Here is a 60,948-nt window from a genome sequence, read left to right on the forward strand (position 1 = left end):
ATTGCATTTGCAACACAACAACTCAGTCAATTCATGTCCAAACCCACCAAGGCTCATCTTACAACTGCTTATAGAGTTCTCCATTACCTAAAAAGTTGTCCTGGGAAAGGTCTTTTCTTCCCTCACATCTGTCCAAAATAGTTGATTGGTTTTAGTGACGTTGATTGGGCCACTTGTATTGATTCATGGAGATCGGTTACTGGTTATTGTATCTTTGTTAGGAACTCTCTTGTCTCATGGAAAACAAAGAAGCAGACCACTGTTTCAAGATCCTCTTCCAAGGCTGAATACAGGGCTCATGCATCTGCCACTTGTGAGCTACAATGGCTTACTTATCTTATGTAAGATCTAAAAATCCCTCCATCTCAACAATCTATTCTGTATTGTGATAATAATAGTGCCTTACATATTGCTACCAACCCAGTTTTTCATGAGCGAACAAAGCACCTAGACATTGATTGTCACCTTGTTCGAGAAAAGTCTCAAGAAGGCCTAATGTTTCTTCGACCGGTTCCCTCTTCTAACCAATTAGTAGACATTTTTACCAAACCACTTCCTCCACGACTCTTCCATGATAATGTTTCCAAGTTGCAATTACTATATATCTTTGTACCTCTAGCTTGTGGAGGACTATTAGAAGAAGCATATAATTCAAGTCTCAACACAACATAGTAATAGCAGCTTTCTTTTCTTATTCTCTCCATTGTATTTAGTGATCATTCTAGAATTAGAAACCTATCTAATAATACAGAAATATACCTTGTCTGATATTTGATTCCTTCTTATCCTTTTTAGGTTTTGGATCATTCTTTATCATGTACATAATATAAAAGGATACAATCATTTGGTGACTATATATATATATATATATATATATATATATATATATATATATATATATGTATAAATTCATTCTATCCTGCATACCTTTTTTTCCTTTTAAGATAAGAATAATTGGGACAAAGGTAATAATATTGAATTCAATAACTAATTATGTCCTCTTGTGGTTAATTTTCCGTAAGAGGTAATGGTTGGAAAAAAAAAAGACATAACTAAAAAAACACAACTTCAATAACTCAGTTAAAAAAAGTAATTCAAAAACTGAATTAAAAAGGGCTAAATAATTTAGAACTTACGAATTAATTTAATCTTAATTAATTAGTAATCTCAAATTTAAATGTAAACAATTTATGTTATTAAGTTTTTGTGAAAGAGAATCCATTAATTGTCCTTAATAATTTTGTTTGATTCAAGCATTAAATGATATAATCTAATATCCAGCAGAATAATATTTCAACTGGCTTCATATATAGATCTCATCTCCTTGCATTCACTTCCTAATAAGAGACAGTTCCCATTGCTGTGCCTTCGTGAAGTCGACACACCCGTCCACCTTCGTAGTTAGCAGATACCTTATCGTAGCCAGTACTATTTGATATATATATATATATATATATATATATATATATATATATATATATATATATATATATAAGGATAACAATGAGTTTTAAAGCTAAGATAAAGTCTAAACCTTTTAAATCAGGAAGTATGGCTTAATCTATTAAGCAAGTTTTAATTAATGTAGTCCATCTCAGTTTAAAAAATAACGTATAGTCCATCTATTTTAAATATACTCGATGGTTATAAATTGTGTTTTTCCTGTATGGGTTAATCTATAAATCAAGTTTTAATTATTGTAATCCATTTACTTTAAATGTACTCGTTGATTATACTGTCGTGTTTTCCTCAATAATATATATATATTCATGTTTTCCTCAATAATATAGTTAATATCCAAACAGCATGATATTCTTATATATTTCTTAATTTGTTTACATCCATGGATGAGAAAGCCAGTGATTTGAGACTACATACATAGTATATATCCCCCCTTCCCCAGGTAATAATAAAGTCTCTTCATATAAGTGTAAGTTGTTTGCTTTGCTTAACGTTGTTTATATGGTTAGTACTGTCGGTATGCATCCCTACATAAATTTACTACCTCCTTTTCTATTTGTTAGACTTTCAATATTAAACTTGCTTTTAGACTAATGGGGAATATTTTTATATGTATGGTTAGTATAATGATCAGGGATAAGCCGTATTTATTTGTTTATTTTTATTTATCTACTTTTTAGGTGATGGACCACCTTGTTCATGTGATGCCAAACGCCACAATATTGTTTAAACACAAAGTAAATAATTTCATGTGTTTTACTAATGTGAACATAGAAACTAGATGCATGCCTATCTCTAATTAATTTGGAATGTTACTTTATGAGTGGCATATTCTTTGAACATGCATATATACCTCTTGCGACTTGCAAGTCCTTTGTTTTGTCATGGAAGCTAGATTTGATTCACTCATGATAGTCTATTTAACTGACATATACATATACACACATATATATATATATATATATACACTTAAATTAGGCTATATATACCATCCCATAGAATTTTTTTTTTTCCATACCGACCCATAGATTTGGTCTTACTTTCTTCTTTTTCAAGAATTTGCCTTATTTATATTGAGCAAATTATATTTTGAAGAATAAAGATAATGTCAACATCATGCTATATGATTGACAGAGAAGCATATCCTAGCCTTTAAGTATATAGTTAGGGATATGATTATTAGGTTCATATCATAAAAAAATATTTATCGAAAAAGATCAACTCCATAAATAAATATTAGTATTTTGACTAAGTAGTCTTTGATTTTTGGTCATAAAATACTTTGGACACTTAAAAAATCAAAATAGTGACAATTGTTGATTAAAATATGAGATAATTACTGATAATTTAATAATTTGAAATTCATTATATATATATATATATATATATATATATATATAAATTGTACTATAAGCTTAAATTTTAATCATTTAATCAATATTGGTAAAAGATTATTTTTAATAAGTTGTCTCAATTTTAAATACATAAGATAAAATTTTGTTGTTCATAATAATCTTATTACACTTAAGTAAAGTTGTTTTCTTTAAAAGATAATTGTTTTATGTACCAAAAAAATGCATCACTTTACTAAAACCCTATTTGAATTTTTTTTCTTCATAAAACACTTGTAGAGAAATAAAATAAGTAGAAAAAATAATTTTTTTTATAAACTAAAATTAGCTTATGCATTAGTGTTCATTGAGAAATTTATCCAAAAGCATAACCTAACAAGGACGCAAATTTTATTAATAATATCTTTTGTAGAAAAAGTTAGTCATCTTTTTGCTAGACAATTCAATAATTGAAATATATATTTTGATAGGACTTGAAAAAAACTAAACTAAAATAGATATTGTAAGATAGTCATTATAGTGGTATTAATTAATTTCAAGAATAAAATTTAATATATTTGGTATTTCATTTACTTAATTACTTGTAGAGAGTAAAAGTTTGAGAGTCAGTCCTGATCTTTAAGAAACTAATTAACACATAAACCGTGGAATTTAATAATGTAAAGTTAGTTTTTGAAGGGAATTTGCATAAATTCCTATGCAGTCGCGCCCACTTAGACATTACTAATGTTAATTTTTCGTCAATCATATAATCAGCGAAGACTAGATAGTGCGAGAATGATTGCAATTTCTATCTAGCCTTTACTTTACTCAAAGAACACAAGAATATGGTCAATATAATTCTGTCATTGATCTTAGAAATCAGAATCGAATATTTTTTTGCTGTTGTAATCAATTACGTATTACGTATACTTAATGACAACCAAATAAAAATTAATCATTGTGAAACTGGTAGGAACAGAGGCGAAATAAATTACATATAAATCTATTTTAGGATACCAAGGGAATTTAGATTTAAAAAAAAAAAGTGGTGGTACACTGGTACTGTCGTACCCCAAACTTCGTACTTTCATATCGCTTCCCTAACCTTACAAAGTTTACACTTTTTTCAATTTCAAATATAAGTAAAAAGAAAGTCATGTATGCTAATCTAAAATAAAATATAAATAAATCTTAATTAATTTTGTCATATTTAATTAGACAATTTCTACATCATCTTATTAATTAATATTTTATTTTCAGTAATGATTTTCTAACTAAGGTCTGTTTAAGAATTTTTAAATAAGATTAATAAAATTAAATAATATTAAAAAAATTATTAATCAACATAAATTATTGTTTTTAGACTAGATACAATATTTTTATACTTTTAGTAGGAGATATCCTATAATATTATTATTTTGCTTGAATTTATTTTTATCATCAAATACAAACTAGCTCGTTTGGAACATTTTTAAATAATAAATAAAATATACTTTTAACAATCAAATATTTAATACCTATTTAAATATTTATTACTTTTAATATTAATGATTTTGAAAAATAAATGATACTCTCCATTAAATATGTATCATGTCCATTTCATTTATCTATCATTCCATTTAACAATGAAAGAATGCAAAGGAGAAAAATAAAAATGATTTTAATCCCTCAATTTGGTTTATTCAAGATGGAGGTGCTTGTAAAAAATATTTGCACACCTAAATTGACGAAAATTCATGTATAAATTACTTATGTTGTTCTTAGATATCATTATTTATATTTTTAATTAAAAATCAATACGTGATTATAAAAAGATTATATATTTTCTTTTAATTATTATCATTTATTTACTAAAGTATATTTTTAATTAAAAAATAAAAAAATACTGATCAAGTGATTTGATTCCTAGAGTAACATATATGAACAAATGATAAAAAGTGACACATGGAGATGTGTAACTTCATACTCAAACCCTTACTAATTTAAAAGAGTAATAAATTATTTATCTAATTTTAAGAAAATTGTTCTTCATTTTTATCATTTTTTTATCTAATGATTCTTTTTAACCGTTATATTAAAAAAATAAAAGGTAAAAAATGAGAATAACTCTTTTAAAGTTATTCTTTTTTTTATAAATCTTAAAGTCACTATTGAAATAACTTAATTCCTACTCGTATATAAATAATGCATAATTATATTACAATTTACACTTTTAATAATATAAAAATCTAAAATAAAAGTAGTTAAAAATAGTTTTTTAAGGGCCTATTTATATTGGCTTATATATATGTCTTATATTAATCCGGCAACATAATTAAGTAAGCTTTTAGGTCAACTCAGCTATTGAAAATTAACTTTAGCATATAAATAGGTCAGTTTAAGTTTGGCAATTATGAACTGGGTTAACCTAATGTATTTTCACTCCTGTCTATTTTTTTTTACACTTAGATTATGTTTCACAAAATTAGTTGGAAGTTTAAAATTTAATTGAAATTGAAAGATGAAAAACTAATTAAATTAAAAGTGTTAAGTAAAATTAATTGTTAAAGTAGTTAAAAAATATAAAATAACATAAATAGACATATTTATATTCTACTATTTTATGTTTTATTTTTCATGTTAAGTATTCTACTATTAGTTTTATATTATTTCTTAAAATATTTTTAATCAAATTTAAATAATATAAGAAAATACACTCAAGTAGACAAAATAATAGACAAAATACAATGTTGAAACAATAAATTAAATATTATAAGTGTAAAATGAGAGGGTCTTGGAGAAAAAAAGAAGACAATAAACATATGAATGAGTAAAAAAGGAAAAATAACAAAATTTTGATTTATCTAAAAAGGGTAAGTAGGAAATTAGATAAATACATTAAGAATAAAAAAAATATAAAAAGTTAGAAGTTAAAAGTTAATATTTAAAAAAATATTATTTTAAGTAGCGTTTAAAAAATACTAAAAACTATTAAAAATATTTTAATTATTGAACAATCAAATAAACTTTTCAATCAGTAAAAAAAATAAAAAATTAACTGAAATATGTTGATTAAGATAATTTTATTCTGTTAAGCTTAACTTTGTTGGTTGTGCGTACTTTGTCCTATTAATAAGATAGTATAAAACCAATTAGGACATTGGATCTATAATTGTATATTAGTCTTGATAATTAATGGTAATATAATACATGTTGTGTAGAAATATAACCTGGTTGTTTGACATGTGAAAGGGGCAAAATGTCACTCTTGTACACTCCCCATACTCAGATACGGAACCAACAAGATTGGTATTCAGATGTGTGTCCCCAATGATGAATCACAAGGTGACGCGTGACAAAAACCTTAGGGGAACACCCCCCGTAAAAGGTTGATGTTATTCGACATCAACAATAACCATGACCAATTTGTTTTAAGAGAAAATATAAATCTTTGAATTAATTATTGATTCTAAAAACTGAAGCTGAAAATATACCTTAGACTAGAATTTTCTCATAATTGAATGTTAATCACTTTGTTGTCTTGCTTATTTTAATTACTTTATTCTTTGATTCTAACTTCATACTCAACTCCTTTTTTATTTATAGTTTGTTTTTAATTTCATAAAAAAAGTAAACTTTATGTTTTCATATAAATTCGATCATGTTCATCATTTTACTCAAATCATTTTATAAAAAGAATAAGAATAAAATTTATTCGATTGAGACTCTTGTTGTTCAAAAACATATTTTCCGGGAAAATTAGTACCAAAGATATGGCAGGCAGGTGTTTATATGCACAACATTAATGCCGTCAATCACATCAGTTTTTCTTTGTTTTCTAGGCATCGACTTTCTTCTATAAGATGGCATTAAAACTCTAGCATACGTGTGGCTTTGATAATTAGCTGATTTTTTCAGATTATGACTTTCATTTTCATGTTCACCATTTGACTATATTGTTTTCAAGAGAAAATTCAAGCAAACTAACAGTCATAAAAACTGAAGAATAATGAAACATGATGATGGTCTGAAAAATTGGACAGAGAAAAGAAACCATTAACCATACCATTACGACTTCAAGAGTTTACAGAGACTGATGACTTTCATGGTGTAAGGACAACGGACACACCTTCCTCATGTCAATGTATAAGCTTTGGATAGATTATAAATATGGCAAATCAGAGTTTGCATCTCTATCTTGACTAGTTTCTCATTTTGGTGATAGTGCATTGGTCGATCATGCAAATCCTCCAATCAGAACCTTGGTATATGCATAGCCATAGCTTTCTTCTGTATTGAGACCTCTCTGTTTTTGATGTTGAAAGAGTTCTTTTTAACTTTTGTACCATTTGCATGTATCATTTGGAGCAAGTGGTTCTAGTGATAGGACTCAAAGTGTCTAAAATTTTAGATGAAATTTTCTATTCCTTAACAGGTAAGTTCTAGTACACTGGACCACAGTGTACCAGATATGAATGAACAAACTTCATCCCAATATAGAAAGCAAGACACATCAGCTAATAAGATATGGTATGGGCTTGGGGGTGGATGAAGCTTCTAGGGACGCGCGTAGCCACCAGCCATTGAAGGGCTTTGTTCTTTTACAACACTTGGCACCATTCTTTTAGAACATAAACAAACAAAGGAATGGTACGGTTCCAATTGAAAAAAGAGCTTAATATGTGCATATGATGATGGTGATCAACACCCCACTTTTAAGCCGCACAGTAGCATCCCACATGTTCACCAAAAACGTGGTGAAAGGCATGCTATTCTTTTTATACCACCTCCCCCAATAATTGGTGAAAGGAAAGTAATAAGATAAGGGGTTTATTTCTCTAAGGTTTTTAGGCTTCTAGTTTTCAAACACCTGGGCGAATCTTGCAAAACATTTGCCATCATGATTCTATCTAAAGAGTACTAGATGACCCACCACCTGTTCTTTCATTAACTATACAACAAGTGTGGAATAAGCCTTCTCATCTAAAATCACATAGTTTGATTTCAAAGAACAAAGAAAATTTCTCTCATTTCAAACCTTGAGAAATTTCAAACTTTGAACTTTTTAGAAAGGGATAAGTGATAACTACTCTAGTGTTAAGAGGAAGGGACAATTATTGCATAGTTAGGCCCCAACTTTGACTGCAGATAAACTTTACCTTAAACTGCTATTGCTGTCATTGTTATTATCATTATTAAGACATCATTATCCCCTTATGGGCATAGCACATTGTAAATACGAAGACTCTGTAGTGTGCCTATCATTGTTTCTGCACATTTAATATGAAGGCTAAATAAATTTGAAATTTCAACCCTTAACATGTCAATCGAAAAATAATATGTGGGGTATCACAAAAAGTGTACAGTAGCAACAGTTGCTTATTTAATTTCGATATGTACATGATGTATTGGAGTATTGGATCACACACTACAAACAAAAGAAGATATGAACATGATGTAATACTATGGAATAGAAATAACAGAATATGGGTTTAGATTTCCCTCCCCCCGCCCTTTTCTTTTCATTTTTGCCAAAAGAACAAGGTCCACTAAACTTTGGGGAGATGCCACGTATGCATATTCTTGGGACTTCTAAGATGTATATATGCACATACAGATAGGGAGATGAGACATTGAAAGCTGATAGAAGCTAGCACAACCGAGAAGAAGCAAGGGATAATTATCATTAGTCTTCTCTCTCTTTTGCTTACTATTGATTGTTCTAATAATCTATACCATGTCTCTAAAAATAGCAGCAGAAGTTTATCCAAAATCACCATCAGAGACAGGGATGGAGCCTTTGGTGTTAGTAAAGGAATATGAAGAAGATAGACACAAGGTGGCAGTAGAGAAACTTGAGAGGCTTTGTGAAGTTGGGCAGAGTGGAAAGCCTTCTCTTGTCACTGACCTCATGGGAGACCCCATATGCCGTATCCGTCACTTTCAATTGCATGCCATGCTAGTAAGTAGCAACTGGCTAAACAAATCTAATTAAAACTCACATCATTTTTCAGTTTTACACACCGTCTTCAATTTTAGTTGTGTAATAAAAAAAAATTGTAGTTTAGTTTCACAATTTGAAGCTGTAGTTTACATTCCTTTAGACTAGGATTCATTGTTGGTATTGAGGAAAGCTAATGAATGTTATGTTTGGTCCAAACAGGTTGCAGAATATGGAGAAGAAGGAGAAGTTGTTGGGGTGATAAGGGGGTGTGTAAAAACAGTTACAAGAGGGAATTCGGTTTATGTAGAACTAGCCTATATCTTGGGGCTCAGAGTCTCCCCTCGGCACAGGTTCTATTCCACTCTGCTCATATGTTATTGGTTTGCTTGCTTCTATCTGTTTCTGCACTGCACATATTTTCATTGGTCCTTTGGATGTTAATGTGCATGCGTTTCAGATAAAATACCAAAAGCACAAGAGTCATAATCAGTTTTCCTCCATCGTATTCCGCAAAAGAAAAAGTCATTTCAGAAGCTGTTTCTTTCTTCTGTTCTGTTTGCCATTGGCAACCCCTCTTTCTTTCTTTCTGATTCCATCCCTTTCTCCACAAGTTGTTGTGTGCTTTCTTGGTTCTAATCTCATTTGGACCTTATAAAATAAGGGAAACGAAAAAAATCAGAAAAAAAAGAAGCGGTGGAGGATTAGATTCTAAGAAAAAGAGAAGGCAATGTTCCTCGTATCATGGAAAGGTGAAAAAAACGTATGGTTAAGCTAGCCTGTCATTGACACATGTATGATGTATCCACTGAGCCTACTTTAATAAGAAACTGCAATTGGATATGATGTCTTATTCTTATTTTCAACCATCTCACTGAATTTCGTACAAAGTTCTTCATCTATAGACACCAAGGTCCACACAAGCCTTACTTTTCTATTCAGTTCAAATATTCCTCATGATCCACCTCTAGCGCCCTTCATTTTAATTTCCATTAGATTACTTTTAATTATATATAAAAAAAATAAACCTAGACCCAAAAGCGGTAGCTATAAATGTTTTGATACTTGATCAGGCAACAATAAGTAAAAGACTTGTCTTGGCATATGCAGGAGATTTGGCATTGGCACAAAACTAGTTGAACATTTAGAAGAGTGGTGCAAGCAAAAAGGGTCTAAGTATGCATATATGGCAACTGATTGTACCAATGAACCATCCGTGAATTTGTTCACAAAAAAATGTGGTTACTCAAAGTTCAGGACTCTAACCATACTAGTGCAACCTGTGCATGCTCACTACAAGCCAATTAGCTCCAATGTTGCTGTGCTTCGCCTTCCGCCACGCCTAGCCGGGTCCATGTATAACCATATGTTTGCCAATTCAGAATTTTACCCTAAGGACATAGAGTTAATCTTGTCAAACAAGCTGAATTTGGGAACTTTCATGGCCATCCCAAAGAAGTACTTATCGAAATGTGATCCAAAAAGGGGCATTCTGCCTCCAAGCTATGCAATATTGAGTGTGTGGAACACCAAAGATGTGTTCAAGTTGCAAGTGAAGGGTGTGTCACCATGGGCACATGCTTGTTGCGTAGGTACAAGGTTGTTGGATGAATGGATGCCATGGCTAAGGCTACCTTCATTTCCTGATGTTTTTAGGCCATTTGGGGTTTATTTTCTCTATGGACTACACATGGAGGGAAAGTGTGGTGCACAACTAATGAAGTCCCTGTGTGGATTTGTGCACAACATGGCTAGAGATGATGGTGGTTGTGGGGCCATTGTGGCTGAACTGGGCCAAAGGGACCCAGTTAGAGACGCAGTCCCACATTGGAGAAAGTTCTCATGGGCAGAGGACATGTGGTGCATTAAGAATCTTGAGGACACTAAGAAGGATATCCAAGAATCTGATTGGTTCACTTCTAGATCCTCTTCGCCAGTGATATTTGTTGATCCTCGAGATTTTTGACGCTATCTTATAGATAGAGGCACTTGCTAGCTAATTAATATGGTTTTTCTTGATCTGCCACTGTAAGCTGTAAATTAAGTAACTATTTCATCAAGCGTGGATGATTAATTAAGCTATAATAGTATATCTCTAATCAAACTATATCCTAATCTGGTTATTTTTTTTTTGAAGAATTTATTACTATCATTGAGCAATCTAGGAATTAAAAAATTATCACAGCAATAGATCTCTTATTACATGAGGAAATATACTTTTACTAACTGGAAACAGCTAAAAACAAAAAATGAGTGACATAAAGTTGAGCTTTTAGTGGTTATAAGCGGTTGACTTCTTAGAGCGTTACAGGAATAGCCACACACTTGAAGAGAATCTAGCCGTCTGTACCAAAACATAAGGAAATCTAGCCATCTCATGTTGTCGTCTATCTTTTCTCACCTTAGTTTTTTTTCCCCACTTGTCACACTGTCTATCTTTGGTCTTCCTTTAGTTTTTATCCACCGTTTTGATCCCCTTTTTTCTCTGTCGCAATAAATTTTAGTTGTCACATTTTAAAAAATTGTTATTTTGATTTAATCTTGAATTGTGCATATATTTATTTTGATGTAACGCATTCATTTAAGACAACATCAAAAAATAATTTCATTAATTAACTTGTAAAAAATATAAAAATAACATATGCAAAATTGATGATGGAACTAAAATTGTGGAAGAAAAATAGAAAAAACAAAAATTATGGATCAAAATTAAAGTGAACCAAAATTTCGATTATAAATAAGTATATATGTTACGGTTTTTGATTATGAGCTTTGAGGAGAGGGAGGGAAGATCATTACAAACAAATGAATAAAACAAGATCATATAAACAGAAAAAACCATGTTAGATTTCTTATTGTAATAGCGTGTTTAGATAGCACAAAAAAAAACAATTTTATCCCATAAAATCATAGTGATATCATGAAAAATAATTTTAAATTTACGTAAGATTTAATGCATATTTGATTGAGTTTATTTTATAAGTATAATAATTTCTTGTGATTTTTTACAACTAATTTTTCAAAATCTCTTAAAGATGCACGTGTACATTCCTTTTAAAATGGTTTAAAAGCCTTAGGCCACCTAATGTTTTTATTTTTATTTTTATTATTCATAGTAAATACCGAAATAGGCCACCTAATTTTATTGTATGCCCATTATAAATATATATAATCCAATCATGATTAAGTCAACTTTTTTAGTAAATGAATTATTAAATTATAATATAATAAAATTGTTAAATTTTCGTATTTATATTTCTTTTAATAAATATTAGATAAATTGTATTTATTTAACATTTATTAATTTTCTAAAAAGCACTTATTATTAAAGAGATAAAACAAAATTTAAATATTAGATTTGAGTATGATTAGTTTGTGATGAGTAGTATATAAGGACTATTGGTCGAAGAAAATTCAATATTAATTAAAGAAGTTAAAAAACCAAATGCCTCTTTTCATCAAATAACTAATTAAAACGGAAAATATATGAAATTTTTTGGTACATAAAAAAATATGGATTTGATATAGGATCCGTTTGTTTCAACTTAAAATAAAGATTTTTAAAAAAGTGATTTTTTAAGAATCAAATATTTTTTTTATAAAAATTAGACAGACATATTAAAAAAATTAGAAAATTGCCTATTTTACTAAAATAAGTGTTTTCCAAAAAAAATTTAAAAAATAAGTGTTTTTTAAAAAAAAATTAAACAAACCGGCCATAAAAACTCAACAGACATGTTATAAAATAAGGAAAATACATGGTCATGTGAGAAAAAAAAAATACGTATAGATATTATCCTATTTGCAAGAAAAATTACTCAAATTTGTTATATAAGTATCCATCCATGTTGATTCAATTTTATGATTTAATGCATTGTGTTGTGGCTATCGGTTAGCCATATTCTTCATTTGTCCTTCAAATGACAAAACGAATGCAAACATTGTACAATCCCATGGTGTACTTCAAAAGAGAATACAATGTCCTGCACTACTTTCCAAGAAGTACCACTCAAAAACTAGATTCCTCAGTTGTCGGACGCCTCAAGAAATATCTCAAGCTGTTAGCAAGAACCTGCCAGATGATAAACATGAATCTAATTCAGTTCAAAAACTAAAGAATCTTGCTGGCATGTGAAGTCCACCACTAGATGATCAAACTACATTAGAAGTTAGAACCAACTTGCATGGCCTCTTCAATGTATGATGCCATTTTGGTTTTTTATCATTCTTTACAAGATTAAAGTTACCTGCTGGAGAGGCTTGGAGATTGCTTTACCATTGTAGCTTACATGAAACTTTGCCTTAGCCAAGAGCCCCTAGGTTCAAGTCCACGACAAAGCTTTTTGATCAGTATGGCATATTCCTTTTGTTTTTTAGGGTCCATTAATTAAATTAAAACATTCATTCTGAAAGACTAGGTCAGAAAAAATAAATTTGCATTTTTTGGATAATGATATATACATATACCTCAGTGTCAAATTCTCCGGATTCAACAGCAATGTTAATGTCAGTAATAATCTTTACAAGATCAACCAGTAATCCAGGCCGATCAGCTGTCTCCACATACAGCAAGCTAAAAAATGAAAAACAAGTAACCACATCCATTCATTGCCTAGAAGTACTACTAAATTACAAATGCAAACCTAGCACTTGAGCATGTATCTAAGGCCTCAAATATTATGCAAGTTTAATTTCAAGCAGGCAATTTTTTTCATTCAATTAGAATTTCTATTTGTGTTAAGGAAGAGCCAAATGAATGCATCACCTTCTATCTGGGCAATCATCAGAAATGTTTATGTGGGTTGCTATGTCTACGTCAACCTGACAGATATTAACAAATATAAAGTATAAGCAAGATTGTTGAGGACCAATATAGTCTGACAATTAGTAATCAGACGAATACATGATGTATTTTTAATATATTTTATAGAGATGCATCATGAGTTAACATCAAAGCTTTCTCATATATTCTCTACCCTTCTGCCTCGTGTAAGGGTTAATAGAAGGCACTATTGGAAATCAGAAAAAAATTACTATTCCCTGATAAGTAATCCAAGCCAAACATAAAAGACTTGTTCTGTTACAAGATAAACCTCTTGCCATTATACTTCTCACCCTTTTCTTGGCACCCTAATTAAACAAGCCCCTCATGTAAATGGTGCAGAAATCTCTCTTCTAAACGAAGTATTGCTTTGAACCTCACATGTAAGAAAAGGGGGAAATTCCACTTAATTTTACTACCCCCAAGTTCCAAAGCCATCTCCATTTAAACGTTCTCTTTTCTATGGTTGTTGTAGAGGAAAGACTGTTGATGAACAATATATACATTAAAATTGCTATAAGGAGAAACTAAGTATGCTTAATATTGCATGTCAAACAACACAAAGCAGAAGATACCCAACGTTCTAGGGTTTTTATAGCACTCATTTATATAGAAGAATCTTCCAGGTACCATTCAGAGGATATCTTTTAACTTGACAACACTTGTCTGCAAGTCACCAGAAGGAGTGAAAAATTCATATTTTGCAATTGAAACTGAAAAGTATAGACATTCATCACCTGCTCTTTTGGAGGCAGAAGCCCAAAAGCTGCTCCCAATGCTAACCGGGAACTTGATTCCTGGACCACCAGTTTGAAAACTCAAATTAGCTGACAATTGTCTCTTGGCTTCTAACCAAATTAAGCAGCTCCAGTGAAAAAGAGGATAGTTGGTAAGCTTACCGGGTGGTACTGAATAAGATTATTTATAATTGTCAAACGAATTGCCTCTAACAACTCTGGCTCTTCCACTTTTCTGCCAGTATCACTGCAAACAAATTTCCACCAGCATACCCAATGAATTAATATAAAAGCTAGTTAAAAGCCTGATCCAATATAATTGTTGCTTAAAAAGTGAAATTGAACCCAAGTTTCCCATCAAGTTTCACTCTTTTAGAGTGAATTTCTAAAATTTATTAGACAGATAAGTTCTGAAGTCTGTTTCACTGCATATACTTGTATCAACTTGTGATTAGACACCCTAAGCCCAAGTGGAATCTTAATTTAGAAATAAAACCATTCAGAGGACTTTTGCTACAATAATAGTGCCTATTATATTGATCTTGCAATATATGATTCTAAGAAATATAATCATCAATGGTAAATAAAATCCATCTAACTCTGACCATTAATTTCTTTTTTATCATTATTTTGGCCAGTGTCTCATTTTCATCTACCTATCACCTATGTACAATAGTTTAACGATACAGGAACCGACTCAGTTCAGACTAGAAGAAATGACTCCCATCAACCAAACAACAAAACCATTTTTAGCTACCATTTAGCATACATCAGTAATAACACAAGACCAATACAGGGAGCAACACATGCATAACAGTTACATACATAATGCATGTAACACTTACGCTTTTGTGATGGAGAACTTGTTGTGCTTGCCAGATGAATCCAGAAAGACATTTGCCTTAACAACATTGAGACCTAAGTTTTTTAATGCATTCATCTGCAACCCAAGTAGAGAGTACTTGAAATCTATTTTTCTGAATGCGCACTATCATATATGTTTCAATGAAATAAAACAATAATTAATAGTAACAGAATAACACAATGAGACATTGCTTACCCCCAAAAATTCTGTATTGACAATAAGCATATATCAAAAGTAAAAAAGAAAAGCATTAGATAAGTGACACAATCATAGATTTACTCGAAGAATGGCTTACTGTGTCAAGAAGTGCTCCAAGCCGATCACCAAAAGTTATCTCCACCACGGTAGCATCAGGATCAGAGTCTTGGTCAATTATAACTACGGGAGTTGGAATGGTATCAGTCTCACCATGATTCCCGTCCTGTTCTTAACAGAAAACAATTTGAAACGAAATCTTTTACTGATCAGTTATCACAATTAGCAAGCATCAGAAGAGTGAATGTTAGGCTGTTCACATGCAATTAGTGGCAATATATAGGCTGATTAAGCTAAATACCTCCACATCAGTAACAGGTGCTGCTCGAGGGATAATTGTAGTTCCAGAATATGACAATCTGACAAAGTTTACATACAATTAACAAACAGAATGTACACATCATCGTGGTGCAGTCCTACTCAATTCAAGTTTTAAATGTTTACTAGTCTTTCAGAGAAAAAAAAAGGCCAAAAGTATTTGGAGACACTGTAGCAGTGAAAATTTTCAGCTGTCATGAAGTACTATCTGATTATTCAGAACATACTCAACATAGTCCTCCAAGTGTTATACATACAATTCAGACAAGACACAAGCTAACAACACCAAAGGGAAACAAATAGAATAAATTACTTTTCAGAATTAACATGTCCAAGCAAAGGAACGATACACAGTGCAAGTTCCACTAGATCAATCCTTTTTTTTCCAATCAGAAGTTCTTGGGAGCATTAATTGAATTAACAAACTTGTACACTGAAGCATTATAACGGCAACAGAAACATATCAGGAATATTGATAATCATCAATAGAAACTTGAATTCAAATGATTCAGTATCAACGGTACCTTGTTGTGTTAAGGATGCAGAATGGCTTAGTAGCAGCAAACCCAGATGAGGCCTTGAAGAAAGGGGCAGTGCAAATGATTTTCTCCAAAGGCCTCAAGCTACTATGAGGCTTCGTAGCAGCACTGAAGTGAAGACCAGCACTCCAAACAGCCATAGCCACAGTCATTTAAGAAAAAAATCTGTCTTTAGAGTGATAACCTTGAAATTTTGAAGATAGGGGGATTTGAGAAAGAGAAGAAGCTAAAAATGTTGAAGAAGGGAATAGAGAGAAGAACTCAAATTACGGGTAATAAGAATGAGGAAGAAGAGGCATTAAGACTTTAGAGAGAGAGAGTTACTTCATCATTGATTGATATCATATCGCATCTAACGTTACTCTCTCTGACTCTAAGACAATCTGAGACGTCCATTCATCATCTGTTTAGGCATCTTTTGTTTTTTTTCGTGTGGATATTATGTTGTCCATTTGGAGTTTGGACAACCAACGTCTCGTGATTATAGATTTCATTTTCAAAACGCTTCTGCTACTCTTTTTAAGGTTACTACTTCTTACATATTTACCAATGTATCCCATCGTGATTTTTATTTAAAAAGCTTATTGACTCTCTTTTCCATAAAAATAACTTAAATATTATTTGTCTTTTTAATTTAATATTTTTTTCGTTTGTAAAATTAATTTTTTTATTTTTAATTCTTGTAAATTATATATATATTTTTTGTCTTTTTAACATTTTAGATAATGTTTCATTTACTTTTTAAAATATTATCTAAATTATATTTTTTTTTGTCTTTTTAACATTTTAGATAATGTTTTCTATACTTTTTAAAATATTATCTAAACTACTTTAAGTATGCATTGTATATTGGTTGTGAAAGAAGTGGTATGTAGTTCTTGCATTGTATATTTGCTTGATTGTTGTATAATTATTGACATTGTGTTTTTTCAACGTTAACAGAATATTTCTTGGTTTCACTGTTGACTTTGTCATGTAAACAATAATAATCTTTGCATGCTTAATCAATCGATCGTGTATGAATGTCCAACTAAGGACTTTGTCATTTCATGATTGTGACTCTCACACATTCAGTTCACCATCCATCATTGGCCTCCAACCACTGATTTTTCACGCAGCTTAAAGGGACACCTACATTTTCTATTGTCAATATCTGTTCTTACCAAATCTTTCTTCCTGACCTTATACTTATCACTCCTTTCACAACCAATCAAGACAAATAATGTCCTTCCTCTCATACCAGTGTTTGTGTTTGACCTCATAATGACTTCCACAAAACCAATTTCATAAGCAACCACTCTAGTCCAATTCAAAACATCATCACGGGTAGCAAACACCTACAATGCAATCCAAACATCTTTCGTTTTCAAGAGACATTCAATAACTTACTGTTAACAAAAAAAAATCATATTAATACCTAAGAAGTATTGAAGACATCAGAACAATCAACATGTTCTTATTTCACACCAGCTTCGTCTCTTCCTTTTGTTCATTCATATCAACTTCTTCAGACATTATACTATCATGCATCCATTGATCTTCGCCCATTTTAATAAGACATTGAAAATTTTCAATCGCAAACAAACGACTCCTAACCACACCATACATATACTATCACACAAAATTTTAATTTTTTTTACTACATTTAATAATATAAAACATTAAAATTGATAATCATATATATTAAAAAACCAATAACATCAAGTTGTTATACTTAAAATTCATAACCATATACATAAAAAATGATAACCTAACCATATATATTAAAATAAATAATATTATTGAATTGTAATTCATCAAATTATAAGCACTAAAAACAACCAATTTTAAAGCACAACGACACAAATAAATTATTAGTCTAAATTATTTTACAATTAATACCACTTCCAAAATATAAAAACAAATACTTACAAATTAATTATCAAACTATACTTATTTAAAAATATTTAAAATAATAATACTAATTACATTTAAAATAAAAAATACAACAAATTTTTTAAAAAACAAAAAAAAACAAAAAAATATATCTTATGGATTGTCAATCCTTATGGTACTTACGAATTTTCAATCCATAAGTAACTTAGAGATTATTAATCCATATGTTAATCCGTAAGTTATATAAAACTTATGAATTATCAATTCGTAAATATTATATAACTTATAGATTCTTAATCCGTAAGTGTTATACACATAAAAAGACACATTACCTCCATTGTTAACAACTACTCCAACCACTTGTCGATGTACTTCTGTAAGACTTTCATCTCGATCAAAGTGGACAAATGGACTTCTCCTCTCACGAAAATGAAAAAACATGATGAAACCAAAAGAATGAACAAATGAATGAGTGAAGAATGTGAAAGAAAAATCTAAAAGAAAGAAGAGCACACATGAGTATTTTCGAAATATCGTAATATTTCTGGGTGCGAAAACAATATGCATGGTGCACCTAGAAGAGCGGTCCAGTAATTGGGAGTTGGCCCAATTAGCAATCCAAATAAGGAAATTGCTTCCTGCATTCCCCGAATTATTAAAAGTGGAATGAGATTATTAAAAGGACACGTCATGGATGATTCTATTCTATCTATTGTAAAGTGTTGGTGTTGGCACTGCCACACAACAGAGAGAACAGAAGAGAACCGAGCATGGTGATGGCCATGGCCATTTCATCTCCTTCTTACAACCTCACTTTCCTTCTTCCTCGCTCAGGCTCACTTCAACCTCTTTCTTTAACTCCGCCATCTTGTTCTTTTTTTGCTCAACCTCTCCGAAACCTTTCACTCAAGTTCTGTGCAAAAATTCAGAGCGTTGGAGTTGGAAGAGAAGGTCCAGCTTCCGATCCCAAGGCCGGCGTCTCACTTTACAAACCTAAATCCTACGAAGTTCTCGTTAGCGATGCCGCCAATTCCCTCTCTTATGCTCTTCAAGACGGAAAACTTCGCCTCGAAATCGATTTCCCGTACATTCACTTTCACTTTCTGCATTTGAATGAATGAATTGCATGGTTTCAACGTTATAAGTTTTGTATCCTTTTCCTGATTTGTCCCTGGGCTTTTGTTTTCAGGCCTTTGCCCAGCAACATTTCTTCTTATAAGGTACTACCTATTCTTTGCCACCTTTGATTGCTCCTTCATTGTATCATAACAACCTTGGCTGAACTACACCTCAATAGCTAGTAGTTTTTGTTGGAGAATTCAAGGCCTTTTTATAGGAATGTTCTAAACCACTTTCATAAGCTTAACCAGCACCTTCAATTTTGAGCTTAGAGCTTGCTAATATGATAAGTAAGACCATATAAGTTCCATGGAAGCTCTTCTAAACACCCCTAAGTTCCCCAAGTTTGGTTAGGTTATTATACATTTGTGAATTATTGAGAATGTTGTCGCATGCAGTGTTAGTATTGAAGATAATGCCTTTCCTTGTTATGGAGCATAACAAATTTTTACATTGTCTTTTTTTATACCTCACTTCATCTTCTGCTTCTTTTTTATTAGCAGTGACTTTCAACTCATCAGTCCGACTAGTTGATTTTACGTGTGTACCATGGACCAGGATTGCCTGCAGTGTCCTGCTCCATTCATAACCCAATGGCTCAAATTATTTTGGGATTATATTTTATTAGATTTTTCACACCTAGTGGGATAAGGTTGTTGTTGTTCACTTTTATTAACTTTTTATTGTATGAAAAAAAATGGTAGATATTCTTCTTGCATTCTCTCTCGAGCTGCAGGGAATCCAGCTCCCTGTACTATATGCCAGGCTAACACTGATTTCATGCTTTAAGAAACTGTTCTAATTCATAGTCACTTGACCTTTGTGTGACATGCTTATCTGAATACATTGCACATAATTTTCTCAAATTCCTAAATATTTCAAGGGATCTTCAGATGAGTTCATTGATGCCAACATTCAACTTGCCTTGGCTGTTGTACGAAAGCTCAAGGAAAAGAAGGAAACCAGAGCTTGCATAGTAAGAAGACACATCCTGTTACTTCCCTTCAAAATTTTCACGTATATATTTTTTTCTCTTTTCAAAATGTTACTACATTTGTGTCTCTTTGTAGGTATTCCCTGATAAACCAGAAAAGCGCCGGGCCTGTCAATTGTTCAAAGCAGCTCTAGATTCAGTAATAAAATTATGAATTTATTTCCCATCTGTCTAATTAACCAATTCACATTTAACTTGTAACATTTTTCTAAAATTGTTCCAGCAAAAGATCACACCATTGGAAAATTCTGTATTTACGCCATTAACTCTCATTTGATTGGCATTGATTCTGAATGAAGATATTATATTTTGCTGCCAGATTGATGGCATTACCATAGGTTCCTTAGATGATGTCCCTACTGGACCTATGACTTCATTTTTCAGATCTGTCAGGAACACCCTTGATTTTGATTTCGAAGATGACAATGAAGGTTAGTTCTCAGAGGAAAAATAGTGTTACCATAACTTTCTACGTAACAATGTTTTTCTAGTTACCATATGAGAAACTTATGGATAACAATTTATCAAATTATTCTTGAGACATATATTGGTGATGCAATATTGCTTTGTAAATTATGGTCATGATAAAATAATAATGTTTTGGCCATTTCCTTTCTTAAAAATGCAGGTCGTTGGCAATCTAGTGAACCTCCATCACTCTACATATTCATTAACTGCAGTACACGTGAACTTGCATATATAGAGAAGTATGTGGTATGGTGTTTCTGCCATTAGAAGGTTTCTCGAACCTCTTTTTTTTTTTTCATTTCAAATCTTCAATGTGCTAAATAAATTTCACTCTTATTTGTATTTGCTTGGTCTTGGTTTGTTTAGTCAGGAATATTTATTTTTTGTTCATTGGTGATAAATAATATGCAATAATATGTTTATTTGAGTTTTTTCATTTGATTTTGGGTCAGTAAGCAATATTCTGCAACCTACAGAGTTTAGCTGCTAGGTCCATCCCTTCCAGTAGCAACATCTTAGATAGTAAAACTTGATCTAGGTTCTGGTTTTTTATGCCCTTTGTTGGCAAACTATGGGAGTGATTCTTAATTCTTAATATATGTAATTATCTGCAATAGGAAAGAATTTATTCTGTACACTGGCTTCACCTAGCTGCTTTAGTTTGATGTATATCTTATCTTCTATTTTTATTATTTGGATTTTGCAGGAAAAATTTGCCACATCAACACCAACACTTTTATTTAATCTTGAACTAGACACACTACGGTATATGCTGTACTCCTTTTTTTTTCCTGATTGAGTTTTCATACATGCCTAACTATTTCATATACTCATGCTTGACAGAATAATTATTGAATTTACAGTGCTGATTTAGGCCTCCCGGGCTTCCCAGCCAAAGATTTGCACTACCGCTTTCTTTCTCAATTCACTCCAGTGTTCTACATCCGAATCAGAGAGTATTCAAAGGTACCACTTCTTTATTGAATTGTCTCCAGATATTGATCATTTAAACATTGATTGTTTCCTTAAACATTGATTGTTTCCTTTTCCTGTTTTTAAGACAGTTGCAATAGCACCTTATATTGTCAATTACAGTGGAGCTGTATTCCGCCAGTACCCAGGTGCAACTATATATTTATATGGGTATCTGTATATGCATGCACAAATACCCACACCCCCCACTCACACATGAACAATAAGCAAGATAATATATGGCTAAAAGCATGTCCAGGTCTTTTTTTTTTTCAATCTATTGACTCATATTATGTAAAATAAATATTGGGTTTAATGCAAACTAGAATAAAAAAGTAATAAATTACTGAGAAATTTGTGGAAAAAGTATGATAAACTAATACTTTTATACCATTTATTTGATATCAGCATCTATTGGTGTATGTAAATACACCATATGTGTAAATATATAGAAAAGTAATTTCATAATTAGTTTGTTAGGATATTTGTTAGTTTGTTAGAATATAACAGCTGTACAGTTCAGCTGTGGCTTCCTTCTATATAAGGATAGCATGTACCCCAATTATCACTTTAGTAATCATAATGAGCTCCACCATTCATTTCAATTCTGTTTAGCCTTTCCTAATATGGTGTCAAGAGCAAACGATCCTGTTTCTCTCTGAATTTTTTTCAAATCCCTAAATCTTCTTCTTCTTCCTGCTTCCTGCTCGAAGCTCCTTCAGTGGTGAATTCCACTGCTTCTGCTTCGCAATCCTTTCCAAACTCAGTCACTGAGCATCTCGATGATTCGAATTATCTTCATTGGAAGCAATAGGTTGAACCTGTTATCAAGTCGCACAAGCTTCAGCCTTCATTGTCAATCCACAGATTCCTCCGTGCTACCTCAATGACAATGATCGTGCTTCCAATCTCATCAATCCTGCGTTTGAGGCGTGGGAGGTTCAAGACCAATCTCTCCTGACATGGCTTCAATTGACCTTGTCGAAGTCCGTTCTATCGCGCTCCTCAATGCGACTCACTCCTACGAGGTGTGGGAGACGATTCATGAGTACTTCCAACTGCAGACGAAGGTTCGTGTGCATCAACTTTGCACTGACCTTCGCTCGGTTCAACTTGATGGAAAATCCATGTGCAAGTACCTTTCGCAGATCAAGAGCATAGCAGATGAACTCGTCGACATTGGCTGTACGGTGAAGCACGAGGAGTATGTTGATGTGATTCTCATCAATCTTCTGCAAGAATACGTGCCGGTCATTGCTGTTATTGAAGGAAATTTCAAAATGCCTCCGGTCAATGAAGTTGAGGCTCAACTTCTTTCCTGAGCCTCGCAACAATCGGTTTCGTCAGCAGTCCTTTCCGACGGTCAATTACGCGTTGCACGGTGGTTTTGGAACTCGCGGTGGCTCCCCTGGCAGTCGTGGTGGCTATGGAGCGGTGGTGTCTTGCAACGTGGTGGTGCCTCTGATCGCGGTGGTCATCGTGGCGGTGCTCCTGGCCATGGTCGCGGTGGTCGCTTTGCAAACTCTCAGTGTCAAATCTGTTTAAAATTTGGTCATACTGCTAATGTTTGCCATTTGAGAGCTGATAAATCCTATCAACCACCAGATTCTATGATGTATGATCCAACAACACAGCAACCCGTCAATTTCAAAAGTTCCAATACTTGGACGAATCCTTACAAATCTGCTGCTCCTAGTGCTATGATTACTGATTCCACCTCTCAAGGTGCTTCTGCTGAAGCCGACACTACTTGGATCCAAGACTCAGGTGCCTTGAATCATGTTACCGGTGCAGTTCAAAACATCACTCGGTTTTCACACTTTGATGGTCCTGACCAGATCTACACTGGTAATGGTCAAGGTTTGCAAATTAAGGGTTCTGGTTCTTCATCTTTCATCTCTCCCTTTAATTCTCAAGTTTCCTTTAAACTTAATAATTTACTCCATGTTCCTGCCATTACTAAAAACCTGTTGAGTGTGAGTCAGTTTGCTAAAGGCAATTCAGTATACTTTGAGTTTCATCCTCGCTTGTGTCTTGTCAAATCTCAGGAGACTCGTGAAATTTTGCTTCAAGGTGCTGTTGGATCCAATGGTCTCTATTCCTTTCCTCATCTAAGGCTGCACAATTCTTCTGTTTCTGCTGTTTCCCCTTGTAAGAATAAGGCTCATGTACAATCTGTCCCTGTACATTCCTTGGCTACTGTCACCTCGGTTGATGTTCCAGCTCCTGCTGTTTTGTCTTCTAGTTCTAGTACTCTTTGGCACACTAGGCTAGGCCTTCCAAATTTACATGTATTGAAGCTTGTTCTCAATCAATGTAAACTTGGTTCAGTAAATAAAAATACCTTTGACTTTTGCAAATCATGTGTTATTGGCAAAGCTCATCGTTTACCTTCTGCACTTTTTGATTCTGTTTACACTACTCCATTGGAGTTGATTTACACAGACTTATGGGGTCCCTCTCATGTGATTTCCTTTTCTGGTTATAGTTATTACATTGCTTTTATTGGTGCCTTTTCCAAATATACTTGGATTTATTCCTTAAAAGCAAAATCTGGGGCTCTCTGATAGGATGCACCAACCTTGACCCAAGAGGGCCACTCACAGACCTACGTACCTGCTGGACTACGTGCATGAATAGGACAAAAGCTGTTAGTAGTGCTAATGATAGTGCTGTAGTGCTTTAGATGGTGCTGTAGTGCTTTGGGCAGTATTTTTAGCACTTTTGCGAGTTTGTTAGAAAAGTGGATTGTTATTATTTTCGTTTTTATGCACGTGTTGTAGTAGAAGGGTCTAGAACATCCAATGATTGGCTCTTTAAATACCACGTAAAGCAATGAATAAAAGGCAGAAAAAAGTTTATCTTCAACCTTCATCCTTTTTCTTCTTATTGGAGATTACCTTGATCTCGAACTCAGGGAAAGTAGCGCTATCACTCTCACAGTGTTTCAACACTTCAAGTCTATGGTTGAACTTCAACTTAATCATAAGATAAAAAGTGTACAATCTGACGGGGCAGGGGAATTTAGACCTTTTACATCCTTTTTAGCCTCTCATGGCATTACCCACAGACTTATATGCCCACACACTCATCATCAAAATGGGACTGTTGAGAGGAAGCATAGACATATTGTCGAAAGTGGTCTCACTTTGTTGCATCATGCTTCTTTACCACCAAAATTTTGGGACTTTGCCTTTATGACTGCAGTTTACCTTATTAATAGGTTACCTAGTGCTGCACTCAATTTTGATATTCCTTGTACTGTCTTGTTCAAAACATCTCCAGATTATAATTTTTAGAAATCATTTTGCTGTGCTTGTTTTCCTCTCTTAAGACCCTACAATGCTCATAAGCTAGATTTTAGATCTCAAGAGTGTCTATTTCTTGGCTACTCTCAGTCTTGCAAGGGTTATAAGTGTCTTTCTGCTTCTGGCAGAATTTACATCTCCAAGGATGTTATTTTTAATGCACAAAGGTTTCCTTATGCTGATTTTTTCCCTCCTCCATCTTACCTCAATATTTCACTCTCCAACCTGATTTGTCACCCTCTTCTTCAGTCATTGAAACCCCTACTAATTCTGTCACTCATTCTGCATCTCAGTCCTCTCATACTGCAGCTACTGAGTCTGTTTCCTCTGAGTCTTCTTCTCAGTCCTCACCTCAACCAAATGTTCCTGTTGCTTCCCCTAGTTCAAACACTGGTTCAGGTCAGTCTTCTGCTGCTCAGAGTTCTGGTTCAGGCCAGTCCTCTGATGCTCAGGGCTCTGATTCAGGTCACTCCTCTGCTTCTCCGAATTCTGGTTCAATTTTCAACAGTTCAGCAAAGGATATTCCCAGAATTGTCAATGATCACCCTATGCAAACCAGATCAAAGTCTGGATTCCCAATCCTAGACTTCACCCTTCTCTTTTTCTGGTGCACAGTGAGCCTAAAACAGTAAAAATTGCCCTTGTGATCCTCAGTGGTTTGCTGCTATGCAGAAAGGATATGATGCTTTGATGAAGAACCAAACCTGGGATTTGGTCCCTCTTCCACCTAACAGGAAGGCAGTGGGCTGTAAATAGGTTTTTCGTGTTAAAGAGAATGCTGATGGATCTATAAACAAGTACAAGGCTCGGTTAGTTGCCAAGGGATTTCACCAGGTTCATGGTTTTGATTTTCATGAAACCTTCTCCCCTGTTGTTAAGCCTATCACTATCAGAATCATTCTCACTTTAGCACTCACTAATGCATGAGATTTGTTTCAACTTGATGTGAACAATGCCTTGTTAAATGGCTTGTTGGAAGAAACTGTTTATATGGTGTAGTCACCTGGCTTTAAAAGTGCAGATAAAGGTCTGGTATGCAAATTAAATAAGGCACTCTATGGCCTTAAGCAGGCTCCTAGACAGTGGTTTTGTGACACCCTCTACCCCTCACATATATACTAATAAAGGAATAAAAATTCAAATATTAATTAAAAGTATTTTTAAAACATTTTTAAATACAAGTCTTTCAAAGGGATAAAAGGCTCACTTTCACTTTCTTCAACATCATATTCAAACTTGTCCGAATAAATAATAAAGTCATCTCGGCTCAAACAATGCCGTCTAAGCTTCATACAATTAATATAGAACCTATATCCTAATGTCACATCCTATCAGAACGTTGTGTCCCGATGTCCTTCAGCACATAGTTCCTTAAAGCAATTCACCTAGTCATCTGCTCTCCCGAACACAAAGTTCAAGATCATCACAGGATCCAAACACAAACAACACACGGGGAGTGAGTTATCATATTCCTAACTAATAGAGAAACAAGGCAACTAGATATACATATCATATAAACCAAATAAAACTTAGTTACACGTAATTCACGTAATTCCACCACTTTGTCATTCAAAGTTCACTTTTCAATCATCAATCACATTACACAAGAATCACACGCTCTGATCAAGACATAATAACACATCAATTTCATAATAAACAATTAGCAAGCGCATGAAACAGTTATGCTAAGACTCAAGCCTATATGCAATGTGGTACATAACAAGACACACCACACAATGGGTTTGTCAGGTCACTCTCACTAAGTAAGATCATAGGGAGACCAGTCAGGGTCACGATGTTTTGCGAGAATGCTCCAACCATATGAGATCAGCATAGGCTTAAAGGAGCACTCAAACCTGGTGACCCCCAAGGCCTGCACTCCGAAGAGTCCGTCAGGGCCTCTCCCTCCTGATTCAGGTCCAGCCCTTAAAATCATTTTAACACACAGACACTGCTCGTGAATTATACAATACCCATGACCTCACACTCGTGTGTTAAACACGTACAACATATTGCGCTACAATTTAACATTGGTTCCTAAATAGGAAACCTACACTTTCTCTTTAACACTGCGCATTTACACTTTTCTCAAGATAATACTGGTCGGATTATTGTACAATTCATAGCTTACAACACAAGTAATTTCACATCAAGAGTTAATCACACACTTATTTACAACCAAAACTCATTCACAATTTCACATCTCATAATGTCACAATCCACCATCACATGTTTTCACGTATCTCACAATCCAACACATGTTCTACTTTACACTTTTACTCAATCTCAATAACAATATTATAATCTCAAGGCAACATATTATTCCATAATTCATCACATATTTCATTTATTAACACTGCTCATGAATTATACAATATCACGACCTCACACTCATGTTTCAAACATGTTTAACACAATTGCGTTACAATTTAACACTGGTTCCTAACTAGGAACCTACACTTTCTCTTTAACACTGCGCATAAACACTGGTCGGGTTATTGTATAATTCATAGCTCACAATATAATTAATGTAACATCAAATGTTAAACACATCCACTTATTTACAACCGAATATCATGTCCACACTTTAACATCTCATAACATCATATCAACCATCTCATAACATTCCTAATGATATTCATAAGGTACAACACACACATGTTCATCAAATTTAACCATAATATTCTCAAACTCCAACACTTAATAATTTTTGAAATCATACTATAACACTCTACAATATTATTTACATAAATTATTAATATAAATAACTACCTCTATATGTATAAGCTAACATACATCATATTGAATCACAAATATCAAAGTAAGCTTTCAATGCACAAATTCTAAATAATTATATGAACACTTTGGTCAATTTCAATTATAATATTAATTTTTTAAATTATATATAAAAATCTAAAAAAAACAAGAAAAGGAGAAAATACAAAATCAATATTTTTCTCTAAATTTTTCCTTACTTTATTTCATCAATTCATATTAATTAGAAAAATGCTCAATTTATAAGGTTCACGCTCAACACAATAGCATATCCAAATTTCATGAAAATCCAACGGTGAAAGTGTGCGCAATTGAATTTCGAACATCATATCCAAATTTCATGAAAATCCAACGGTTAACGAAATCGGGATCGTAGTTTTACCGAGACAGTTTTGGATTTCTGCGGGAAATTAAAATGCTACAATGCGAAGGGTTTTCCTCTAAGCTCAGATATGATTTTGAAATTCCCAACAGTGAGAATGTTAGAAATTGGGTTGCGAACGTGGTACTCAAATTTCACGACGATCCAACGGTGAACGAGTCCGAGATCATCGTTTTTCTAAGACAGGTTTGGTGGGCTGCGGGAACAAGAAAGGGTTTTGAGAGGAGAAGGGGAAAAACGAAAATGAGACCAAAAAGAGGCACCTGACTTAACATAACTATTTATACCTAGGGTACTCAGCCCAAGTTTGGTAGACTCAAAACTACTCTTCTACAGTTTGGTTTTTTTGCCAGTAAATGTGGCCCATCTTTGTTCACATACACACTCCAGCAGCAAACAATCTACCTATTGGTGTATGTAGATGATATTATTCTCACTGGCAGCTCTCCCTCTCTTATTCAGAAGCTCACAACTGAGCTGAATGCAAGCTTTGCTCTCAAACAACTTGGTTTGCTAGACTAGTTTCTTGGTATTGAAGTCAAGTATTTTCCTGATAGATCTATTATGATGACACAAAGCAAATACATTAGGGACTTGTTGCACAAAACAAAAATAACCGAGGCTCAGCCTATCTCCTCTCCTATGGTTTCCTCCTGCAAACTCTCTAAAAATGGCAGTGATCTCTTTCATGATCCTACCTTATTTCATTCAGTTGTTGGGGCACTCCAGTATGCCACTTTGACTCACCCAGAGATTAGCTACTCTGTCAACAAGGTCTGCCAGTTTATGGCTCAACCTTTAGACACTCATTGGACTGCTGTAAAGCATATTCTGCACTATCTAAAGGGTACTGTTTCTCATGGTCTTCACTTAAGACCTGCTGCTCTTGGGAAGCCACTCAATTTAACTGCCATGTGTGATGCTGACTGGGCTTCTGATGTGGATGACAGACACTCTACCTCTGGCTCTTCTATTTTTCTTGTACCTAATCTGATATCTTGGTGGTCTAGAAAGCAGCAAGTTACTGCATGGTCAAGTACAGAGGCTGAATACAGGGCTATTGCTCAAACTACAGCTGAATTGACATGGGTTCATGCTTTATTAAAGGAACTGCATGACCCTTTCTCTCCTCCTACCTTGCTGTGTGACAACAAGAGTGCTGTAACTATTGCTCACAATCCTGTTTTTCACAGCCGTACTAAACACATGGAAATTGATGTGTTTTTTGTTCGTGAGAAGGTGTTGGCTAAACTACTTCAGATTTACCACATTCCTGCCTTGGATCAGTGGGCAGATATCTTGACCAAGCCTCTCTCTCCATCCAGATTTGAGGTTCTTAAGGCCAAACTCCACGAGAAAGGATTTTCTTCTGGAAAACCTTCCACATGAGTTTGGGGGGGGGGGGGGGGTATTGGTGTATGTAAATATATAGAAAAGTAATTTCATTATTAGTTTGTTAGGATATTTGTTAGTTTGTTAGAATATAACAGCTGTAGCTTCCTTCTATATAAGGATAGCTTGTACCCCAATTATCACTTGAGTATTCATAATGAGCTCCAGCATTCATTTCAATTCTGTTTAGCCTTCCTGATAGCATCATACCTGACAAGGAAGACTATTTTTCCAGTTTATGTAACAACATTAATTTTATTTTTTTTTTGATAAAAGAAGAATGTGATTACTTGCTTATATATTTTAATTTATATTTGATTCTCATTGTATGACTAGCATACTTTTATTTGCTGATGATATGGATCATCCACTAAATTTTTTCTTCATAAACTGTTCACTGTTCAGGTCCTTGGCAGGTGATGCTTAAACAAGCAGATGGTTCTTATGCTTGCATAGCAGAAAGTGCAAACCGCTTCAGCCTTGGCGAGGTAATTTCATAATCTTAACATCATTTGCTTATTAATTGTAAATAGCTTCATGCTAATCTATTGACTGATATAGGCCAAAGAGGAATTGTTGAGGGTCTTGGGACTTCAAGAAGAAGAGGGAAGTTCCCTAGAATTTCTTCGAAGAGGCTACAAGGTGTTCTCTTGTTAGATAATCAGTTTCTATTAACTATATGCATGCTTGTGTCTTTTGTTAGTGTTCTTTTTGTCCTTGGTAAAATTTGCATTTTCCCGTGATCCTACACTGCATCCTTTATAATCTTTCTGTCCTACTTAAGAACCAAAATACAGTTTCAATTCTTTACAGTCTGTTCACAAAGTTGAGGCTGCAGAAGTTTCCATGGGTCTTCAGATTTTGTTCTATTTCTCTTGTTCTATTTGTTTATATGAAAATATCAATGGTTGTACTATAAGGTAGGTCTGCATTCAAAATAAGATCTAAGGGCAGACACACTGATTTTTGTGAAACTTCTTGTGGGTTTTATGTACTGTTATTCTTAATTTTATTATTCTTATATGCACAAGTAATCACCTTTTTTACATATTTATACAAATGATCGAGCTGATTCTCATTATGTTTGTTTGAGCATTGATTCAATTTCCTGCTACAGAGGGTTTATTATGATATCTTAAATCTTATTTGGCCTGACTGTAGTTCAGTTATAAATCTTTTGCCTGCATTGTGTAATATTACAGGCAAGCACGTGGTGGGAAGAAGATTTTGATTCAGAAGTATCTTCTGCATGGCGGAGTTGAGTAGTACACTGTTAGAAGAGACTGTTTTATTGCATCTGCATGTAGTAGTCATTGAATGGGCTCCCGTATATTCAAGAAAGACATTTCCTGCAGAACTGCCCAATTTTTATTTTTATTTGTTAATATTTCTTAAGGTAATATTTTTCCATTCTTCCCCTTTCTGTTTGAAAACGGATGTCACGCATGGCAAAGAAATGTAAGGACATCACGAACTCAATTGTAATTTGCAACATGTCTATTGTGGGCATCTACCCGTCCATGTCAATAGTTAGTGTGTACAATTGTTAGGGATACCGCATGCGCATATCCCTGTAGGGAGAGCGCCATGCAACCCTATTTTGTAAAATCTTGTTACATTCCTCGACTATGCAATCCGTATTGTGTTTGATTTTCACGTTTAATTCCAAATACAAAGATAATTTATCTTGCTTGGTATAGGAGACGAGAAAAATGCATATGAAACATATATTGACGTATTTTATTTGAAGCCTTAAGCTCCTGTCTTGGGAGTTATACTGAATATGATTAATGGTTGTGAGGAGTAATACCCCACGCACAGGATAATCCTTTACACTTCTTGTGCAATGTTAATAGAAAACATATTTTACGTTATGCTCATTGGTAAATATTTTGAAATTTACATACACAATATGACAGCTAATACTAGCAAGCCTGCAGACTTATTAAAAATGGCGTGCAAGTAGAGTTTATATCTAAAATCAATATCCATGGACAATCAACAGACTTGGAATCATGTTCTAGGTTACCCAAACCAAAATTTGTCACACCATATAAGCTAACACTGTTAAGTGATATCAGCTGATGAATGAATATCTTGCAATCAAGTTGAACCACGAAGGAGAGGAGGATCAGTCATCATCAAGATTACCAAAGTCAGGTTCCGGGGGCTTTTGGAGTTTGATCGTCTCCCTCGAACTTGAACCACGAAGCCTATGACCATGAAGTGCATTAGCAGCAAAGCGAGAAGCATAGACGGTTGTTCCAAGTCTAAGCCCTGAAGGGGAAACAGAAGTATCTCTACGCTTGACCAAGGCGCTTGCTGAACCATCACCGTTTTCATAATCAGAGTCACAGAATTCTTCTTCCTCCCTCCTGCGCTGTTCTGCAATCTTTCTCCTGTAATGCCGCCTCCACGCAGCTTGAATGTAGATAGCAGCCCATGTTCTCCACTGCTGCGAATAGAAACGGAAGGTGTGCTGAACCTGTCTGCTGTGAATGTGCCTAAACTGGGAAGCAACAAACTTCAACTCCTCTGCTTCCAAAGCAAATGCCTCAACCTCATTTATAGCTTTCACCGTCCTCGTCGATGTTGGCAAGCTAGCAGCAGATTTGGGGTCTAAGGCCCATGTTAGTAGCTCTTCTCCACAGAAGTCAGCTTCCTTCAGAAGACCTCTGTTGAAAAATCCACTTCTTCCACCATCTGTAGTGACACTCTCTAGACGGCCACGTATGATGAAGTGCATCTCATTAACTGGATCCCCTTCCCTCACTATGTAAGTTCCCTCTGTATATAAACTAGGCTTCAGTCGCTCACATATAGCATCAAGCAAACGTTCATCCATGTTGGCAAAGAGAGGAACCTGGATGAGTATACAAAAGACTTATGAACAAATGAAGACATATATCTCATGTCATAAAGAACAGGCCAGTATACTCACCCTTCTGACTAAATTCAAACAAAGATGCCGTTTGATATCTCTCCTGAGATCTTTTGGAAGACTCTGAACTAAGCTCTCTTCATCTACTCCTCGGGTGTTCAGCCACTTGTATTGGTCATAGCGTCTCACTCTTTCCCTTAGCTCCGGAGGAAGCAAGCGATGATGCATCCACTGCTCAGAGTCGCGTCTTTTGATCCTCATTTCCTCAAGACGAACTGACATTGATTGAAGGTAGGTCTATCCAGTTGCACGATAACACAACTATTAGAACTATGGTAATGACTCTGGTTCTTAAATGTATCATATTAATTAATCAAGACATCAATAATCATCATTGAAAGATAGAAGATACCTATACTGCAATTTTTTTCTTTTGTTTACCTGCATGTTTCCAATCAGAAGAGCAAAAAGGATAAGCCCCATAATAGCTATTACTATGGAAAACAAGACCTCTTTAGGGTAGGTACTGGTTAGAAGTCCCTGACCAAGTGTACTGTGGAACGCAAAACAGAAGGTGCTTAGGCTTGTAAAACTTGGGAACATATAGCAATTTTCATGTTATTGAAATGCACACGACCTAGGTGCAGGCAGTAATTTTAAGAAATAAAAATATAATTCTGCTCCAACTTAATCAAACATATGTGTTAACAACTGCAATAATTGGACTTGTGAGGTCAAAGTGTCAACATATCATCTTTAAATAATACTGAATAAAGTTCATATTTTAAATCTATAGGAACAAAGTAAATTTGTTTTGCATGTTAGTTGGCAAAGAAGGGAAATAGGTGAAGCTAACATCAAGTCAATGCTTAGATAATATGGGTCAAGTTAATTCATCAGATGGTATAGGAGTATTTTAAATCAATTGGTCGAGAGTTCAATTCTTCTTGTCCTTATAATCACACTAAAATCCAACACATGATAGTAGTGTGACCTCGGACCTGGTAGTTATCCATTCTTCTTGTTTCTTTTTCAATTTCTTTAGAATTTAATTATCATACACTTATAGTATAAAATAGTTTTATATAGTCATTCAATTACAAATCATTGTTAATATGACTTTTAAGATAATTATTATAAAAGTCATCAAACTTATCCTACATGATGGTTTAGATGACGGCACATAACATTTTTTCTCCTTTTTTAAGGAGATGTGTCAGACATGTAAATCAGAACATCTGATACAGAGAAATTTTATTTTTAGAGAACAAGACAAGGAATATATACCTCAAGTTTTGAAGGCCCCACCACAAACAGTAACAGAATTTAGGAAAAACTTCTACGGAAGCAACAATATCAGACTGTATAGCTTGAGAGAAGATTCCATAGTTAAATTCTGAGGAATCATCCTCAACAAAGCAACGACTTTTCAGAACAGTCTCGCTGACATTTCTCCAAGATTCATACCCTGACATATGCTTGTTCGAATTCGAACAGTACAAGAAATGTGTATTGCATCCTTCAACTTTTTTACAAGCATCCTTCCAGCAGGTGTCATTACGTTCAATGGCTAGTAAGTACCAGACAGAGCCAGTTATCTGTGCCATTACAAGAGTCAGAAGAATGAACTTATTACTACATAAGTTAGTAAATTCTCTACTTACATGAATTAATTAGCCTGTATGGAAAAAAAAATGGAAACTGCTATATCTAGGACTTCAAAGTCTTACCGCTTATTTTCTTAGCCTTGCAAAATTTCCAAAATACAAAACTCCATCGGTTCTTTATTCTAATTTTTACTTTAATGCACATAAATTGTAATATGGATAAGAACCACACCAACACTAGGGCATGGTTGAGTATCATCTTTGGATATACTAGCCTTATTTAGACAATAGTCCTAAGTAAGTAATCAAGTTCATGGTACATGCTGAGCAGCAGAGGATAACTAGAAAAGAAGGGTTGTTTCACAGCATGCACTTACATGACTAGCAAGCATATACCAGATCAAATAGTACATGGCACCGAGCAATGCGTTCTCAGAAAAAACACCCGCTGTTCTTTTAACTTCTGAAGCTAAAGGTAAAAAGCGTAGAAATCTTGGAAAATATTGCAGGATCACAATTCTCAACAGTGCCGTTTTTGTTTCCAGTACTTCTACACGTCCTGATCTGTATAGATATTTCCACACTATAATCTGCACCAAACATGAAGACAATAACTGAACCTCATTTGCACAAAAGTTTTCTAAATATAACTTGAATCATAATTATTATCAGTGACATGATAGGTCTAAATTAGTAGACATTAACAATTGTTTAGATTACTTAGTAGTTCATGAAACAACTACAAATAATCTTCTTGAGGGATACAATAAAAGATGGAAGAGTCCTTGTATTTTCTTGTCATTAATGATGCCTACATAACCTTTCATGAAAATATAAGCAGGATAGATATTATTCTTATTGAAAGCTTCTTTCTCAAACCTGTGGGATAGGCAGCACAGAAATGAAGTCAATGATGAAGTAACGTTGTAAATATCTCTTGGCAATCTTTGTAGGATCTATAACAAGTTCACCTCGTCCAAATACCCGAGATGAAGGAGCAATGTAAGCAGTGCGGAATTGAAAACTTATGCGGAGGAGATAAATGAAATCACATATTGTTCTCATTGGGACAGCAAAACTTGCTAGGTTGTTATCTATGGCGAGGCAAAATGACTTGTGGTTGAAATAAGGAAGGTAAAAGAAGAAGGGATCGCATGCTACAGAAACAATGCACAGAATCTCAAAAAACTTGTTCCAATACAGAAGGTTCTTATCTTGAGGATCAAATACTTTTTTCTCAGACACTTTAAGATCTTCTGGGAACACTGCCCAAGTAGTCACTCCAGTCTTTAGTGATCTTCCAAATGTCTTTAGTCCATCTGAACTCTTCTTCATTCCTTGCCTAAACGATTTCGATGCTCTTTTTCTTCCACGACCAGGAAGAGGAATAGGCAGAGAATCTAAATTGAATCTTAATTTTTTCATCCCCCTTGAGCTTGATGGCATAGAACAATTCGAATCCAGATCATCCAACCTACATTATCCACTGTATGTCAGATTCAAAGAAGCTTATGTTAAAAACTTAGCCTTAATTTGCACACACTTGACACTACACATAACACAATGATTATTTATCAAAGTGGAATATAACATAGCAAGGTTGATACGAAAATGAATAGCCTATGTACATGTAAGTGGAAAGAAATGTATTCAAATCCTATTAAAATTCTTGTTAATCCAACATTTTGAAATCTGACATTATCATATTGAATATTTTACATTGAAACACAAATGAAACAGTAAAATAAATGTGCTTTTGTATTCTATACCTTACGAACTTCTCCTTCTGGCCTCCAATATACTGTGACTTGTAACCAGAATCAAACATTTTGAAGAAATTACATAGAGACTGCTAGGAATACCTTATCTGTCAAGCAGTCCCTGATGTATGAGAAAGTTCAGTGTTGTATTTCATACAATGCAGATAATCACAGAGATGTCAGAATTTTCTTTGTACACATAAGCTTTAAAATATGAAATTCCAAGGGAGATAGTCCTTAGAAAACAAAGACAGATGAAAACAAAGACAGAAAACAAGGAGTCTTCTAAAGAATCAAACGCAATGAAACTTGCTAATAATAATTTGACATGGTTTAGCGGTGGGTTGCCAATATTAAACATGCCCCCTTTCTAAGGTTTGAAACTTAACGGATTCAACATTCTATATTTTTATATACCATGTCAATCCATGCAATAAAAATGACTAGGACACAATTCTAAGAATGTTGTTTTGTCAACAATTGCATTTCCAAATCTAAATTGGCAAAGGCGTGATCATCTGCAGGGTTGTCCATTTCTAGCAATCCCTCCTGTTCTTATTTTCATAATTGATTTTTTTTTTTTTTGGAATAGAACTATTTTGCCAATCAGTGAAAGATGGGAAACTGGATCAACACAAAAGAATAATGTAAATTGGATGAACAGAAAAATCTGGGTATGTACTTACTGTGATAATGTTTAAGGCTTTGATTGTACAAAATTATGGTATATTGGGGTGTGGAAAGGAATGCTAATAGATGAAATTAGAGGGAAGAAGAGATTGGTAGAACGGGAAGCCTTAGACCGTTACGGCAGTTACGTGGGTCCCCCGCTCCAAGTGCACGCTCTATTCTGCGCTTTTTTGGTAAGAAGTTAATTGAAAAAAAATTCAAATAATGTTATTTGTGTGTGTCTATAAAAAAGGGTTGTTCTGTAAAAAAAAAAAAAAAGGTTATTAACCGGATACGGGCAGTCTGAAGGAAAAAAAAGTATGATTTTAGGACGAAAATTTGGTTAAATTGTATTTTTTATTGTACAAATTAAATCTTTTACAGATTGTAATCGTGCCATTTTGTTTCATCTATTAGTTTTCTTTAAATATTTAACATATTTTCGTTAATCGTGTGACATATTCTCTAATTTTGTGATTTTGATTTCTTAGATTTTAATTCTGAAAATTAGATTTTTTAAGTATCAAAATTTTGTGATTTTTTTAGTAATAAATTATACTAATAATATTAAAGTTGATATTAATGAATGTATATTGAAAAATTAATATTAATAGAAAAGATATTATAGATTCTTGCTCATATTTTAAAATTTTGGGTGTTTTAGCTATTTATTTTCAAAACTTTTGGTTGTTTAAAAATTCCAATATATAATTGTATAATTTTTTTTCCAATTATATCCCTATGGTAGTTGAATAAGTAACACTTTTTTTAGTAAATTCTTCATAAGTTGGAGTTTTACAAGGTACTTATATATAATGGAACATTAGTGTTATTTCTTATAGTATATAGTATAGAAACTTTCTCATAGGAGTATAAATGAAGTAGTTAGAAATAATATGGATTTAAAAAAAAAAGAAATAATATAGAAAATTATAAAACAATAAATGAAGTAATTTAATCTAAATTTGTATGGATTAAATATGTCTTAATCTATCTCTACGCAAAAACCTCAAACATCTAAAGTTTTGAATGGAAGGAATAAATGATTTTTACAATATTTCTCCTAACAAATAGATTTTAGTGATGATTTTACTTTTTTATAACTTAATTTAATTTTTTTATTTTTTACTTTCATGGAGATTCCAATTGCCACAGAGAGAAATGTTAGCAGCAAATGACTTTGAACATTAGTGAGTGTCGTCACTTATCATTAGTGACTTTGAACATTAGCAGCAAATGACTTTGATTAAAGTTTTAGCAACACCACGGAAATTTTTCAAGCCACAGCGGACAAGATGATCGAGGATGAGTTCCAATAGATTTACAACACTGATCCTCTTTGTTGTATTTTTCATATCATTTCCTGTTTTTCTCGTTGTTTCTTCAACATACCGAAACTCAAGTTTTGTTAGTTTTGAGGGGTTATCCAAAGGCAGGGAAGCCGCGGGAGAATCAGTTCAAAACGTTACAATAATCAATAGCTTTCCATTGGGAGGAACGGTAGTCCACAATATATCAGAAGAGAACTCAAGAGGAAGAAGATACTACAATAATACCGTGTCTATAACAGTGAAAAACACACCCTTAATTGTTAGCATCTGAGCTTTTCCAAGTTTTCGTTTTTCTAACTGCTTGTTTCATTTTCGACATTCTTTTGTTTTGTATGTTTGTTCCGGATTCATAAATGGACTTGGCAAAGTTAAGGTGTTGCCAGGAATTTTTCAAAATGGTACTGCCTCAGAAGAAAGAAATACAACGACTAACAATAGTATTGCATCAGGAGGAGTAGGTGTGTAACGTATGGATTATATATATGTTTTACTATTCGTAAAATAGCTTCTTTTTTTTGACACATTTCCTCTCTACTTAAATCAATTTCTCTTGATTTTCCCTCTCCCCCAAATCTCCAGGCTCGAAAAATGTTTCTTTTACAAGTTCACCAAATAAGTCATCAACTACTCCAGATATTGATCTTGATGACAAAGACAAATTGCTAGGTGGACTTTTAACCACTGGATTTGATGAAGCCTCATGCATAAGTAGGACGCAGTCCCACTTATACCGCAAAGCTTCTCCTCACAAACCTTCTCCATATTTGATATCTAAACTACGTAACTATGAAGCAATTCATACAAGGTGTGGACCTAATACTAGATCTTATGACAGAAGCATGAGAAAGATTGTGCGCTCCAAGAACAAAGGTGCTGCTACATTGTGTAAGTACCTTATCTGGTGCTAATGGTTTGGGGAACCAAATGATTAAGCATGGCTGCAACATTTCTTTATGCCATCCTCACTGATCGAGTGCTGCTTGTAAAATTTGATAAAGACAAGCATGGCCTATTTTGCGAGCCATTTCTCAATTCAACTTGGATATTGCCTGAGAAGTCTCCTTTCTGGAATGAAAAGCATATAGAAACGTATCAGATCTTGCTAGAGAAGGATGGTGCCAGCAATTTAAAGGAGGGTTTACCATCAGTTCTGTTTATTAATCTACAACACACCCTCAGTGAACCTGAGAAATATTTTCACTGTGACCATAGTCAAGATCTTCTTCGGAAAGTTCCTTTGATGATTTTGCAGTCTGATCAATACTTTGTCCCTTCTCTGTTCATGAACCCGTTTTTCAACTTGGAGGTTACCAAAATGTTGCCAGAGAAAGACACAGTTTTCCACCATTTGGGTCGCTACCTTTTTCAGCCTTCAAACGAGGCATGGGAACTAATCAGTAGCTACTATGAGGCACACTTGGCCAAAGCAGATGAGCGAATAGGCTTACAGATTAGAGTCTTCAATGCTATTTCCACTCCACAAGAAACAGTTATGGATCTAGTTTTAAGTTGAACATTAAAGCATAAGATACTACCAGAAGTTGAATTGCAAAGTTCAGCATCTTCTGCTAGAAAAAACCAGACTACTGTAAAAGCAGTTCTTGTGGCATCTTTATATCGAGAGTATGGAGATAATCTACGGAGGATGTATCGGAAGAATCCAACAGTTATGGGGAAGTGATAAAAGTTTATCAGCCAAGCCATGAAGAGCATCAAAAGTATAATGATAATAAGCATAATATGAAAGCTTGGATAGACATGTATCTGCTAAGTTTATCTGACATGTTGGTGACTACCTCTCTCTCTACTTTTGGCTACGTTGCTCAGGGATTAGGGAATTTGAAACCGTGGCTTCTTTACAGGCTAGTCAATAACGAGACCCATTTTCCACTATGTGAACGAGATTTCTCGTCGGAGCCTTGTTATCATGTTCCTCCCAAGCATTACTGCAACGGAAAGCCTATGAAAGATGTTTCTTCTTTCCCCTATTTGAGGGAGTGCAAGGATTATTGTTTTGGTCTGAAGCTGGTTAACGGTTCTACTAAGTAGTTGTAATTGTATCATTTTGGTCCTTCACCTGTATAATTGTTTTCATTATAATATAACATATTTTTGTTGTTGGTTTAGTATTATGATGTAGGGACATTTTTTATATAAAAAAAATTTATAGACAAAAGGTATCTTCTAATGAGAGGCTATCATGTCAAGTAAAATATAATTATTATAAATGATAATTTTTTTTAAATATTTACTACAATTACATGATTATGAAAACTAATTAAGTTGAAATAATAATGTTTTCTGAATTGATTCATGTGTTTAATAATATGCTGGGACTTTATGTTACACTTATATATTTTGATTCATATATTAATAATAATTAGTATGTTAAGTTTTGAATCTGTAATTTTTAGATTTTTGTTATTTTTAATATATTTTTAAAGAATTTATATATGCATATGTTAAGTTTTTTTTATAAAAAAAATATTATATATGTAAATTTTATATCTAAATATGTTAGAAAACAAACCAAATCCTCCCTCCGAGCCTTCGTGATCCTGGACAACTTAGGTGGGTATTGATTATAAAAAAATGCAATTTGGGTGCAAGTGTAATTAAGAACTCTGACCCTTGACCAAAAAATGTTTAACTTCAACCATTTAAGCGTAAGTTTTTTAATTAATTGTAATCAAAATGTCTAATGGTTAGATTAATAACTTAGAAAGAGTATATTAGTCAATAAAATGTGTGATGATATTAGAGAAATTATATTTTTACAGCAACTTGTACAACAAATTATATAACTAAAGAAAAGGAAAAAAGTGATCGAGAAAAGAAAAAAAAATGATATAATAAAGATATATTCATATAAAATATCTCTTGTAATTATATCATTTTGGTGGACGTTTCACCTGTGTAAAGCCCGTAAGGCTCATAGTTATTAATTCAAACAAAAATTCCTAATTGTACTATTGTAGTACCCATTTGATAAATAGCGCCCAATTAACATACATTAAGTTCCAACTTTCAAAACAAATTTACTTGTAAGTGTTTAATGATTATATTGATTTTTGGTCATCCATCAATCGACATACATATTATTTATTAACTTAAATATGTTTTAGTGCTTTAAATTTCGAGTAAGATTATTTTGTCTCTAAATTTAAAATTGATTGCTTTAATATCTGTAATTTGAATTTGAGCCTTTCACAAAATATCAAATATCTGTAATTGAAAAGAAAGAAAAAAACTGATTTTAATTTACATTTTATGCTTATGTGGCTACTTAATTATAAGTTGCTTATATGATAACTTACATGAATTTTGTAGTTATCAAACATGTTATCGCATATGTATCATGTATATTTTCTAATCAAAATAATTATTACTAGTAAATCTGAAAATAAATCTATTTTTAAAATCATTAAAAAAATGTCTACAATTAACAATGATTATTTGTGAGTCCATTTCTAAAAAAGATGTAATAAGATTTTAAATTTGTCATTAGAAGATGGATCAACATGTCTCAATCTATTTTTGATGGATTAATATCAGGACGATCCAAAATAAATCTAAACTACTTTTTTATATAAATTCTAAATAATATTTTATCATATAAACTCTATCTAGTCATTATACTAATAGTGTATGTGACTAATGAAATGGTTGCCACATCAATTCATAATCATTGGTACAATTATAAAGAATCTTATATCTAATTGTAATAAATCTTCAAAGAAACGCGTCCTTTCATAAAAGAAAAAAGACATATAATTCTTCGTATTTACATCTTTCCTTATAAAACATACTTTCATGATAGAGTATATTTTTCATATATCATTTTTTTCATAAATAAACACACTTTCATAATACAACCATTTAAATTCTAGAGAAAAAATATTCATTAATTTGAAAAACTCTCACGTGTGAATCCATGATCATAAATTTGAAATATAATAAATGAGAGAGTGATAAATACAATAATATTGTATAAATTATTACATATTATGTATCATATCTCTATTTTTAATTAATATTATTGTCTTGATTACACAAGAGATGAGGTTACTTAACTCTATTTTTCAACTTAAAGTCAGTTACACAAGCCCACAAAATCAACGTAAACACCATTAGAGCACACCTGATCAAATTTTGATTAATTTGAGTGGGAATGGGATTTTTGACATTTATAGGAAGATATTGCATGTCTACGGTGTCCTTGTAAGAAACATTAGAAAGCTTAATAGAAATAGACAATTTGAAATGTTATATATATATATATATATATATGTGTGTGTGGTACCAAATCATCATATACCGTAGACATGCAATATATATATGTGGCACCAAATCATCATATACTTCCAAAACAAATTAAAGCCATTTATTTACCTGTCTATATTTTTCGGTGCAGCATTTACAAAAGCATATTTTTTTCCTCCTAGGTAATCGTTTTCTTTGACCCTCTCGAATTGATTTGTAGGTGTGTGTTCCTATATCTATTTGCTTTAAATTTACTCTCATTTCGCAGGATGCTAGAGGTGTTCCTGTCCCGCGTTTGATTTTGGTGTGATGTTCGGTTCTATCCCTCTTTTATTTGGATCGGGGGGAGTGTGCTTGGTTTTTGATTTATGGGCTGGTTCTTTGTTTTATTTAGAATTCTCACCATTCTTGTTTTTGGAACAAATTGTCCTTAATTAGTCCTTGATTACTTTTGCTTTCTCTCATTGTTCTTATTCTTAGAGGCTAGAGCTTAATTACCGGAATTCTTGGCAATTTTAAAGGGTTTGGTTGAAACCGTGAAGATGGCACCGAATTCCATGAGTTTCCCAATGTTCTTTGTTATGTTTTCCATAGCTTTCCCTGTTGTTGTCACAGTTACCTTCATGTATCGAAACTCTAGTTTCGGACTATTCGAGGGGTATTCAGAAGGCAACTTACAAAGAGGAACATCTCAGAACGTTACTACTGCTGCTGAGCGGTTACCAAACGTTACAGAAACTCATGGCTTTCAATTGGGAAGAGCAATCCAAAATACAACACATGACAGCTCAGGAGGAAAAGATCAAGGAAATAATAACAGTACTGTCAGCAGTAAGTGTATGCATGTGTTTTTCTTGCTATTTCCATTTTCATTCAACTTCCATTTGCCGCGTATGTTTCTTAGTTAAGAGCCAAAACTCACGTTACCTCCTTAAATGAAATATATAGGTGGAGTTAAGGAACGACAAAGGAGATCCCAAAATCATACCTCTATTGAAGGAAGAATCAAGAATAATATTACAACAGCAGATGATGGTGCGTGATACTGCTATTTTTGGTTTATTTTCTTCTGCCAAAATTTATTTATTCCTTTTTTTTTGTCCTTAATTATTCATGAATCATATGCATGATGATTATTTCAGTCATTAACAAATTATTATCTGCAATTATTGACCCCTTTATTCAGGGCGTGTATAATGTTAGGTAAATTAGCATCAGCCTAAGGTCAAAAAAAAAAAATTTTAGATCCCTAAATTTTTTTTATTATTAATTATTAATAAATTTTAACTAATCAAAATAAAATAATTTAGAATCTCTCTCTTCCCTAAAAATTAGTCAATCAATATATCTTTTTAAAAATTAACCAATATCACAATTAATGTCATTTAAAATATTTTATTTATGTTAAAAAAGTAAATCTCTATTAACTTTTCTTTAACCCATCTCAATTTCATAACTAACTTATCTCATTTTTCAGACTCAATTCTTCACATCTTTTCATCTCCTCATCTCCTCTTCATAAAAAAAATCTATTATTCTCATTCAAACGTATTTTCTATTGATCAAACTTTGTCTTCGCGGCTCAACCTCTCTAGATTTGACATCGTCTGGATTCTGAACGCATATAAACCGCATACATCACGACGTCCCGCGTACGGAGCCTTCCATCCCGATGGATTGGTGGAACGATTCATTTCACGCGCATGACTCTGGGTATACAGCAATAGTGCTATACAACACGTATCACGTTGCACCCTTGCGCCTGACACAACATCTAAACAACAAAATCTTTGTCTGTTTCCATTTTCAGGTTCTATCGTTCTGTTTATCGATCATCATTTTCTATATTTATTTTAGAGTTTAGTTTATTTAAATTTCTTTAATGTTTAGTTAATTTTTTATTTTGATTATTTACAAAAGAAAATGTCAAATAGAAAGTATGAATCTGGTTATGAAAAATTGAAGAAAAAGCGAAAAGTTGAAAAACTAATTGAATCTCAAAGTAGTGTCCTTGATAAATTTGTCATTATTCATAAAAATGACGCAGAAGCAAGTTCAATAGGTGAAAATGTGATAGAATAACCATTGATAGATCATACTGACAACGAGGAAAATGTTACATAACAACCACCTATAGATAATACTGGCAACGGTGTAGAACAACCACCTAGAGATGATATTGACAATGGTGAAAACATGATAGAACAATCACCTATAATGTATCTAAATTTTTTGTTAAATCATTATCTCAAACTCATTGGAAAAGTAGAATAGAAAGTGTCAAAGTTATTAAGTTTCAAGCTCCAAAGGTAAGAGATGCTTTGATTGAATTATCAAAAAATTGTGAAGATCCTAAATTAAAAAGTGAAGTCTGTCTTTAGCAACTCATGAACTTGAAGATTTTGAATTTTTGTTAGGAATGAATATTTGGTATGATATTTTGTTTGCTGTCAATTCTGTTAGCAAGATTCTACAATCAAAAGATATGCATATAGATGTTTGTTATAGATCATTTAAAAGGTCTTATCACTTATTTAAAACATTATAGGGAAAACGGGTTTGCATTGGCTTTAGAATCCACAGAAAAAATGGCTATCGAAATGGATATAGAGTCAAAATTTCGTGAAAAACGTAAAATTCATAGAAAACCTCATTTTGATGAAAATATTAGTAATGAGATTACACATTCACTTGAAGAATCTTTTTGTATTAAGTATTTTTTATATATATTAGATCAATCAATTAATTCTATTGAGACACGATTTGAACAATTTTTACAATATGAGACTATTTGTGGTTTTTTATTTGATTCCAAAAAAATTAAAGCTTTAGATGAGGATGAATTGAAAAAATATTGTATTAATCTTGAAAAGTTTTTAAGGTTTAATGAATACTCAAATATTGATGATCTTGATTTATTTTCAAAATTGAAAGTACTAAGAGAAGTGTTAAGAGAAGAAATTAGCACACCAATAGAAATATTAAGTTATATTAAAACTTTATATTCTTTTCCAAATGTTTACATTGCATATAGAATTTTATTGACAATTCCTGTTACAATTGCTACTGTTGAAAGAGGTTTTTCAAAATTAAAATTGCTTAAATCATATCTAAAATCAACAATGTTACAAGATAGATTGAATGTGTTAGCTATTTTATCTATTGAAAGTGAAATGTTATAATTGCTTGATTATAAAGCTAAAAAAGCTAAAAGATTAATATAAAAATTGATATTTTATATAATATACTAAGTCTCTTTAAAATTCTTGTAAAAAAAGACTCCTTTAACATCTTTGTCTTAGACCCCAAAATATCTGTACAGAGCCTTTGTTACATGTACATGCACCTTCTTTCTTTAAAAGAATACTTTGTGTTTAAAAAATAATTACTAATTTTAGTTCTTGTGGATTTATTTCAATTTTTTTTAAGATAATACAAAATTGAAAAGAATTTAGATCTGACTAATATTCAAAGCTATTTTAAATATTTTGACATAAAATTAATTGTTTCTTATATAATAATAACTTTTAGGATCGTAAACAAATATTTGTTTCTGCTTTTTATTTTTCTAAAACATAATTATTAAATTATTTTACATTACTTCATTTTTAATGTGACAAACTGAAATGTGTATTCTTTCAAGACCATTGAAAAGCACTCGAATGGTTATTTACATTTGCCAGTCTGATTGCTATAATTAATTTCCTCACAATTTCAATTGTAACATAACACTCATACGACAGAATGAACATAATCTCTCGACTCTAGAGTAACTCTTTAGGGCATTTCTTCCTATACTTGCTGATGCTAACTAATCTATGATAGTCTGTATTAAATATTAATTAAATCTCGCAGGCTCAAAAATCGCTTCATTGACAAGTTCAAAAAATGATTCAACTCCAGCACATGTTAATCTTGATGACAATGACAAGCTACTTGGTGGACTGTTAACCTCTGGATTTGATGAAGAATCGTGCATAAGTAGGATTCAGTCCCACTTGTACCGCAAAGCTTCTCCTCACAAACCTTCTCCATATTTGATATCTAAACTACGTAACTACGAAGAAATTCATACAAGGTGTGGACCTAATACTAGAGCTTATCACAGAAGCATGACAATGATTGAACACTCAAAGAACAAAGGTGCTGCTACATTGTGTAAGTACCTTATCTGGACACCTGCTAATGGTTTGGGTAACCAAATGATTAACCTGGCTGCAACATTTCTTTATGCCATCCTCACTGATCGAGTGCTACTTGTAGAATTTGGGAAAGACAAGCATGGCCTATTTTGCGAGCCATTTCTCAATTCAACTTGGATATTGCCTCGTAAGTCTCCTTTCTGGAATGAAAAGCATATAGAGACATATCAGATCTTGCTAGAGAAGGATAGGGCTAGCAATTCAACGGAGGATTTACCATCAGTTCTGTTTATTAACCTACAACACACACGTAGTGACCCTGAGAAATATTTTCACTGTGACCATAGTCAAGATCTGCTCCAGAAGATTCCTTTGTTGATTTTGCAGTCTGATCAATACTTTGTGCCCTCTCTGTTCATGAACCCTTTTTTCAACCAGGAGGTTACCAAAATGTTTCCAGAGAAAGAAACAGTTTTCCACCATTTGGGTCGCTACCTTTTTCACCCTTCAAACGAGGCATGGAAACTGATCAGCGATTACTATGAGGCACACTTGACCAAGGCAGATAAACAGATAGGCTTACAGATTAGAGTATTTAGTCCTGTTTCTACTCCACAGCAAGCAGTCATGGATCTAGTTTTAAGCTGCACATTGAAGCATAAGATACTGCCACAAGTGGATTTGCAAACTTCTGCTGGAAAAAACCAGACTACTGTAAAAGCAGTTCTTGTGGCATCTTTATATCGAGAGTATGGAGATAATCTAAAGAGGATGTATCGGAAGAATCCAACACTTAGTGGGGAAGTGATAAAAGTTTATCAGCCAAGCCATGAAGAGCATCAAAAGTATAATGATAATAAGCATAATATGAAAGCTTGGATAGACATGTATCTGCTAAGTTTATCTGACGAGTTGGTGACTACCTCTCTCTCTACTTTTGGCTACGTTGCTCAGGGATTGGGGAATTTGAAACCGTGGCTTCTTTACAAGCTAGTCAATAACGAGACCCATTTTCCACCATGTGAACGAGATTTCTCATCGGAGCCTTGTTACCATTTTCCTCCCAAGCATTACTGCAACGGAGAGCCCCTCAAAGATATTGTTTCTTCTTTCCCCTATTTGAGGCCGTGCAAGGATTTTAGGGTTGGTTTGAAGATGGTCAAAGATTCTATATAGGTGCATATTTTTCGTGGTTAAGCTAGTGATCGAATGGTTCCTTCAACAAAATTACACACCTAACTTCTAAATTTTCAAACATAGATTGTAGTCGCTCTTAGCTCAATTAGTTGCCTTCATTTTCATCTATGTTTTTATATATATTTGTCGGTGGATTATTTAACGGAAGAATAATGATGATATTTAAACACCTACAAATTTCAAATATTTAATGTTTTTTATACTTTTTTATGTATTTATCTAAACTATTTTTACTTAAAATAAGTAATTTTTTGTTTATTTCAATAAGTAAATCCTATCTACTTTTAAAGTTTCTTTTTTTAAAGTTTAATAAATTCATCCATTATTAATCACTTATCTCTCTTTTTTTATCCCTCTCAATGTGTAGGCACCTAAGGAGTAGTGTACATGAATTATTTTCCTTAATTGAAAAAAATAACCTTGAATTTATTAAAAGAATAATATTACTTAGACATCTCTTCATTTTAAACATCTCATCAATCCTTGTTATTTTTTTTCTATTTCTCTTTATGTGTTGACTTGAAGCATTTTAATCGTCGTAACAAACTGATTTATTACTTTTCTTCTCAGTTTGCCTTCTTTTAACTCTAAAAGTGATGATGAACTTTAAAAAAAAACAGATATTTTTATGACATATATATAATGTTAATTTTTTGTTACTTTTTAAAAATTCATAAGCACTTTATAATATACATGTCTAGAGGGAAATAACTTATTGAACTAAAATACTTATAATAATACATTATCTAAGGTGACAATATCTTATTGTGTAAGCAGATAAATTGGTTTCCCAAAGGCACCCTTAATGTTATCCTGATTTGGACCTTGTGGATTTCTTTGGACCGGGTATGATACGACCCATATACGAAATCCAAAAAGCACCGGGAATTGCTTTTCCGTCAAATTATTGATACATCAAACACAAGATATGAACAATTCCAATATTATTCTTCCCTAAAGCCAATAGGAGTTGTCAATTTGTATGGCATACGAATACGTAATTTTCGGATTATTAGTATGACGCTCTAATTAATATTACTAAAATTTCTAATGTATATTTAATGAATAAAATATAAATTTACATAATAAATTTTATGTATTAAACATAAATTATAAATTTTAGTATCACATATAACGACATTAATTATTTTATAACATAATTGACCTATTAGTTTATTTCGTTAGAACGTGTGCTAATAAGTTTAAATATTGTATGACTCATTAATTTTAAATTAATTCATAAAATATATTTTTAAAAAAATTTTAAAAAAATCATATGAACCATTACGGTTGACAGAAGAATAATACATCTTATATTAAATATACCAACAATTTGACTAGTGGGTACAGGGTTTAGAGCAGCTTGTGAAGCCCAGGAAGAAAGATTTTCAATTTTAACCATTGATACTAGACAGGTGGCTGGTGGACAGTGGTCTACCTTTTAGGGGTGCAGAGAAGAGAATCAATCTCAAGGAATTACTCAACTTAATTTTTCTCTCACAAATACCGATTTCTATTATTTCCAACTCAAAATTTCTCCATTCTTTTTGTTTCGGTAGCTCGCGACATCAGATCAACATCGACAGCCTCTCGCGATTGGTTCGATATTCCATTCCCTCTTTCTATTATCTACGCAAAGGTAATTTTATTAGTCTATTCACGATTTGCGGCATCTGATTTTGTAATTTTCACAACAATCGTGTGCACGACTGATTAATTGATTTTGCCAGTAGTAACTAGCAATTCATCTTAACCATATTTTTTCTGTTCCCAATTTTCTTTGGAGAAGGTGAAGCTGAAACCTAATTACAATGTTGTTGTACCCATGTAATGTATTGTCCTGGTAAATATTTAGGTTATTCCATGTATGGATGAAATTGAGCTTTCATGCATTTCTTCATTTGAATTCAATGTTCATATAAAAGGGAGTGTACCTTGAGATTCTGAGAAGATGGCACCTGATAATGATAACCACTAATACAGTAATATGTCTATATGTTTTAAGATGGAATAAACCACATTAAACAAATGATTTTGGGCTGATGTTGATTTGCCTCTTTCTGACAGTGATCCTTAATTGCAATACCAGATATTTCACTTTTCAAGCAACCACCGACTCAAGCAACGGTAATGGGTATAATCAGGAGTTGCTTCTCTTTCATTGCAGGGACGGTCTTTGGGATTTACGTGGCTCAAAGTTATCAAGTTCCTGACGTCAAGAAGGAAGCTGACACTGCCTTGTTACAGGCAAAGCAAGTTGAGGAAAAATATCGCAAGTCCAAGTAAGAACAAGGGTGGTGGTGTGATCATGATAATTTTTGCTTTCTTGGGTTTTGTCCTGCATCGTATAGGATTAGATACCTCTATTAACTACAAATTGGTGGAAAATCTTGACACAAGTGTAATGTGAGAGCTATATTCAGATTCCTAAATCTTGGATAATGCTAGTAGCTTCAAGCCAGAAATTTGTTTAATGGTAAATCGGAATTGTATTTAATAGCCCGGGGAGTGTTATGCCCGGAGTGACAATTAACAAATGTTATTGTTAAAATCATCCTTTAACTGTTGCTCTTGGTGATGATATCTGATTGGAATTTGTTCTTTCAAGATATAATTTTAGTGTTTGTCTGACAAAATGTGTTATGTGGTGTTGGAAAGTGAAGTGAAGTTGTTTGCTGGCTTAACATTCTAACCGGGACATAAAAGCTAAATGCTTGCAAATCAGTATGTATGTCCTTCAAATCAGTATGTATGTCCTTGGTATTGAGGAGAAACTGGTAATAGTATTATTGTCATCGCCTCACTATTTCTTGCATCTTATTTTACCGTTTTTCTTGTTAATTAATTTATCTCTTTATTTCTCATCTCATCATCTATCACTTTCTGTTTCTTCTTTTTTAATTTTTTCTTCTATCTTTCTTTTCTTTTCACTCATTAACCTCAAAAATGATATTAAACTGATAATATTCCACCTCCAATGAAATTAAACTTAAATAATTATTATCATAATATTGTTTCAAATAAAAAATTAAGGTCGTCCACAAATAACACTAATGGTGTTTTTTTTTTACGATACAAGAACATGAGATATGTGAATATGTGTATGGTCACAAGTTCAAATTCAACCTTTCGCAATTTCTTTAGATATGTTCAACATGAAGTGTTTGGTGGAAAGAAAATCAGAAAATGCTAATTGTTACTAATTATTCTTAAAATTTATAGAAAAAAAATTCTACAATAATGTGTAAAAAATTTTACACTGTCATCCAATCATAATTTATTATGAACATCATCCGTATATGACCATTAAATTTATTGATTTACAATTTAGATACAAAATCTTTTAAAAATATGTAATTGAATTTAATTTGATTTAAATATAATATCATATCAAACTATTTTTCACTAGTCAGTTTGAATGATTTTGGAGTTTTAAAAATTAATTTATTATAATTGTATGACTTTTAAATTTATTTTTACTTTGACAATGAACAAAATAAATTGAGACTATGAAATCTAATAATGAATTAAATTATGATCAACCCCTTACAAATCTTATATACAAAAAACTACATTACAAATGGTTTATGATAAATTAATCATGTAAATGTTATAAACTCGCAATTTAGCAAATAAAATGAATCGAATACATATAAAATCACATAGTAATATTACTCTCACGGGTGGAAGGAGCTCAAGCTGCTCAATCAGCAACAATACACAGCAGAAATTAAAAGTCACATACAGTGGAAGGTGGGTTGCAGAGACAAGATAAAATTTTGGGAGGACACATGGACGAATGAGGACAGACCGCTAATGGTGAAATATGCTAACCTGTATCAGATTTCCAATCAACAACAGCAAACAATTAGCCTCATGGGAAATCACAATGAAGAAGGATGGGAATGGAACTTCAGTTGGAGAAGAAATTTATTCGACAATGAGGCTACAATGACTGTTGAGTTTATACAGGAAACTGAAATGCTATCAATACAACAATAGGGAGCAGATTCATGGGTCTGGAGGGCTGACTCGAGTGGAAGTTATTCGACAAAATCAGCATATGATATATTGCTGGAAGTAACAAGGGGGGCTGCAGACAATAGGCCTTTTGTGGAGTTATGGAAACTTAGGATACCACCTAAAGCGGCGACGTTCGCATGGAGGCTCTATAGAAACAGGCTACTGACAAAGACCAATCTAAGGAAGAGACAAGTGGAGATATCTGATGTGACATGCCCTTTATGCAACAATATGGAGGAGGATGCATCACATCTCTTCTTCCAATGCAGCAACATACTCTCCCTGTGGTGGGAATCATTGAGATGGGTGGGAAAAAAGACAGCTTTTCCACAGAACCCAATTGAACACTTTATGCAACACACCAACGGGAATGCCGGTAGCATTAAGGATACAAGATGGAAATGCTGGTGGATAGCCCTCACATGGACCATTTGGTAACATAGAAACAAAGCAGTTTTTGACACGCAGATTTTCGACACAACCAAAGTAATGGATGCCGCACTTCTACTATTATGGTCATGGCGCAAAGTTACGGAGAAGTACTTCACTATGCATTACAACCAATGGTCATCTCAACTCGGGGAGGTATTTGGGTAAATAGGAAAGAAGGGTAATGGTTAGGATTCTCTGTAGTAGATACACCACAGCTGTAATCTCGGTCTTGGACTCAAATGGTATCTAATACTAATATCTAGGATAGTATTGATACCATTTGTGTATAGTACTACTGTTTGTATTTTCAGTACTTCTTGTACTTTGCATATAATATGCATATAATATAATTATCTAATTTTGTTGAGAAAAAAAAAAGTTCTCAAAATTGAGTTCTGACTTAAGGTAGGATAATAAAATTTTATATGATAATATAAAAAATTAATATAAATATAATGTTCAGTTTAGTCATTTTTGTAATAGTAAACTAAATTAAATTATAATAAAAGTGATTTTTTCTATTTAATTTTTTATATCAATTTTCAATTTTTGGGTTGATTTAGTAGTTTAAAATGGTTTCCTTTGATTTTGAATACGTCTAAATCCTCAATTTCTTTCTTGTAATTAAGGCCTCTCTTTTTTTTTTGTAATAAATGGAAATACTGAAAAAAGTTAAAATTTTCATTTCAAGTATATTATTCAATTTATTTTTAAAAAAATTAAATTTATTGACTTTTAAAATAATTATCTTAAAGTAATTAAAACGGTAATTTATGATTAGATAAAAATAAAATTATTTATATATAGATATTAAACTCATTTTATTATCAACTTTTCAACGCATGTAGTTTAAAAATGAAAGATTTATTTTATTTTTCTGAAAACCTTTGTTAAAACATACTCTTAAGATAAAAAAGAAACCTCTTTATAAACAAAAAGGAATCTAACTTCTTAAGATCAAGTCCTAAGAACATTTTAATTTAAATATGAATGATATAGTTTTAACTGGACCTACGTAAAAAAAACTATTTAAATAATTATATTATATATACTCCATTAAAAAAATTATGAAGATTAATTAAAAAATTCGTGGACTTGCGGTTTAGGCTCTTACGAGTTAAGAGAGCATAGTGATGAGTGAAACGACGCGTTTAAAAGCGTAAAGAATAGAAGATAGCCAATGGCGGAGGCGGTGCTTCGTTGTTCCTCAAGTACGGTCTTCTTCTCTGAATCATGGTCTTAGGCTTTCCAGAATTTCATTTTAGTTTCACTGCAATTGCTATTGCTATACTATACATTCCATTCCATTCTTTCGTTCGTTAACTCGCCAAGTCAAATCAATATCCAGAGCTTCCTGCGATTCGGTACGATATTTTATTCCCTCTTTCTATTTATCTATTGAACGGGATTTGTTGATTTGTTTGTCTATTCATGATTTGTGGCTTGTTATTTCGAAATTTTGATGGATCACTTCGTGTGTACGATTGATTAATTGATTAGCCATTAGCAACTCATCATCATAATCATGCTTCTGCTGTTTTGCGTTCCCAGTTTTCTTTGAATCTAGTTATTTTGGGATTAGAATGAAATCAACTGAAAACATTCTGTCTGAGACTGAACTTTGATTTTCTTGCTCGAATCATTTAAATTTATACAAATGGAAGAGTAATTTGTTTGAGAAGGTGAAACTGAAACTGAAACCTAATAATATTGTTGCTCTCTGCATCATCTATGCAATGTGTTGTCCAGGTAGATATTTAGGCTGTTCCATGTATGAGTGAATCAAATTGAGCTACATTTCATGCCTTTGGTTTCAATGAATAATTCAATTTAATGTTTATATAAAGGGAGTGTACCTTGAAAAGATGGAACCTGATAATGTTGACAACTACTATGTTTGAAACCACATTAGGGATGCTCAAAAAAACTAGTTTTAAAAAAATAACTACAACTATAACTAGTTTTACATAACTCATTATATAAAGTAGGTATAAAACTATAACCAATTTTATAGATATGTGTATTTCAAATAACTTAATTTTATTTTAAAAAATAGTTATAGTTATAAGTTGTATAAAATGTTTATTTCAAATAACTTATTTTTATTCATCCATAACTATTAGTAATGGGATTTAGATATAACTTGTTATATAATTGGTTATATAACTAGTTATTGTTGGACAAGTGGCCTTATAAATCTTAAGAAAGGGGGGTTGAATTAAGATTTTACAAACTATTCTCCAATTAAAATTTTTATACAGATTTTAACCCAAGTCCCAAGATTCCTTTTAAAATGAATTCCTAAATAATAATTCAAATTAAACTCACTGAATAGAAATAATAAGCAACAATAAATAAAAGAGTTTGAGGGAAGACAGTTTTTACACTGATTCGACAAAGTCCGTTGCTTACGTCCAGTCCCCAAGGACTCTCTTGGGAGTTCCACTATCTCACAAATCCTTTACAATTTCTGAAACACAAAAGGACAATCCTTCCTTTGTGTTCAGATGACTTACAACAAGAGACTCTCAGTCTCTTGGCCCTTTGATTAGAAAGAGAAGAAGAAGATAATCTCTCTTGAAAGAGATAGATGTTTACAATGAAGCACTCAATTCTTTATTGAATAACACAAGTGTTTGACCAAGGAATGTTGGATGATAAGAGATTTTTGTTTGAGATGATTATGCCTTTTGTGAACAGGAAAAACTTCGATGAAAATTCGCGTCCAAGTCATCTATTTATAGGCCTTTGATAACCATTCAAAAATCAAATGAAAAGATGTGACTGTTGACAGATTTTCTGAAAACTTGTCACTAGTAATCGATTACAATATTTGTGTAATCGATTACACAGTTATTTTTTCTTCAAAAGATGTGACCCTTCATTTGAAAATATTTGAATTCTAACGTTCAGATTTGAAAATATTTGAATTCTAACGTTCAGAGCCACTGGTAATCAATTACATGTTTTGTGTAATCGATTACTGGGTTTCAAAATCAGTTTTAAAACTTTGCAAGCTTTGTTTAGAAATGTTTGGGCTTCTGATAATCGATTACCAGAGAGTAAAATGCTTGGAAAAATTATTGTTAAGATCATTCAAGATGAATTTCAAGGATGAAGAAATCTTTTCAAAACCGATCTTGACCAATCATTTGTGCTTTTCAAAATCTTTTCTAAGAGTCTATCTAAAACCGATCTTAATTCTTATCTTGAGATCTTTGTTTTTGCTTGACATCTTGCTTTCTTCATCCTTGAAATTCATCTTGAATGATCTTTGAAATTCCTTGACATCATCAAAATAATTCTTGAAGCTTTGCTTCTAGAGTTATATATCCATATTTTAAAAACAATAACTAGTTATATCAAATTATACTCATTTTAAAAACTAGTTATAATCTAGTTATTTATTAGGTATGATTATAGTTATGTAAATACTCAAATCATGAACACCCCTAAACTGCATAAACAAATGACTTTCTCAAATGATTTTGACTTGATTCTGATTTGCTTCTGTCTGACAGTGATTCTTGCAAACCATATATTTCACAGCAAGCAAGCACTCAAGCAACTGTAATAATGGGTATAATCAGGAGTAGCTTCTCTTTCATTGCAGGGACAGCCTTTGGGGTTTACTTGGTTCAGAATTATCAAATCCCTAACATCAGGAAGTTAGCTGACACTGCCTTGTTACAGGCAAAGCAAGTTGAGGAAAAATATCGCAAGTCTAAGAAGAAAGGTGGTGATGATGATTAACTATGATTAGAATGTCCATGTCCCCCCACATTGGAATCAGGTTCTTGTTTTTGTATTTTTTATTCTTGTCCTGCATCTTATTGGATCAGGTACCTTTACTAGCTAGAGTACTTGGAAAACACAAATTAGTGGAAGATCTTTACACAAGGAAGTGTTCTTCGCATTTATAAACTTATTATTGAATCCAATTTTCACGGGAATTGATATCATTCTTTTGTCTTGTTCCAAAATTTGATTTAAGGGTACAAGTTGAAGAAGTGTAATGTGAGTTATACAAAAATTCTTAAATATTGGATAATGTTTGCTCCAATTCAGAAATATGTTTAATGATAATCAGAATTGTATAGCCCGGGGGGTGTTATGCTCGTAATGACAATTAAAATAATTATTTTGTTCTGTTGCTCTTGGCGATGATATCTGATTGGGATTTGTTCTTTCAAAATATTATTTTGTTTGTTTAACAAAATACGTGTGTAATGTGGTATGGAAAAGTGAAGTTGCTTGCTGGCTTAACATTCTGAAAGGGATAAAAAAAAAAGAAGCTAAAAAGCTCTTGCATTTCCTCCATCAAATCAGTCAGTGTTTATCCATTAGCTTTTACATTTGCCAACTGAAAATTAAAACTAAGAGGGAAACAGAAGTAAAATGCCATTAGTGTTTGATCGAGCATTTGTTTTTTCTATGAATTCCTTGAAGTGATTGATTGGATAGAGAGATGGTGCTAGAGGCGATCATCGTATCTATTGAATTAAGGAGATTGATTACTGATCTAAAACGATTATTTGTTTCTTCTTACTTCTTGCAATTCAAATGTATATGTATTTACAGATCTCAGAAATCAACTTGTTTCACTGAGTTATCAACAAATTAAACTGAGCAGCTGACGATTCTTCATTGCATGTACAATTTCGAATTTCCCTCGAATGAGAATGAGATGCCCTTAATACCAAAATCTGTCAGTTTGGAATTTTTCCATGTATCTTTCAACACGATTCTCCTTTCTCAAATTTTATTGTGTTTAGAAAAACTAAATGCCAGTGTACTTTTACTATACAATTCTTGGGTTAGAAATCTAATGCGCTATAAGTTTTGGAAATTTCAAATCACTTTTCTCAGGATTACTTCTTATGAAACTTCTAAATATTTCAACTTTCTCCATTCTTTGAATTCCAAGACCCTGTCTAAAATATTGACATGCAGTGGTGTTTTTAGTTTTGCTTATTTTTATTGAAAACTCCTTTTTACAGCACACATCTTTTTTTTTTCTTTATTGCTAATATCCAAATAAATTTATCTTTTTTTGTCATAATTTTCATCTTTTATTTTTCTCGCTCGACAAACTACTTCATCTCGGAATCAAATCTCCAAATCGTTCCCTACACAACCCATAATCTTTTTCTTTCTTACTTTTGTTGAAACTTGAAAGCGTAACACATCTGAAAACATTAACTAGAGTTAGAATCCTACTCCCAAAACCTTGACTTTCTTCTAAAATCCTAAAAATATCACAATCTAATTATCTTAAAATAAAATCTATAAATATGAAATCAAAATAAAGTAGATTGAAATGTAATATCTATTGCAGAAATATTTAAACATATTTAATCTCTTTAATAAAAAAAAAAAGCTTGGATCCTAGATCCTAATAGGTTTGCGGTGCAGAGGTATCACTTGGTGTGTTTTTATGTGTCTTTCCTGCAGGAGAAACAAACGACATAACATAACATAAATCTCCTGTCTGCAAGAAAGTAATTTGAGGTGGGAGCTTTCAATTACTTGAACTAAAATCATTGTCTTTGAATGGAATCGGAGAGAGCTCCAATTGAAAGGGACTAATATCAAATTTGTCATAACCAGAAATAGGCACAACTTTGTTAGTCCCCAGGTTTGCAGTGTAAATCCCATCAACATAGGAATGCAAATAAACAATGTCCTCATCATAGGGATGAAACTCCCCTACGCGCTTATAATAATTACTGCAAAACCTGGTGGGAAGATGTTCTATTGGAAGCAAATATTGAACTAAGCTGGAAGAAAAACGTGAAACTCATGTTTCTGAGAAGAAAAATATCAGGTGGTGCAGTGAAAGCTACGCTTGGCTCTTGATGATCAAAACTGCAACTTCACTTATTAAATGCACGTGAGGGCTTATATATGTACAAGCACGAGAGTGGTTACAACAGAAATAACTATCATAACTAACTCTAACAAGATGCTGTTAAGATCCCCCCCTTAAGCTGGGAATGGATATTCATCATTCCCAGCTTGGTACAAAGGTGTTGAAAAATAGAAGGAGATAAAGCCTTGGTGAAGATATCTGCGAGTTGCATAGAGGATGAGACCGGAAGAAGCTTTATGAGACCCATGGTGACTTTGTGACGGACAATATGGCAATCAATCTCGATGTGCTTCGTGCGTTCGTGAAAGACAAGATTTGTTGCTATCTGAATTGCAGACTGATTATCACAATACAAGGTAGCGGGCTTGATGAATGTGATACGAAAGTCTTGGAGGAGGTATGTTAACCACTGCAATTCACAAGTAGTCGAAGCTAGAGCTCGGTATTCGGCTTCCGAAGAACTACGTGAAACTGTAGATTGCTTTTTAGATTGCCAAGAGATGAGGGAAGAACCGAAGTAGATCAGGAATCCCGTGGTAGATTTCCTGGAATCTGGGCATCCTGCCCAGTCGGAGTCGCTGAAGGCTCGAAGCTGAAGAGTGTTTGTTGCCGGGAAAAATAGGCCAGACCCGGGTGTTCCCTTGAGATACCGAAGCACTCGATAAGCAGCCCGTTGATGAACATTGGTCGGACTAGACATGTATTGACTGAGTTGTTGGACGGCATACGCAATGTCAGGTCGAGAGTTAGTGAGGTATATGAGTCTCCCGATAGGACGAAGAAGACTCAGCGGATAAGGGAGTGCCTACCATAGCCTGCAACTTGGTAGAGTAGTCCATTGGGGTGGTGTTTGGTCGACACCCGAGCATTCCTGAATCGGATAGTATATCTAGAACATATTTTCGTTGACACAAGTGTATCCCTGCTGAAGTGCGTGCAATTTCGAACCCAAGGAAGAACTTCAAAGTCCCGAGATCTTTTATCTTGAATGCCTGATCAAGGAGCATGGTTATGTCTTGTATTTCGTTGATGCTATTCCCTGTGAGGATGATATCATCTACGTAAACTAAGAGCACCGTTGTTATAGAACCAGTAAACCGCAAGAAGAGAGAGTGATCTGAATTAGATTTTTGAAAGCCATGGGATACCAGGAAACCTGACAACTTTGTGAACCATTGACGGCTCGCCTGCTTGAGGCCGTAAAGGGAACGCTGCAAGCGACATACCAGTTGAGGATTCGAAACGGTCAATCCCGGTGGAACCTGCATATAAACTTCTTCATCAAGTTCTCCGTGGAGGAAAGCGTTATTAACGTCCAGTTGCCGCAGATGCCATTGATTCACTGCAGCAAGGGCAAGAAGAAGACGAACGGTAGTCAACTTTGCTACAGGAGAGAACATATCAAGATAATCAAGTCCCTCCATCTGTGTGTAACCCTTTGCCACTAAACGTGCTTTATATCTTTCAATCGAACCATCAGCGCGATACTTGATCTTGTAAATCCACCTGCAACCAATGGCGGTTTTCTGTGGAGGAAGAAGAGTGAGCCTTCAGGTCTCATTCGACTGTAGGGCTTGTAGTTCAGCCTTCATTGCCTTAATCCAACAGTCGTGCCGTGAAGCCTCAACATAAGAAGAAGGTTCTACGGTTGATGATATGGATAAGACGAAGTGTTTGTGTGTGGGTGAAAGACGCGAGTATGACAAAACGGAACTTAGGGGATAACGAACAAACGTGGAAGCACTGGTATTGTTGATGGAGAGATTATCTACAAATAGGTGGGTGCATGTCTAGTTCGTGTGGAACGTCTTGGTGGTGAGGAAGAAGATTCCGTTAGGTGGTCTACGTTTATGGGTTCTTGTGTGATAGGCTCTATAGGTGAATCATATTGGTTAGTGGAGAACGAGGCTGGTAATGGTGTACTGGAATTGGAGTCAGGTTGTCGTATTTCAGAAATTTGTGGGAAATAGTTCTCATAGAAGATGACATTTCGTGATGATATGATGTCATGTGAATGCATGTTGTAAACCTGATATCCCTTTGTGTTTGCTTTGAAACCAATGAAAATACATGGGTGTGCTCTGGGATCGAGTTTCTTTCGATTAGCTTTGAGCGTGCTAACATAACATAAGCAACCGAAAACCCGAAGGTTAGCTATATCTAAAGGACGACCATGGAGTTTTTCGTATGGTGATATGTCATGCAGAAAAGGAGTGGGAATGATGTTTACTAAATATACAGCATGAGTTAACGTGTAGCACCAGAAACCAGGAGGTAAATTTGCCTGAAACAAAAGTGCACGTGTGACGTTAAGTAAGTGTTGATGTTTTCGTTCAGCTATGCCGTTTTGTTCAGGCGTTTCTACACACGTGGTTTGATGCACTATTCCTTTTGAAGCATAGAAGCCATGCATCATGAACTCAGGCCCGTTGTCACTTCTTATTATTTTAACTTTGCTATCATATTGGGTTTCAATGGACGTAATGAAATTCATGATAATGGGCCATGTTTCAGCTTTATTATGCATGAGATGTACCCATGTAAATCGTGAATGATTATCGACAATTGTTAAGAAGTATTTGTGACCATGCATAGATGGTTTTGAACACGGGCCCCATATGTCCATATGAAGTAAATCAAAAACATGAGATGCATGAGAGATGCTAGAGGGAAAAGGTAGTTTCTTATGCTTTGCATAGTGACAAGTGTTACATGTAAAACTTTTATCATTGCTTAGAATAGGGTAGTACGATTTCATACATTGTAATCTCTCAGTTGAGGGGTGGCCCATTCGAAAGTGCCATAGGTCTATGGGAAGGATATTGCACTTAGGGTGAACAACGGTTGAACATATAGTTTTGGTGGTTAGCTGGTCTGGTATTAGTTGATAAAGACCATGTCTCGCCTCAACTATACCAATCTTCATACGTTTGTTCGTATCCTGCAACATGCATGAATTGGAAGAAAATATCAATGCACAATCAGTAGATGATACGAGTTTTGAAATGGAAATAATATTGAAGGTGAATGTGGGTATAAATAAGACATTAAACAGTGTTATAGTGGGTGAGAGGTGTACGATTCCGGAATGAGTAGCGTGGACATGATGACCGTTAGGAAGCTTTACAGTGACTGGATTGATGCGTTCATAGGAATGAAGATTGTCGAGAGATGAAGTAACGTGATCTGTGGCTCCTAAATCTAATATCCAAGAGGTAGATTTTGTAGTTACAGG

The 60,948-nt window shown here is 33.3% G+C and overlaps 5 protein-coding genes, 1 long non-coding RNA gene and 1 pseudogene across 6 annotated transcripts; 5 read left to right on the plus strand and 2 right to left on the minus strand.

Moving 5' to 3' along the window:
- The first annotated feature begins 8,191 nt into the window (after positions 1 to 8,191).
- LOC114424361 (probable N-acetyltransferase HLS1) lies at positions 8,192 to 10,734 on the plus strand. Its single transcript, XM_028391205.1, has 3 exons — positions 8,192 to 8,736; positions 8,938 to 9,068; positions 9,826 to 10,734. The coding sequence occupies exons 1-3, from the start codon at positions 8,512 to 8,514 to the stop codon at positions 10,679 to 10,681; spliced, it is 1,212 nt and encodes a 403-aa protein (XP_028247006.1). The 5' UTR covers positions 8,192 to 8,511; the 3' UTR covers positions 10,682 to 10,734.
- A 1,782-nt stretch (positions 10,735 to 12,516) lies between these two features.
- Positions 12,517 to 16,571, minus strand: LOC114422501 (ACT domain-containing protein ACR11-like). The gene is made up of 10 exons (XM_028388886.1): positions 16,237 to 16,571; positions 15,696 to 15,753; positions 15,435 to 15,560; positions 15,120 to 15,214; positions 14,437 to 14,521; positions 14,275 to 14,334; positions 13,481 to 13,536; positions 13,183 to 13,288; positions 12,963 to 13,031; positions 12,517 to 12,787 (listed from the first exon to the last, which is right to left on the minus strand). The coding sequence occupies exons 1-10, from the start codon at positions 16,401 to 16,403 to the stop codon at positions 12,725 to 12,727; spliced, it is 885 nt and encodes a 294-aa protein (XP_028244687.1). The 5' UTR covers positions 16,404 to 16,571; the 3' UTR covers positions 12,517 to 12,724.
- Positions 16,572 to 18,834: 2,263 nt separating this feature from the next.
- Positions 18,835 to 31,192, plus strand: LOC114422503 (protein LOW PSII ACCUMULATION 3, chloroplastic-like). Its single transcript, XM_028388889.1, has 12 exons — positions 18,835 to 19,210; positions 19,316 to 19,346; positions 20,129 to 20,221; positions 20,316 to 20,378; positions 20,559 to 20,670; positions 20,868 to 20,953; positions 21,414 to 21,472; positions 21,571 to 21,673; positions 21,768 to 21,828; positions 29,942 to 30,024; positions 30,098 to 30,178; positions 30,739 to 31,192. The coding sequence occupies exons 1-12, from the start codon at positions 18,897 to 18,899 to the stop codon at positions 30,796 to 30,798; spliced, it is 1,146 nt and encodes a 381-aa protein (XP_028244690.1). The 5' UTR covers positions 18,835 to 18,896; the 3' UTR covers positions 30,799 to 31,192.
- Positions 31,193 to 31,411: 219 nt separating this feature from the next.
- On the minus strand, positions 31,412 to 35,492 carry LOC114422502 (putative cyclic nucleotide-gated ion channel 8). Its single transcript, XM_028388888.1, has 7 exons — positions 34,904 to 35,492; positions 34,402 to 34,614; positions 33,705 to 34,015; positions 32,859 to 32,970; positions 32,478 to 32,714; positions 31,892 to 32,399; positions 31,412 to 31,834 (listed from the first exon to the last, which is right to left on the minus strand). The coding sequence occupies exons 1-7, from the start codon at positions 35,468 to 35,470 to the stop codon at positions 31,668 to 31,670; spliced, it is 2,115 nt and encodes a 704-aa protein (XP_028244689.1). The 5' UTR covers positions 35,471 to 35,492; the 3' UTR covers positions 31,412 to 31,667.
- A 594-nt stretch (positions 35,493 to 36,086) lies between these two features.
- On the plus strand, positions 36,087 to 39,833 carry LOC114423971 (annotated as a pseudogene).
- Positions 39,834 to 42,134: 2,301 nt separating this feature from the next.
- LOC114423026 (probable fucosyltransferase 7) lies at positions 42,135 to 47,572 on the plus strand. Its single transcript, XM_028389626.1, has 5 exons — positions 42,135 to 42,229; positions 42,316 to 42,351; positions 42,528 to 42,878; positions 42,996 to 43,082; positions 45,903 to 47,572. The coding sequence occupies exons 3-5, from the start codon at positions 42,590 to 42,592 to the stop codon at positions 47,363 to 47,365; spliced, it is 1,839 nt and encodes a 612-aa protein (XP_028245427.1). The 5' UTR covers positions 42,135 to 42,229; positions 42,316 to 42,351; positions 42,528 to 42,589; the 3' UTR covers positions 47,366 to 47,572.
- A 1,171-nt stretch (positions 47,573 to 48,743) lies between these two features.
- LOC114422927 lies at positions 48,744 to 49,997 on the plus strand. Its single transcript, XR_003668768.1, has 2 exons — positions 48,744 to 49,025; positions 49,454 to 49,997. It is a non-coding gene; the product is annotated as an uncharacterized LOC114422927 (long non-coding RNA).
- The last annotated feature ends 10,951 nt before the right edge of the window (positions 49,998 to 60,948 follow it).

The sequence above is a fragment of the Glycine soja genome, chromosome 8 (genome assembly GCF_004193775.1).
Source record: "Glycine soja cultivar W05 chromosome 8, ASM419377v2, whole genome shotgun sequence".
NCBI classification, from domain to species: Eukaryota; Viridiplantae; Streptophyta; class Magnoliopsida; order Fabales; family Fabaceae; genus Glycine; species Glycine soja.

Bases quoted from the DNA above. Each gene is read 5' to 3' on its own strand.
- LOC114422502 (XM_028388888.1), bottom strand. From the start codon at position 35,470: ATGCCATCAAGCTCAAGGGGGATGAAAAAATTAAGATTCAATTTAGAT. The intron at 34,615-34,903 runs GTTTGAGAAAGA...TGTTTGGTGCAG, and splicing joins CTGTGCTGCCTATCCCACAG to ATTATAGTGTGGAAATATCT. The intron at 34,016-34,401 runs GTAAGTGCATGC...GTAATGGCACAG, and splicing joins GGTATATGCTTGCTAGTCAT to ATAACTGGCTCTGTCTGGTA.
- LOC114424361 (XM_028391205.1), top strand. From the start codon at position 8,512: ATGTCTCTAAAAATAGCAGCAGAAGTTTATCCAAAATCACCATCAGAG. The intron at 8,737-8,937 runs GTAAGTAGCAAC...TGGTCCAAACAG, and splicing joins TTCAATTGCATGCCATGCTA to GTTGCAGAATATGGAGAAGA. The intron at 9,069-9,825 runs GTTCTATTCCAC...TGGCATATGCAG, and splicing joins AGAGTCTCCCCTCGGCACAG to GAGATTTGGCATTGGCACAA.
- LOC114422501 (XM_028388886.1), bottom strand. From the start codon at position 16,403: ATGACTGTGGCTATGGCTGTTTGGAGTGCTGGTCTTCACTTCAGTGCT. The intron at 15,561-15,695 runs GTATTTAGCTTA...TGTTAAGAACAG, and splicing joins CACCTGTTACTGATGTGGAG to GACGGGAATCATGGTGAGAC. The intron at 13,289-13,480 runs GTGATGCATTCA...TTCATTTTTTAG, and splicing joins GATGATTGCCCAGATAGAAG to CTTGCTGTATGTGGAGACAG.
- LOC114422503 (XM_028388889.1), top strand. From the start codon at position 18,897: ATGGTGATGGCCATGGCCATTTCATCTCCTTCTTACAACCTCACTTTC. The intron at 19,347-20,128 runs GTACTACCTATT...AAATATTTCAAG, and splicing joins GCAACATTTCTTCTTATAAG to GGATCTTCAGATGAGTTCAT. The intron at 21,829-29,941 runs GTGCAACTATAT...TTCACTGTTCAG, and splicing joins TGTATTCCGCCAGTACCCAG to GTCCTTGGCAGGTGATGCTT.
- LOC114423026 (XM_028389626.1), top strand. From the start codon at position 42,590: ATGGCACCGAATTCCATGAGTTTCCCAATGTTCTTTGTTATGTTTTCC. The intron at 42,879-42,995 runs GTAAGTGTATGC...TGAAATATATAG, and splicing joins TAATAACAGTACTGTCAGCA to GTGGAGTTAAGGAACGACAA. The intron at 43,083-45,902 runs GTGCGTGATACT...TAAATCTCGCAG, and splicing joins TATTACAACAGCAGATGATG to GCTCAAAAATCGCTTCATTG.